This window comes from Dermacentor silvarum, chromosome 1 (assembly GCF_013339745.2).
Source record: "Dermacentor silvarum isolate Dsil-2018 chromosome 1, BIME_Dsil_1.4, whole genome shotgun sequence".
NCBI lineage: Eukaryota > Metazoa > Arthropoda > Arachnida > Ixodida > Ixodidae > Dermacentor > Dermacentor silvarum.
The window spans coordinates 369,000,497-369,072,585 of record NC_051154.1 but is presented as its reverse complement, the minus strand read 5'-3'; the positions used below and the strand labels follow the sequence as shown (position 1 = coordinate 369,072,585).

Genomic DNA, 72,089 nt, shown 5'->3' with positions numbered 1-72,089 from the left:
TGGCGACAAAAAAATCTTGAAAGTAAGCGAGCGCTTAAAGCAATGGGCAAAATATGTGCGCGACACTTCGAGAAGCACCTTATTTTTTTATAGGTACTTCAGCGAGCACAAAGGCGATGTCCTACTAGATGTAAAGAAAGTGCCTCGACTTCGAAGCGGAGTGGTTCCTTCGATTTTTTTAGGGCTCAATGATGCTGAATGCCAGGAGGAACTGGAAGACGCCAATGAGGAAGGACGGGAGCCGCTCAATTTGTCTACAACTACACGCAGTGCGGGTGCTTTTCCTTGTCCAGAGCGTAATGTAAATTCTCAGCCTTTTCTTCGAGCAGATTCCCCCAGCTATGGAGACACATAATCTAAGCTTCCCTTGTAAAATCCATAAGCAGGAAACACTGGCAGGAATTCCGCATTATTATGTTTTAATGAGAATGTGGCAATTTTTCTTGCATGAGAACCGGGCGACACGAAAAGCATCGCGAGAAAAAAAGAAGCAAGCGAAGCATCTTAGCACTTGATGCGTGCTGATGTAAAAAGAGTGATAAACGTCACCTTTGCATTAAAAATTCTTTTCGTTGTCGCCTGTCATTGCTTGAGACCGCACGAGCTGCCGTTATATTTCCTTATCATTTGCCTAGTTTTTCTTTCCGTCTTAGTTTCCGTCATTCATTTTATTTTCTGTTCCTGTGCCTCGTATAGTTCCATGTGGCCCACTTGACAAATGCCCTGCATTTGGCTTGAACAAAATAAATTAAATTAAAATGATACATGACTTGCTTCTCCTGCTAACGTCACTCCGTGAACAACAAGAGCTATGCGCGCTACAGGCGTCAGGGCATGCGTGGAGCAGACGTCAGAACGGATAGGCAAGCAGGCGCCGTTGCTATAGCAACTGTAGCAATGACGACACCGCCAGATCCGAGCTTTTTTTTTTTAGGGGGGGGGGGGCGGCTTGACCTGCCCGCGCCTCTGCTGCTTCGGTTTGTTGGGCCCGCCTCACCGCTCCACAGTTCTTCCTAAAGCCCCTTGATATTGTCACGTAGTAGTGACGCGGAAGAAAACAGTCGTAAAACTGTGTACAACGAAACTGGTTGTTTATTGGGCGAACCTGTGCCCGCAAAAGCAAGGTACACTCAAAGCACAACGATAGCGGCGAACACAGTCGGCGATCGTCGAAAATCTGATCAGCGGCGAAACACGTCGGCTTTTATACCTGAGTCATCGAAGGTTCCAGATTAATCCCTGATGCCCACGTGTCTTCGAGAAAGTTCTAGACAATTCGCGTCGGCCATACAATCAGATAACCTAAGCGTCGGTGAAAACAGGCAACGGAAAGAAGCATCGATAACGTTCTAGAAACTTCCTATACAGGCGCGTCCTGCGCCGAGCGATAACGTTTAACATTTGTTAGTCGGTAGAAAGCGGCCGCCGGTGAAACATGTATACGTGTCAATACCCTCCCCTCAAAAAGCATCGTCCCGATGCTACAAACACGAAAGCGAAAACAAAACCACGCGTAATAAAAAAAATCAATAACAAAATAACAAAGTACCTAACGTCGTCAGCGGGCGTAGAAAGGCTTAAGACGCACCACATGGATGACTTCAGGTCGTGCCCGGCGCCGCTGTGATTGCGAAATGCCGTCTGGCACGACCTCATAGTCCAGTGCGCCAATACGTCCGATTATGTTATATGGTCCGAAATAGCGACGCAACAGTTTCTCGCTAAGTCCTCGTCGGCGTATCGGAGTCCAGACCCAAACACGGTCGCCAGGCTGGTACTCGACGTAGCGTCGTCGAAGATTGTAGTGTCGGCTGTCGGTCCTCTGCTGGTTCTTGATGCGCAGGCGGGCGAGCTGTCGACCTTCTTCGGCACGCTGCAAATAGGTGGCAACGTTGAGATTTTCTTCGTCAGCGACGTCCGGTAGCATGGCGTCAAGCGTCGTTGCCGGGTTCCTTCCGTAGACCAGGTTGAACGGCGCCATGTGCGTCGTTTCTTGCACGGCCGTGTTGTATGCGAAGGTCACGTACGGAAGGATGGCATCCCACGTCTTGTGTTCGACGTCGACGTACATTGCCAGCATGTCGGCGATGGTCTTATTTGGACGCTCGGTGAGGCCATTCGTCTGCGGGTGGTAGGCAGTGGTGCGGCGATGGCTTGTCTGGCTGTATCGCAGGATGGCTTGAGTTAGTTCTGCTGTAAAGGCTGTGCCTCTGTCAGTGATGAGGACTTCTGGGGCACCGTGACGCAGGAGGATGTTCTCAACGAAGAATCGGGCTACCTCGGCGGCACTGCCTTTGGGCAAGGCTTTTGTTTCGGCGTAGCGGGTGAGGTAGTCCGTAGCGACGACGATCCATTTATTCCCGGACGTCGACGTCGGAAAAGGCCCCAGTAAGTCCATCCCTATCTGCTGGAACGGTCGGCGAGGTGGCTCGATTGGCTGTAAAAGTCCGGCTGGTCTTGTCGGCGGTGTTTTGCGTCGCTGACAGTCTTGGCATGTCGTTACGTAATGGGCGACGTCGGTAGAGAGGCGAGGCCAGTAGTATTTTTCTTGTATCCTCGCGAGAGTGCGTGAAAAACCGAGATGTCCAGCCGTTGGGTCGTCATGGAGAGCTTGCAGAACCTCTGGACGCAATGCTGAGGGTACCACGAGGAGGTAGTTGGCTCGGAGAGGCGAGAAGTTCTTCTTTAGGAGAATGTCGTTTTGCAAGAAGAACGACGCCAATCCTCGTCTGAACACCTTCGGCACAATGACGGTCTTGCCTTCCAGGTAGTCTACAAGGCTCCTTAGTTCCGGGTCGGCTCGCTGCTGTTCGGCGAATTCGTCGGCACTGATGGGTCCCAAGAAAGTGTCGTCATCCTGGTCGTCTTGTAGCGGTGGTTCGACGGGGGCGTGACGTAAGCGATTTAAACGACGGTGATGTCGAATGCTTGAAGTCTCAGGCTCCATCGTGCGAGGCGACCTGAACGATCCTTCAAGTTAGCTAGCCAACACAAGGCGTGGTGGTCGCTCACAACTTTAAAGGGCCTGCCATAGAGGTAGGGGCGAAACTTTGATGTAGCCCAGATGATGGCGAGGCACTCCTTTTCTGTTGTGGAATAATTTGCTTCCGCCTTCGATAGCGACCGGCTAGTGTAACTTACAACCCTTTCTAGTCCGTCAGTCCTCTGCACAAGCACGGCGCCGAGTCCTACACTGCTTGCGTCGGTGTGGACTTCGGTATCGGCATTTTCGTCGAAATGCGCAAGTATTGGCGGCGATTGCAGGCGTCGCTTCAGTTCTTCAAATGCTTCGACTTGCGGCGTCTCCCACTTGAACTTGACGTCGGCCTTCGTGAGATACGTCAGTGGCTCAGCGATCCGTGAAAAATTCTTGACGAAGCGCCTGTAATAGGCGCACAGTCCAAGAAATCTACGCACTGCCTTCTTGTCAGCGGGCTGAGGAAAGTTGGAGATGGCCGCAGTTTTCTGAGGGTCGGGGCGCACTCCAGACTTGTTGATGACGTGGCCCAAAAACAAGAGCTCCTCATATGCGAAGCGGCACTTTTTGGCTTCAACGTGAGTCCAGAGGTCTTGATCGCTTGAAGAACTGTTTCAAGGGGTGTTCTTCGAAGCTTGAGGCAAAGACAACGACGTCGTCCAAATAGACGAGGCAAGTCTGCCACTTCAAGCCTGCCAGTACTGTATCCATGACACGTTGGAAAGTGGCAGGCGCCGAGCAAAGACCAAACGGCATGACCTTGAACTCGAACAGTCCGTCTGGTGTTATAAAAGCAGTCTTCTCCCGGTCCCTCTAGTCGACTTCGATTTGCCAGTAGCCGGTTTTGAGGTCCATCGACGAAAAATACTTTGCGTTGTAGAGTCGATCCAAGGCGTCGTCAATCCGTGGGAGGGGGTATACGTCCTTCTTTGTGATTTTGTTGAGGCGACAATAATCGACGCAGAAACGCAGGGTTCCATCCTTCTTCTTCACTAACACAACGGGGGACGCCCACGGACTCTTGGACGGCTGGATGATGTTGTCGCGTAGCATTTCGTCGACTTGCTGCCTTATGGCCTCGCGTTCGCGCGCCGAAACTCGGTACGGGCTCTGACGGATCGAGTGGCCGGACATTTTCGTCGGTTATGATGCGGTGCTTGGCGACAGGGGTTTGTCGAACTTTTGACGACGACGAGAAGCAGTCCTCGTATTGCAGGAGCAGAGCCTTTAGTTGTTCTTTCTTATGCCTGGGAAGGTTCTGATTGACGTCGAAAGTTGGTTCAGGTACTATAGTCGTCGTTGTAGGTGCACTGGAATCCGTGAAGGCGAAAGCACTGCTGGCTTGTACTATTTCGTCGATGTAGGCGACCGTGCATGGTGCCTTTGTTAATGTGCTTGTATTCGGGGCTGAAGTTCGTGAGCATCACCCTTGCTTTCCCTGCACGTAGCTCAGCTATGCCTCTAGCGACGCAAATTTCACGGTCGAGCAGTAAGTGATGATCGCCCTTGATGACGCCCTCCATGTCTGCAGGCACTTCGGTGCCGACGGAAATCATTACGCTGGAGCGAGGCGGAACGGTGACTTGTTCTTCAAGCACATTCAAGGCATGGTAACTTATGCTTGTATGCGGTGGTATCGCGTTGTGCGTTGAAAGCGTTATCGACTTGGACCTTAAGTCGATGACTGCACCGTGTTGATTTAGAAAGTCCATGCCTAGGATGACATCCCTGGAGCAGTGCTGCAGGATTACGAAGCTCGCCGGGTAAGTGCGGTTGTTTACCGTGACTCGCGCTGTGCAGATTCCAGTCGGCGTTATTAGGTGGCCTCCCGCTGTGCGGATATCGGGTCCTTGCCAGGCTGTTTTCACCTTCTTCAACTTGGCGGCGAACAGGCCACTGAAGACGGAATAGTCGGCTCCAGTGTCGACGAGAGCGGTGACGTAATGGCCATCGATGAGCACGTCTAGATCGGTAGACCGGCGTCTGGCGTTGCGGTTAATTCGTGGCGTCGGATCACGGCTGCGTCGGCTTGCTCTGCTGCTGCTACGTCGCGTCGGAAGGTCTTCTTTCGGCGGCGAAGTGCTGTCAAGGCTGTTACTAGGCGGCGTGCTATCTCGTCGTGATGAATCGCGAATCGTCGTCGCCGGCGGCGGCGGCGGAGGATCTTCGGCATTGCGTCGTACAGCAACCGCACCTCCATCGGTTGCTGCCTTTAGTTTCCCGGGTAAGGGCTGGGAGATCGGCCCCGGGTGGGACCGTTGTACTGACGGCGATGCGGCGAGATGTAGCGGCCTGGTCACAGGGAGCGTGAGGATGGTCGTGGTTGCCACTGGGCTCCGGCGAGGTAGTCGGCGATGTCGCGCGGTCGTTCACCTCGATCGGGACGCGGCGCGTTTACGGGGAACCCTCGTAGGCCCATCTCGCGGTATGGGCATCAGCGGTAGACATGGCCGGCTTCCCCGTAGTGATAGCTGAGCGGGCGGTGGTCGGGGGCGCGCCAAATGTCCGTCTTCCTCTGGTAGCTGTGCTGGGCGACGGGCGGGCGTGCTGGCGGCGGCGGCGGTGGACGACGGAACTGCGGCGTTACGGGGCCCTGGCGCGAGCGCGGAGGGGGGCCTTGACGACGGGCGACGGCGGCGTAGGTCAGCGCTTCCGGCTGGGGTTGCGGCGATTGTGGCTGCACATCGGGAACTCCAAGTGAGCGCTGAACTTCGTCTTTGATGACGTCGGCGATAGATTCCACGTGAGGCTGCGACCTGGGAAAGAGCTTATGCAGCTCCTCGCGAACGACCGCTCTGATTGTCTCGCGCAGGTCGTCGGCGCCTGGCGCTTGAGCGTCGGCGTAGTTGGTCAGGGCTCGGCGGTTGTATTGCCTGACGCGCATTTCAAGCGTCTTCTCGATCGTTGTAGCCTCGGAAAGAAATTCGGTGACAGTCTAGGGCGGGTTGCGCATCAATCCGGCGAATAGTTGGTCTTTGACACCCCGCATCAAGAACCGAACTTTCTTTTCTTCAGACATGTCGGGGTCGGCGTGGCGGAAGAGGCGAGTCATCTCCTCCGTGAAGATCGCGATGTTCTCGTTCGGCAATTGCACTCTGGTTTCTAAGAGATCCTCTGCCCTCTCCTTTCGTACGACACTCGTGAAGGTCCTCACGAAGTTTTCACGAAAAAGGTCCCACGCGTAACCAGGGTGGTCTCTCTGTTCTCAAACCAGGTCCGAGCAGCGTCATCCAACGAAAAATAGACATGGCGCAGCTTGTCGTCGTCGCTCCATTTGTTCAACGTCGCGGTCCGCTCGTATGTCTCCAGCCAGGTTTCAGGGTCTTCAGCCGATGATCCACGGAAGGTCGGTGGCTCCCGAGGTTGTTGCAGCAGGATGGGGGACGCTGGGGCTGCCATTGGGGTCTTTGACTTGGCCTTGATCGCTGTGGTCTTCTCGGGAAGAAGTACCGTACTCCGGCAGAAGTCCTTGCTGCCTATGGCTAGCTCGCTGGTACTTGGTGATGTTGGCGTTGTCCTCCGGTTTCGGGCTTGGATCGCGGCTTTTCGGGGGCGTTCGCTGCATGAACGCACTAGCACCTCCACCAGATGTCACGTAGTAGTGACGCGGAAGAAAACAGTCGTAAAACTGTGTACAACGAAACTGGTTGTTTATTGGGCGAACCTGTGCCCACAAAAGCAAGGTACACTCAAAGCACAACGATAGCGGCGAACACAGTCGGCGATCGTCGAAAATCTGATCAGCGGCGAAACACGTCGGCTTTTATACCTGAGTCATCGAAGGTTCCAGATTAATCCCTGATGCCCACGTGTCTTCCAGAAAGTTCTAGACAATTCGCGTCGGCCATACAATCAGATAACCTAAGCGTCGGTGAAAACAGGCAACGGAAAGAAGCATCGATAACGTTCTAGAAACTTCCTATACAGGCGCGTCCTGCGCCGAGCGATAACGTTTAACATTTGTTAGTCGGTAGAAAGCGGCCGCCGGTGAAACATGTATACGTGTCAATATGAGCTTTCGTTTATCCTAAAACCCCTATATAAGAAAAGTACCGCCATCTACTCTTTCCTCCACCGCCTCCTCTTCTAAAGCGCTTGCTTTTTTCTTTACTTTTTGCTTGCGAAAGCCAAGTCGACGGTGGCGCACCTAGAAAGTCTACGTTGCAGCTTTCAGGCCGGGCGCGCACCGCCGCCGCCGCGGGCGACTGCGGCTGCGCAGAGGACTTTCAACATGGCTCTGAGGCGGAAAAAAGAAAATATAAAGAAGTGAAAAGCGCGCGCTATCGTCGTGCAATCGGAGATACGGGAGAGAGAGAGAAGCGGCGTTTATCAAAGGATGGCGGTACTTTTCTTATATAGGGACTTTAGTTTATCCTAGGGTGCCACGATGCCAGCGCCACCGTTCAGGGTGGTGCCATCCTTTGACCGCCCTCGCGCCGCCGCTTTCTCGCTGCGACGCCATCTTGAGTCACAGCGAGCGGTTGCGAGTGCTTGGTGCCGGTGCTTAGTTCGAGACATAGTGCGCGCGGATGCTTCGCTGACGCTTCTACATGCTGGACAGTGTTCAGCCGCATGAATGACAAGCTTGTCAAGTGCATCGAGTCGACATGACGGGCTGTTGTGTTCCCAAGTGCACCGGATCGACGCGTAAAGGGCTTCGTTGTTTACGCTTCCCCCGGGACCCAGGGCGAAGGAAGAGATGGGAAGCTCAAGTAAAGCGGTATCACTGGAAGGCAACGGATAGCTCCTACATTTGCGAGGTAAGTGTCAAGAAAGTTTAGACTATCGCACCGTGTTTTTCATTTAAATAAGAAAGCATTCTCGGATCCTCGCTCACGTACCTGCGTTCGCTCACGAACTAAGCACTGCACCAATGCTGTCTGAGTAGCCTATGGTTTGCGAGCGCGCGTCGCATAGGCTTTTGCCGTTTTGATCGGCACAGTCTATGCGAGTAGTACCCCTATTTTAAGGACTGACGAAAACGCTTCGCCGCGAAATAGCCTTACATCAGCTACAAATCGTCATGTAAACCACCTATTTTACTTTTTCACGGGAAGCACAAATCGTGTGTCTCTTGTTTCTTTCTTTCTTTTTTTCCCTCAGTTTCTTTTTTCGCTACTGGTTATTTGGGACGAAAGAACGCAGTGCTTCTTCTGGGGAGAGCGGCTGTTGTGTACGTGGCAAGCGAAGCATTGTGATTTTCTCTGTATTCTCAGCAGATATCTTGCGGATCTCAGGTTGTTACGTTATATAGCTGATTTTTTAGACGAATATATTTGTAGCGTGGTGCTCGTAAGCCGATGGTCATTTGTGCTCATTCCCGATCGTAGTGGGTACTGTGACGGTCTTTAAATGCCTGTGCACGGTATGCCCAGGTGTAGTAGAGTTAAGGGGCATCATGGGACCAAAATGTTTCGGCGCTTTCTGGCATGGTGTCTGTTGTAGCCTGTGCAGTTCTTCGAAACGTGTGAAGCGAGGTAATACAGCATTACTTCTGCGAAAATTTATTTTTAAGCACTGTAATGGATTCTCTGTATTTACAAGGCAACTTTTCATATCAATAATCACTTTTGTTGTTTTATTTGTACTTAGAAACACTTTGAAGAGGACCAGTACGAGGGAAATCGACAGGATGGGCGCCGTCTGTTAAAGTCAACAGCCTTACATCATCATGGACTATATTTTCGAAGTGAAAAACATTGCTAATCTGTATTTGACTGTCTCAGTTTCATTTACGGTGTTTGTACGCGATATGTATGCAGTGTTGTTTATTTTTTCAATGTAGTTATCAGTGTTCTAATGGTTATTTATAAAATGTTCTTTACTCGCCATCGATGTGTTTGGCTGATGCGACGTAATCGATGGTAGCTGATGTATTCTAGCTGGATATCTTGATTAATATTACCCGCGGTTGCGTTTTCTTGTTTGTATTCTTGTTTTAGATTTATATTGTGTGTAATAAGGTTGATGTACTCACTTGAACTCCCCCCCCCCATGTAATGAATAAATTAAAAAAACTCTCCCTATCCCGAATTGTGTGTGTCGAGCCTACCTTGCGATTTTTTTTTATCTCGTCTTTCAACATAACCTGCAGGCGCCACACAGTACATATAATTTTTCATGTACATATCTCTTTCATGATTGACTGTACTAGACATTATAAGTAAATGTATTTTTTGCATCGTTTGGTTTCTTGTGTGTACTACGCAAGATTGACACAGACAAGTTACGTTACATTTTTCACTACAGCACTAACTAAACCTTATTTTCACATCGCAGTTATTTTTACACCAGCTTAATCCTGTCAGCACACAGTTTTGTGGGCAAAAAAAGCAAAATTGCGCGTAGATATCGTCAAATAATTGCAACGAACGCGAAGAGCACGCGCAACGCAAGGGAAACTAACCGCCGTGCGCGAGTGGCTGGCTACGGTAAAGGAGGCGTGACGTGTAAACCAAAATACAACAGCGAAAAAGAAAAACTTGCACACACAGGGGGTCGCAAACCTTATATACCAAGCATCGAAGCGCAAAAAAATAGTGCGTATTTCAAACATACACACGGCATATTAAATGTGATTGAATTAGGCAACTTGGGGCATGTTCCCGGCGCCATACATTTACGTCTTGGACCTTCGACGAGTTAACGGTATTGGTTATAAAGATGTGCAGATGCGATGCCGATAAAAAAATCCTCATCAAGGCAAAGCACTTGGAAGTGCGCCACGAGCAACACTATTTATGAACGCAAGCGTAGCCGAGTCTGAGCTAGTGTGATTCAATATGGCGGCGCCAGCGGGGTTGTCTCCACCATGGAGAAAGGAAACATTTCCTTCCTCCATGGTCTCCACCCTGGACGGCGGCGCTGGGCATCGAGACACCCTAGTTTATCCTCATCCATAGCGCCATCTGGTGAACACACTGTGAAGCAGAAACCGGCGTTTCAGAATGTGTCCCTTTCAGACGAGCGGAGTCGGCGCTTCTGTCTTAACTTACTCCGTGGCTAGAACCTCGCTGTAATGATCATTCCGTCGTCCGCAGCTACGCTGATCTGGGGGAGAGAGCGCTGAGAGAGAGTGAAAGCAGAGTATAAACGGTGGAGAGGAGGAGTGAGGCAGGGGGTAGTGGGACGCGTAGAACTGCTGCCGACGCCGATCGCGTTTACCCGCGTTCGCGCCGAACGCGCCCGGTGTCCGTGACTACAGCCATGCCTTTGGCGGCGGGTTGGCAGGTTTCGACCACAGAACTGGACACTCGTTGCTTCCGAGAGACTGAAGCGAGAGCTAGGGAAGCTGAAATCGAGCCTCGCAGAAGAGAACATCCCGAGTTTAGATTGAGGGAAGCTGCGAGTTCGCGTAGGCGAAGAAATAAAGATCCGGAAGCTCTTGTACGTGGCCGGTTGAATTCAACGCGATACTACGCAGAACATCGCGAAGAAATCCTGAGCGCCAGGAAACGGATTATACTGGAAGACCCTGGGTTGCGGGTGCTCAGGAACTTTCGCAACATGCAACGACTTGGGATTAACGGTGCTAATGGGCGCTCGCTTCGGCGGTCTTCTTTCTCGCAGTGAAAAAAAAAAAAGCGTGACTCTGCTATCGCAAACACCAGAGAGCAGCGGAGATGGGGCAAGCCCAGCAAAAGTAAGACAAGGTGGGCGGTTTGTCACTACTTTACTATAGGCTTTCCCAGCTCCGTTGGTCTCTGGTGTTTGCGATAGCAGAGCCACGCATATTTGTTTTTTTTCACTTAGATGGAGAGGCAGATTTTGCCATCAAACCGTTGTAATTAAATTTTAGAACTTGTTCTTGACGTTCATAACACAAAAGTAGACAAAACACTTGACGAGCGATTATTTCCAATAGTTGTATTCGGGTCTCAGGAGGACATACCTGTTTTTGCTTGGCTGATGCTTCGACGTTGGCCAGTTGGCATAACGTCATGCCCATACCCAGGAATGCTGGACATTGCCTGCTTTCCATTCTCTGGAACTTCACGTTAATGCACAAGGATAACTGAATGGGCAAAATTTTTAGGAAATTATATTTCAAAATAACAGCCAAGTATCAACAAGTTTCAACTGACTGCGCCGAGAGGGTAGTCCCTTGTAACAACATGCATTTATGGCACTCAGTCGTAACATTGGTGGTGCGTTAAAGCAGTGTTTTGGTGAGGGATGGGCAGTGAAGTCACACGACAGGGGCAAACCGTATTGCACCCTCCCGGCCGCATTGGCTCGAAGAAGAGCCAATTTTAAAGCGTAATGCGATCTATTTCAGCTGGAGGTTGAACGGTAAGTGCAGAGCGAGTGTCACGCAGTCTGTTTGCAGACGCAGTTTTTTGAGAGGCAGCTGGGGAGGGAGGACTGTATGTGCGTGTGCACGTATTGAGCATGCGTGCGTGTTTGTGTCTCCGTATTTGAATTTGCGTGCACACACAAGTGCGCGTATGCGTGTGCGAGCATACGCGTGTTTCTGTATGCGTGCATTTCCTTGCGCGTGCGTGCGTACATTTGTGTGCGTGTGTGCAGGCATGGGTGCGTATTAATGTGTACATGGGCGAACATGTGTCGTATCTCTGTGTGAGCGTATGCACGCGTGCGTATGTTTGTTTGTGTGTGTGTGACTGTGCGTGTCTGTGTGTGTGTGTGTGCGCGCGCGCGCGTGTGTGTGCGTGTGTGTCTGCGTGTGTGTCTGCGTGTATGTGTGCGCGCGTGTTTGCGTGCGTGTGTGTGTGCGTATATGTGCGTGTACCATGTGCGCGCGCATGTGTGTGCGCGCGTGTGTCTGTGCGTGTGTGTGTGTGTGTGTGTGTGCGTGTGCGTGTTTGCGTGCGCGCGTGTGTGTGTGTCTGTGCGTGTATGCGCGTGTGTGTGAGCATTTCCCTGCTTACACCTACTCTCGGGTACGAATGGGATGTAGAGTTTATTTATTCCCATATTTTAATCCAAGAGACAATGACACTAATGAAAATTGCCGCTGGACTGGCCGCTTGACGCAGCTTGCCTGTATTCGCGGGCTTCTTTCACGCATGGAAAAACACTTTATATAGCACGTATTGAGCAACAGAAAGCTGTTGCAGGAGTTTTTCATGTTGCTCTACAATTTTCTCATTGACACTTTTCATCTAATTATGATATGTTGAGATGTTGATTAATTATTCAAGTATAATTATGTAATTAGGTGGCCTGCAAAAAATTATCTCAGTGCCTCCAAGCGACGGCAAACAACGTTACCTTTGTTCTGTCCAACTACGTGGCATGTGCATATCTTTAAATCGTGGTGCATGCATGATAGTTGGGACACCCTGTATGGCGTCGCGTGTGGCGGGGATGCCAGTCGGTGCAGAGATTTCACCGAGTTCTGTCGTGCGCTCCGATGGACGCATCTTCGAATATTTGAAGAAATGGATCATTCCTAAAATGCAGTGTCGTTTGTTATTGCATCGAGAATTTAAATATGGGTTTAAGTAAACTCTATATACAAGTAGGTGTAAGCAAGGACATGCACACGTACACAAAGACACCCTCACATACACAATACGCACGCATGCACACACGAAGCGAATGCTCACGCACGCACACACGTACTCACTCGCGCGCTTGCAAATACAGTCACACGCGCGCACACGGGCATACACAAGCATGCTCCCGCACGCTCAAGACGTGCACGCGTATAGTCACCATCAGATGTCAATTTCACCAGACGTCTGTGAAGCTTTGGAGCTGTCATAGCCGAATGTACTTGTTTGTGCCCAAATTGTGTGAGATGTTATCGAGTCGTCGATGACTGTGGGACATTTCGTGCTTGCATTCGTGACGTGACAAAGATGCAAGGTTCTCCATCGCATTGATGACTCGATGATCTGTGTGATTCCGTGCGAATTTTGTTGTACAGCGGTTTTGCTGCGAGTGGAAAAAGAAAAAAATTGGAGGACGCTTAAGCTTCGGCTTTAAGAGTGGAACGCGATAGCGTTATCGGGACCCGTTCGCATCGCATTTTTCTTTATGAGTAGGCTTCAGTACAACAAAACGTGGGAAAGCCAGCTTACGAAGACCAAGCTTACACCAGTCCCCTCAAAGACGGCTTCACTTTTTAACATAAATGCATTGCGGGGAAGACATTTTTACAGGGGCAATATGAACCGTCTTATATCGAAATGTGAAGGCCCTAGGACCTTTTTTATTATTTTGTTAATTGTTTGCTGTTGCCCCGAGGCACGCGCGTGCCCAAAATGTGGAGGACGCTTTAGTATTCCAAGATCCGTGAATGCTTGTCAGGCTTCCCGGACTTTGCAGCTTTTTCTTTTTTTTTGCACCTTCGTCTCTGCGCGCCGCTGTCGTTTTACGCTGCCGTGGAGGCAAGCGCCATCTGGATCCATGGGTCTATCGCAAGTAACCTACCCAAGCGCGCCGCTGTTATCGTAAAAATGCTGGAAAAAGGGTTTGTGTTCGAGTTTCCTCATAAAAGAACTTTGTTTTCTCGTACATTCAAATTACAATCCGACTCTATCATGATCGTAGGTTGTAGTGAAGTCGCACTTTACGATTTTACTGACGAATTTTTTCTTTCAGTAATTCAATTTTAGCTAACGCCTTGCGCCAAGTGGAGGGCCTGTATGGTCGGGGTGGTTCGGGGTGGATTTATCCGCCACAGATGCCGATGCTAAGCCGACGCCGGATTTTCTGCGACACGGGGCCCTTAACGCTATCGCATTAAAAGGAATCATAGCCCATTGATCTTGCTCTGGTGACTCAGTGGCTACATTCGTCAGCGGAGCAAGATGATGCCACTTCGAACCCCAGCTGCTGCGTTATGAAGGGAGTAGAATACAAGAGCTATTCTGTGTCAAGCTTTGGGATTACGTTAACGCTTTCGTTACAGCGTCTATACACTTCGGTCATTTTGATCGATAGTTTTTCTTCGCGTTGTTAAACATTTCCTTTTGAATTTAACAACAACAACATCATGGAGCGTCTGAAATGAAGAATCAACTTTATCTAATTGTCAGATTTGACAATTTTAGGCAGATTGGCAAGTCTGGAAAATAAAACTTGGACTGGGCGTATCGTCGCAGCTAGCCTGCAGTGCTTCTAGCACTTCAATAAAAAGACGGAAAATATGCGCTTTGATCGACTCGGCGACATAATAATTAAATGACAGCTGCAGTGAAGACACACAAGCTATTTTCGGGATGGTGATATTCCGATCCGACGTATCGGACGTTTTAACGTTGCCTCAAACGTTGGCAGATGCTCATGGGTGGGCGTTATTGTGATAATTGTGTTCGAATAATATCAAGTACAACTTTACTTTCCCTACCGCGGGTTGCTTTCATCCATCAGCGCTTCGACAGCGTATGTAAAAATTATTACGAGCAATCTTTCCCGTCATGTGGGGCTTTCACTCACAAGAGCGCGCAGTCGGATTCATAGGCGTATGTACCAAGGGGGCGGGGGGCACTTGCCCCTCCCTGTCAAAAGTGGAGGGGCAGGGAGGCAATTCCTCCCCCCCCCCACTGTCTAAAGTGGAAAGGGGGGCAAAGTATGCCATTTGCCCCCCCCCCCACACTTTTGAAAGCAGACACTTTCGGGTGCACGCCGGAAACTCCGACAAAACTTTAGCTGAAACTAATTTTGGTATCTGAATAGAGTGGCCACGTAAGTAATGTTTTCTTTACTAAGGATCCCCTGCTTGGGCAACGAGGATTGCCTCTTGTGCCTCCTCGTGACGCGCTGTAGGGGGTGACGCGCGGGATTCTCCATACACGCTTCCATTGCGGACAGGGGCGGATCCAGGTTTTTTCTGAGGGAGGGGGGGCAGCTTCTGTAAATGATGATGATGATAGTAGCCTCTTATTTACCGAAATTCACCGTTTCTGCTCACGATAAACCCACGTTTTATACGGCTAGAGCAACACCTGTAGCCCACCGTGGGGGCTCAGGCATTGCACTGCTGAGCACGAGATCGCGGGATCGAATACCGGCCGCGGCGGCCGCATTTCGATGGAGGCGAAATGCAAAAACGCCCGTGTGCTTGCGTTGTAGTACACGTTAAAGAACCCCAGGTGGTCAAAAGTAATCCGGAGCCTTCCACTACGGCGTGCCTCCTAATCAGAACTGGTTTTGGCGCGTAAAACCCCAGAAAGAGGAAGAAGACCTGTAGCGAAGCCAGGTATCGGTTTCTCCGAGCTTATAGGACAAGGACGTTACCCAATACAGCCAGTGCTTGGCGGCTGTGCTGATAATACAGGGTGTTCAAAACTAAGCTTTATGCTTTTCTTAAAATTAGGCACTGGGAGGCACGCGAAGACCACCTCTGCAAATAAGTTATGTGGCCAGGGGGGCACAAAGTGAGATGATAATTATCGCTGTGAGCAGCCCAATTAACTAAAATTGAACAATTATGTTTTTGTCAACTGCAGTAAGTGGGTATGTTTGTATTGCAAACTTAGAGGCAGTCGTGTTTCTAAACAGTATCAGTCGGAAGAATTATTCTAGCGTCGATGTAATTATTCAAGAATTATTTCAATTGTCATACTGCGCAGAGTTATCGAGTCGACGCGAGAGCGGTTTATGCTTTGCGTTGCTGTGGAAGGGAGGCATTTTGAACATTTTTAGGGCATTGACATCTTGATGGGTGAAGTGTTGTCATGAGATTTGTGCATGACAACACCAAACTTAAAGCGGCAGTATGCAATATTCGTTAGCATAGCTAAAAAGGTTTCTGCTGTTGATGGTGCAGTTGTTGGTCTTGATTTCAATAAAACTTACAATACTTGGGAATCAGCACTGACTTTATTTGCGTAGCCCAGGCAAGGACCATGCCCGGTCGTCTAGTCACCTTTACGCACGCTCACTGCCCTCTGGCTTCTCCGCTCGCACCATTATCTCGGCATGGCAGCTGCCGCCATCTTTACAGGCTGCACGGTCGCGTGTTACAACAGCGGTTACGGCTTCTTCGATTTTTTTTTCGCCAGCCGTGATAGTAAGGGGGACAGTTATTATCTTTGCCAATGCCTCCGCCCCTTTGTCAGACTAAGCGCCGCACGCAACAGACGCGTCACATCAGGGAGGAGCTTTGCGCCGATCCTCACTCTCTTGCATGCGTAATCATGCGAACGACAATTAAAATTTGGAGTTGGATATCTCGGAGCACAGACATGCTAGAAGAATTCCTCCAAGTGAAAATGTGTAGAAACACGACTGTCTCTAACTTTTGAATACAACCATACACACTTACTACAGTCAATAAAAAGTGAATTATTAAATTTTAGTTAATTCGCTGCTGACAGCGATAATTATCATCTCACTTTGGGTCCCCCTGGCCACTTAGCTTACTTGCGCAGGTTGTCTTCACGTGCCTCACAGTGCTTAATTTTAAGAAAACCCCAAAGCTTAATTTTGAACACCCGGTATATCTAGCCTGTATTGTTTCTTAAAATAAAATTTGGCATGATCTGTTGCAGGTTCGTTATAAATGCGTAAGCACGGGTCCGTCTTTGGAGTTCTGTTGGGACACCTTGATTTCCTTAAGGAGATTCTTTGTGTTCGGCTGAGACACCTTCGTTTGCTTTGGAGCTCCAACGCGGCAACCACTACGCTGCTTGTTTACGATATGCGAATCACGGCGTATGAAGACTCACGACGCCACCTAAAGAAGAACGATGTGGCGTAGTAGCCGAGAGCGCGAGCAAGCGTCTTCATATTTTGTTTCCCACGCGACGTCATCCTTTTACACAAGGCGCGCATCTGCTCCCGTTTCTCTAACCACACGACGCCATCCTAGGCCCGCGCGCTGGCGTTGGCCGCTGGACGTCGCGCTCCCCCACTTCGCAGCCTCTGCTCGAGGCTTCGCCCCGCTCCGCGAGAATGCCCACTCATATAAACGGATCCGGCGGCTTTGAGGCTCCTATGCTTAATGTACGACAATAAAACTGCGAAGTCACAATGAAAAAACTTGTAGCGTACGAACGGTACTGTGCTTGTACCGGATATTGTCAACGTGTAACTGTGATCACAATGAGTGCTACAGTTAAAAAAAGTTGCCTATGCGTAGTTCTTAGTTTAGCTATTAGTTATTATTATTTATATATGAACACTTAAGCAAGAGATCTCTTTCATTAAGCAGATTGATCGCGGAACCGATGACAGCCAATAAGGCAACCGATGACACCCCAAGGGGTAATCAGTTGATCAGGCGCGCGAAGGCGCTCGCGCGGACATCGGCGTGCTTGGCAAAAGGGACGTCCCCTTGTTCATTCGACGCCACCGACGAGACGAGTAAGGCACGGCCGGCGCCAGGAGATCCAAGGTGTTCATGAGAAAAAATAACCATGGCAACTTCGCGACACCGCACCCCTACGGAATACAACTAAGCTTGTGAGCGAGCTAGCTTTACTTCTACATGGCTGATATCACTGGTGCTCGCGAAAAATACTTTTGAAGAATGCTGGTGGCCATATTTTTTGCGACAGGGCCATCCACCTGTCAGCGAGGGGGCGATGCAGAAATTTGAGGGGGGGGGGGGGGTCAGGTCATCCGGACATCCCCCCTGGATCCCCGCCTGACTGCGGAGAGGCCTGGCGCTGTGCAGTTCCCACCCTAAAAATTGTCCATTTGGGCTACTTGTGTCATGCCCACTTTTTTGGGGGACCGCCTAACCGTATTTGAAAACACATTCGGCCTGCTATATTTAACCTGCGGGCGAAGGGAGAGGTCCGGATAAAATATTAGTCAGCCGCGCCAAACGATTGGTGTGCCGTAAGGCATGAAATCGCAGGATTATCAAATGCTGGAACTATTGCATATCCGTCCAGAGATAGCGTACTTAAACGTTGCAGTCTCGATATCTTATCCCCATCAAGAATCTAATAAAAGCACTTACAGGTCTAACTATCCAATTTCATTGTGTAATCACGACTTATCGGGGAAATGACCTTGGTCGAACGTGCAGAGCCATTTCAATTATTTCTAAAGACATGTGTCAGTTCTTACTTTTACGATTTCATTTTCAGGCTGTTTATAAATAAGAGCTACACTATTACTTGTTTCCCTACAGGAGCCAGAACAGCAGATATTTCATATTTTTAGGAAATGGGGGCCACTTTTTGTGACTTGCAATCAAAAAAGTCGCAGTTTCGCCCGAAAGGCGAAGCATCAATTGCGATAGCAAATTAGTAGAGAGCTATACGGAGTAAGGATAGTAGTTTTATCGGCTGTATAAAGTTAGACACATTTGCTTGCTAACTGAATTAACAAGCATGCTGTCAGCGCGCACAAGGAAACATGAATAGATCCTACTGGACGACCGCAGACAAACACTGTGAAAACGCTGGCGTGAGCAAGCGCAGCAGCGAGCGAATGTGCTTGCGGTCTATCGCTTCAACAGAAACTGCAGCGGTGAACGCACAGCGCATACAAAGCTATGAGCTGTATGCAGATCGCTTTCAAGATACGGTGCGGGCGACCGCGACAGCCGGGCAAAGTACAAGTAAGCAGTTGCGGGCAGAGTAGAAGGCGACCCCCCCCCCCTTCCCTTACGCGCTGCCTTCCCGATTTCCTCATTTCGCGGGCGAGACTGGTTGGCCAGTTCCCCTTGCGCCGTTGGTGCCGCAGCACAACGTTGCCCCTCCTTCCCTCCCTCCCATCCCTCCACCGCCTTTCGCGCGACAGTCGCGTTTGCTCTTCGCCATGCGTTCGCTCTCCGTGAAAGCATAGTCCTTCAATACTTTTCTAGTCACGAAACTCTGCCGTCACTCTATGGAAGAGCTTGATATGTCGCATGGAGCCGCCGCTCTTCGGCGCCACCGCAGCTGAGAGGCCACCTTTCTCCGTGTTAAACCCGGAGAGACTGCAGATGCGGCCGGCGTGGGCTGAAAGTTTGGACGCGTATTTATATCTGTGGTTGATTTTTAGGTAATATCCGAATTCTGGCATTCTACAATTGAAGTGGCACGTTCGGCTGACGATGCCGTTCAGGTGTTGTGTGCCGGAGGCCCATTCCGGCTACAAAGGCACTACCGAAAAGGTATAGCTATTTTGTATGCCGAGTGTTCGTGAGCACTTCGATAATTGGAAGCGAGCCATACCACAGCAAGAAACAGACGATTTCAGCTTCGAGTCCAAGCATGTGCGTGTGTGCGCGAAGCACTCGGATACATCATCCATCTCCGCACGGACGATTTCACGATAAACCATGACGCCGTATCGTTGCCGTTGGGACAAGCCATGCCTCAGGCCTACTTACATTCCTCGTGTTTTCGACAGCCCATGTGTGTGTTGATGTGTGTGCGTGTGTGTGTTTCCCGGTAGCCTGTTCTGTTCACAAGACTTCTTTCATAATATATGGCAAATAAAATCGGTGCCTATTAGTGCCTCCATGAAAACATAAGCACATAAAAACTTTGTTCTGGTTGAAACAATAAAACATTTATGACCTGTAACCATAATTGCACTATCTGTGTGGTGATATTTATAGACGGCAAGTGATTCGCATAACCACATAGTTTAAGTTCTTTCTTATGGATTTCGCATGCTGATAGCAACAACTATTGACAATTCTAACATTTGCTTAAGGTTGCGACCTCAGCACTGCTCGGCTTACAAAAGGGCCATGCCACAGAAGAAATTTTGTTTCCTGAAGCAAAGTAGGCTTCCAGCCGGGATAAATCGGACATTAGGAACTAAGTGCAACAGGAAAAAGAAGAAATCGTTTTTGAGCTCTACAGTACAGCAGTGCTGAGTGAAAGCGAAAATTCAATGTTATTTCTGATAAGAATTTTCGGAAGAAAGCTCGCGATTCAAAAACTATTATGCGTTGAAGTTTGCCAAGGAGGTATAGGTACTGAGTGCAACGGACCGTCAATCCTCATCCCTCTGCTCTGCTTGTGCGAGTTAGAGATTAATAATCGCAGTCAGTCGGGCATAATAATCCGTTTGGGTTTTCATAGGGTATACTGACAACAAAAGTCGCGTTTGAAAACTTTGTCGCACATTTGGAATAATACGCACGAAAACTAGCAATGCTTGCGATAAATGATATTGACAATACTTCCCTTCAAGCAAGCGTTTCATTCACGGCTACGATCTGCCGATGTACCTGTTCCAAACTAATTCTGACTTCATAGAACATTTTATGTTACGTGTGATTAGAATCTGTCACCATCGCCTGGACGGCTCGAATGCAATCGGAATTCAGTGACAGCACAAGACCTTGAGCTCAAGTTGTCGTTTAATGGCAACGCCACGCCGCTGTCATATTCTTTGTACAGCGCATAAAAGCCGCTTAAAAGTTTTCAATCGAAGCCGGTTGGGTCAACTAACGATAGATTTCTCAGTAAGAAAAATGCTATGCGCGTCGTCTGCTGACACACGGAGCCGCCAGCTAACTTTCGATTGTTCACTTTTTGTACGCGCCTTGCTTTCGTTTAGAAAACACTCTCAGATGTTCAAGTTTGGATACTGTAACTACTACGACAAAATATAATGTAAATAAAATCGAAAATAAGCTGGGCTTTCGGTCGCAACGTGACCAGAGAAGAAAAAATACCGCCGCTCGGATAGGTGGCCTTTCATTAACTGTGGTGCCTCTAGCGGCAGGCGCTGACTCTATATCAAACTGAGGCGGGAGTTCCGTGACTAGAAAAAAGCTATTAAGGGACTATGGTGAAAGCGTGCATCCCTAGCGCGCTTTCGCTCGCACATGAAGCATACGGCACGCGGGGACGATTTTATCACCCTTGGAATTTATACGGAAGCTCACTCACGCGCTTTCACTCGCACATACAGCATACGGCGCGCGGCGACGATTTTATCGCCCTTGGACTTTATACGGAACCTCACGGTGACGACGACGGCCACGGCGACGGCAGAAATCCGCTTGAAGTGTATATATAATTGCTATCGCAATAAAACGTTGCTTATGTGCTCGAAAAACAGTTACTGAATATTCGCTTTCTCTCAATGTTTCTGCGTTATACACGACATTTAGTTGTCTTCCCCCGGCATCCTCGGTAAACCGTGCGGGGCGCAGTGTTCATATTTATTCGAAGTAGAAAGCAATGTTTTGAGTGACTAGCGATTTATTTTTTTTTCTGTTTCGGTTCATTACAGCCTTTGTAGAAACTTACTGACTGAAGTGTTCAAGAGTGGTCATACTGCCATTAGCAGATATGTTTCCCAGACTCTTAAAACAACTGCACAATATGTGGACTTGAAATTCCGTGAAAATAGGGTGAATTTTAAGCACAATGCGTGGCAAAATTTTCACTTTCCTGTTTTAAATGTAAGTATTGCAGATAATTACTAAACCATCGTTTTTTCCATGTGTTTTTGTGCATCATACGAGATGCATAGTTTGTTGCTCCGGTAGCCCCCGGTGAGCTAAACAAGTCGAAATTAAATGTTTTTGCTTTTGTACGTGTGCCTGCACTTCTTCTAATTAGGGGCATGTCCCAAATTAGTGGGCTAAATTTGCTTTTTCCAATAGAATAGACAACTGCACTGTCGTAGATTTAACTACAACAGAGGGCGAATTTTACGAACTTAAGGGGAACAATACGCCAATTTTACCATGAGATGTGTGATAGTAAATGCGTCTATGTGTGATGGTAAATGCGTGTTGATCAACTGCAGTTTAAAAAAAAGCTGTAAGCAAGTATTCGAAAGTATCACGCTGCTGTTATTAGCTAGGCTTCCCAATGTCCCAAGCGAACTCTGCGTTTCAGATATTTTATACTTTGGGAGAAGAGGTAGCATTTTCGCCAGAATGTGTCCCGAAGTTGTAACGTTTCTGTCTTATTTAGGAGCGTTACGAATAATTATTGAACCCCCATTTTTTTCTCTATACTTTTTCATGCGTGATATATTGGGTGTGCCTTGTGTCCTCAATGAAATAATGGAAGCAGTTTGTTTATGGTTTGTGACTCAGAGTACGAGGTAATGCCTGATGTGTAGGTAAAGTTCCAAATAGGTGGGTAATTGGGTCTTTCGCAGTAAAGTACGTATGCAAGCGCTCTAGAGCGTTATGAGCCTGTCTAACGGGGTAGAATTGTGCCCACTGCCCTCACAAAACTATTAACGCCACCAAGACCAAATTTATCGAAAATTTGTGGTACGCTATCAAAGCTCTTTGAGCGAAGTTAAATTAGGTTGGATCAAACACGGTCTATGTAAAAATAAAATTATCATTCAAGTGTTAGAGCGTGTGATATCGTCGCTTTCAGCTATGCTTCCCAGTATTCCGATATTGCTGTAGGTTATATACAACAGATTTATATTTCGTGAAAAGAGGAGGGGGGTCATGGTAAGTGCAATGTGCGAAAAAACTTGCGTTCCTGGTCAGGTTAGAATTGCGTTGCAAATAATTACCGATCCGTTGTTTTTCCCCCTATTTTCATGCGTCATAAGGCGTTCCTAGTTGGTTTGATCGATGTCCTCGGTGAACTAAACAAGACACTTTGTTTATATTTGGCGAAAAATAAAGGGCCCGGTATGGGCACTATGCAAGTAAACTTCAAAGACAGGGGCCTAGTTATGATATTTGCAGTAAATTACGCAAGCACGCGATCCGCAGCATCATGAACTTGTTTTACGAACTAAGCAGAATTTATCCCGCTGTGCTGGAGAAACTGTGCACTCAACCGATATATCAAAGCTAGCAAAATTTGAGTAGGCGGGAGGGGAGGGGGGGAGGAGGAGACAATGGAGATAAATGGTAAATGTTATGGCGAAGTAAGACTTGTTAAGGAAGTACTGACTTTTTGAAAATTTCTAACAAGAAGTGCTCAAAAGCATTACATGCGGGCAAGGTTTCAAACAGAACAGTCATATATGGGCAACTTTAAACTGTACGGTACATTTGCAGCTAACTGAAACTTTTATTCAAACTTATGGAAAGAAATAGCTTCGCTGGACATTTTGTTGTAATTCTGCAAGGTTGCATACATCTACTGTCTTTCAAATGCGAAGCATTGCTTGTCGAACATTTGCCAATTTGACGGTATCTATCCATCCATCTATATACAGGGTGTCCGAGCTATCAGGCAGCACGATTTAAAAAAAAAAGAGGAACGGAGTTATGCGAAGCAAACCTAGTTCGTATTGTTTCGAGTACACTGGAGTAGCCGCCAGTAATTTTTTCGTTGCTGAGATTTAATTAGGTAATTGTAAATAATTATCTAACTCGAGAAGTACTGTCCTAATTATCAGAGTGTGAAAGAAGCTCGCGCATACACGCAGAATTGCCGCGTGACTGGCCGCTCGAGGCACTCTGCGTGTATTCGCAGGCTTCTTGCCCGCGAATACTGCTCGCGGGCAAGATGCTTAATGCATGTTGCCCACGGTATTCGCGGGAAAAATGCTTAATTCCCTAAGTAGAAATAATCCTAGAATAGAAATTTCGTCGCCTGCAAAGACGCTGGGTGTTGTGTTTCACGAGTATATGTCCTGGGAACTCTACACAGAATACATAAGAAATAAAGTTAGTAAAACCATAGGTATCCTGCGAAAATGTCAGCGCATACTGCCAGAGCCACAAAAGCTTATGTTATATAACACTCTCTCCTCTCCTCATCTGCGTTACTGCCATCTAGTCTGTGCTAATGGTACCAAGAACTCGTTGCACAACTTAATCACATTGCAAACAAATGTGTGGCGTTGCATTGCAGGTTTGTCGTACAATGCGCACACGTCCGAATTATTTGCTAAGTTTAATGTTTTAAAAGTTACAACCCTATACGAATATCACCTCTTGACAGCTTTTAGGTCTAAATTAATTCAAAAGGCAGCCACATTCGCACTTTAGCAAATTTAACTCTTAATCCCTCCTCACGCTTTACCAGACACACCAACCATTGGTATATCCCCCGGGCGCGAACTAATTAAGGACTGAAACTATTGCAGTATTGTCTTCCGAGCACATTAAGTAAGTTTAAAATAACAGATGAAGGTTTACGCACGTTATCGAAAAATGCTATTTTAATTATGATATCCTGAATTCTTTGTGCTTTAAACATGAAAATTGTGTTGAATTAGTCTGCATGAGCTTGAAAAAAAAGAAAGAAAAACATTGCTTGAAATTGTTCTTTTTGAGCTTGTTTCCGTTGCTGTCTTTGTAAGCAAGGGGTGGCGGGGCTAGTCAAGCTACTAAAAAGCTGCTTTTTTCCCGCTATCCTCACCATTTATGCACATTTTTGTTTTGTACTGAGGTGCCATAATGGTGAAATAAAGCAAATATCGAATATCAAAATATCTTTCACTCGGAAAAACACTTTTATGTAGCACGTATTGAACAACAGAAAGTTGTATCGGGAGTTTTGATGTCGTTCTACAATTCTCTCATTGACACTTTAATAATTAGGACAGCACTTCTCGAGTTAGATAATTAATAACAATTACCTACTTAAATCTCAGTAACGAAAACATTACTGGCAGCTACTCCACTGTACTCGAAACAACACGCACTAGGTTTGGTTCGCGTAACGCAATTCCTCTTTTTTTTAAATCGTGCTGCGTGATAGCATATACAGGGTGTTTCAGCGAACACTTTCAAAATTTATTTAAGGTCGCCTATGGCAGATAGCCCAATTCTAGTTAATGAGCTGGTCTACTCGAAGAGGCGGACATTACTTGCACAAAAAATTGAAATGCATAATTGACTACTTAACAAAATTGATAATTAAGTATTTAACTAATTACCTGATGACCCATATTGCAATTTACAAATTGTAGCCGTGGAGTTCGCAAGACGGATCCACTTGGAACGAATTCTCCGGATGACACCAGTTTCGAGATATTAATTCCCGAACTTTGCGGAGAAATGGATTGGCGTTCCAGTTAATTTTGTGCCTCAATGCAAAAAGCGACGTTTTGTTCAGAACCTAACTGGAACGCCAATGCATTTCTCCGCAAAGTTCGGGGAGAGTCTTTGCTGTCTAGAGGACAGCAAAGACTGTGCCAGCTATAGGGGTGAGTAGTATTCCCCCTGTGATCTCAGCGACGCTAAACTTGCAGTAGGCGTGGTTACCGTTCTCGATGCCGGCGCAGGCAGATGTAGTCGGGGCACGTGCGTCCCGCTATGGAGTTCTGAAGTGGCTGGGTGGCGCTTCTTTGGCGAACGTTGCTTGTCTCGGCGAACAAAGTGAGCATCCGCTCTACGGAAAAATTTGTCTCTTGCCATTTTTCGGAGAATACGAACTTCCGGCTGCATTTTCGGGCAATCCTTCGATGTTGCTTTGTGAGAGCCTAGGTAGTTGGGGTATTTGAATGAAGATGAATCACAGTCGGCGGTATTATGATGTCCTTTGCAGCGCTGGCAGGTCATTTGGTTTTTGCCTGCACAGTGCTTACTTAGCCTGTCTTGAGACGCTTTCGACACTGCAGAGGCCTAGGAATGAATGGTCGGACGCAGTGTATCACGTACCCCACTTTATCCGACGCTGGTAAAGTCGATGAAGCAAATACTAACTTCATACACAAGGAGCTCTGCAAGCGGTGAATCTCAAGAACATGCACCGATGAACTCAGCAGAGTCTTGAGGTACGCATACTTGATTTCAAGGTCGACATCAGAAATTACACCGGTCATTCACCTTCCAGTAATTAATACACGAACGGACGGGAATTCCGCTTTATGTCGGAATATTTTTTTACTTCTCTAGTATATTTGAATTTTTTGCAGCTAGAGTGAGGATGTTCTTTCTGGATTTCGTTGATTTGCCCAGGGGCCACACTTTCGAAATATTCTGTCACAACCTGCCTGCTTATGGAGTTCAGGTTGCGTGATGCTTTAAGCGGCATGTACTGGCAGACCAATCTTGAAGTCGACTCACTCGAAATCCGGCGTGTCTTCTTCGCACGGCGGCCCGTGACTATGGTGTACTCGTAATGAGAGTCTGTGGCTTCCGGCGTTCAGCGATCCCAGGAATTGAGCTGGTCCGTACTTCCAAAGCCACATCGTCCAAATATGAGCGATAAAGATGATGATGATGACCTTAAAGTTTTTGGTACATAGCCACTCACGGGGATTGGTCAAGAGTCTGGCAGATTTTACATTTGTTGCTGTTGTTGTTGCCTCAAAACATCTGTTGTTGTTGTTTTAGCCTATCACGCCTGTGGCTCCTACCCACGGAGGGGGAATCTGTCCACATTCAGATGGCACTGCGAGCGTCTTCCTCCTCATCTTCGATGAAAGTAAGTTCGCGAAACTACCAAAATTTAAAAAAACTGCATAGCAGCGAGAGGCCCTGAGCACCGGTGATTTGGCTTGGTTTTTCTTTCATGATGGACGCATACCCACTGAGGGGGATTGGCCAAGATTTGGATGGTATCAGGAAATAGCTGTTATTAATAACATTGGTAATAGTGTCAGGAAGAAGTAAATAAGAAATACCCTATGAAGAACTTAAGAACATATCCTGAAACAAACAACTATATATACCTCCACAGCTAAGCCATCATCCCTGTGGTAGTTTCAGAGAGAGGAGGCTCCTTGAATAAGCATATTCAGAATGAAAAAATTTAAACCAAGTTGTCTAAACCTTGTTTCTAAAAGATTTTCCTTAAAAAAGAAAAAACGGCGGCAGAATAAGAAGAAAATATCCATCTATAGTCTCATTATCTCCACATATTCGGCACAGAGAGGACGGCGCCAGACGAGCCGTGTGATGATAATAGTTTAATACTGGTATTCGAAAACGTAATCGAGTGTAAATGTCTTCAGTTTTTTTGTGTGATTGTAATTTTTATGCCAAGGGAATAACAGGTGTCGATATTTTGAAAGATTAGCTTAGCTGGGTTCAGGAAGGAACGCTCGCCTATCTGCCTCCTAGCGCGTGTCCGTGCGCGGGCCACGCGCCGTATCTTGGAGGTAATCACTACGCGGCAAGTGCAAAGGCCGTTGCCGAAATGGTTGGTGCCTTCACGGGCATTTTGTTGTTCTTGCGCGTATAGTGATTGCGGTCGCGTAGTCTCAAGTTTTTGAGACACGGTGCGAAGCGCTCGCTCACGTTGCGACAGCGAGTGTTCGTGGTTATCTTGTGAGATCTGTTAATGTTTGCCTAAGCGCGCGTAACACCGATAAAACAACAAACCTTACTTCATGTAGCTTATTTACTGTAGCCATCAATGCACAATCTGATTCGCCTTCTGACATTTTTTTTCAGGACCAATATTCGTGTCTTTTTACACTGTTCAATTTGTGGGCGCCCGCTGCGGGTAATTAGTGCGGTGCGGTCAGCTATGACATCGAATATTTATGGCTCCGCGCAACGAAACACATGCAAATCTCGTACGCCGTGAGCCACGTCGATGCATTGCTCTCAGCGCGATCTGCACCGCACGCGCTGGCGCTCATAACCGGGCTATTATCACCCGACCTTCTTGCGATTTGTTAATAAGTGCTTAGTAACACGATATTATCCACCAGGAATACTACGGGAACTTGTGAAATTATTTTTCTTGCGGTAACCTTAAAACCTCGAATGAACGAAATTCGCAATTTAATGAAGCTATTCGCTGCAAGTACAACTCTACTGTATGTGGTCAATGTGGCCAAGCCCGCTGAGGGAACCGTGAGGGCGTACACCGACTCCACTTGAAGTATATTCTCGAGACGGTAGCATAGCGATATGTTAACTGGATTATTAAGAGGAAAAACCAATATCGCCCACTTTCTAACGTTAAGTGAAAGGCGAATCTTGTTTAACGAGGTTTCTATGGCGTAGAGGTATTGTGGGATCAATAAGAGGGGGAGTGAATGTCACTGTCTGGTGCGAAGAAAGCAATATCATCTGCGTATACATATGCTTGTACATCGTGATGACGAGGAATGGAACTCATCAGTACGTTAAATAGTAATGGTGAAGTGACAGCTCCTTGAGGAAAATAACGTGAATATGTATACTCGAAGAAAAGCCTCTTAGAGAGCAGTAAAATTCCTTCCCTTCTAGAAACTTACACATCCAGTTTAGAAGACAATTGGGAAACTCTAGATTCCGTAATATATCCCATAAAATTCCTATAAAATTACGTATTCTAAACTATCGTAGGCTTTGGAAATGTCTAGTGTCACAGTAGCACTTATCTGCTTCTGTCGCCGTGATAATTTTATTGTACTTTCTAAGTCCACGTGAGCATGCCAGATTAAACATAATAGTCGGAATCCAATTTGGTATGGACTATAAGCAGTTGTCTGTTCTACACAAATTCAATAATACAGGTATATTAGGATTTCTTCAATTTATTTCACCAAACATGAGGTTAGCACGACTGGTCTAATGTTATCTATGGTATATCAATCCCCATGATCGCCCACTTTCGAGCGGGGAGGGACGATATTGAACATGTCATCACTGCCCTTTACTGTCGTCGGTGAGTATAAGTGCGCCCGACAGACGGCGCTACGGCTTATTTTTTTTTTTGCAGCACGCAAACGCGCGGCCATGGAGAAACCGAGCCAAGACAGCGTTGGATTGGCGGCTGCTCTTGGTCGTGTGACGTGGACCATTCGGGCATCCCGCGAGATCACATGGACGTGGAAGTCTCGGCTATTTGCAGTTTGTGTGAGCTTCGCGAGCTAGCGAAACCAGCACAGTAATACGTGATAACGAAACTACTGAAACACGTGAAAGCGCGCACGAAAGCGCACACGCCGCATAGTCGAGCAAAACGAAACCTTTCGAACGCCAGCGTCGTTGTCAAGGGCAATGTCAATGAGTTCTTTTCTAAAAATCGAATAGAACTGGAGAAGTAGCATTTTCTACCGTCGTATATTGCACTTATTTATTTATTACGAGTGGTTGAGTACTAGTGACAGAGTAATAATGAGGAGTGCCTACGTCATCGGGCACTCCTCATTGTACCAGTCGCGGGTTAGTCTCAAATCGTGCCCTTCATTGACCTCAATTTCTCAATCGCTTTGTGCGCGATAATATTCGCACCTTAGACGTTCCCTAACATTATTCTATCACTTTATCTAGACAATATTTTTATTATTTCTTATATTTGTTTAAGTTCTAGACCAACTGCATGCAACTTTCCGGCAGCGAAAACGTCCTCGTTTCATAAGGCGTTGGCAAGAACAACCTTCGTGCCTGTCTTACGTCTGTCCTAGCACACGAGAATGGGATGCAATCGGACTTATGCGTAATGAATGACCTGTGACCAATTACATTTTTCGGTAAGTTTGTATTCTAAAAAATTCTTTGTTTACTCGGTAGCGCTCACTATAATTAAATTACTTTTTTGAGTAATTAGTCAGAAGTAACCAGCTACTTTCTCGACCGCACAAGTGGTGACAGGCGACGCTAGTATGAGAAGGTGAATTTAGCGCAAACTTGAATGACCGAGGTCAATGCCAAGCAGCAGCCTCGCGGATGCGCATGTTCATGCAGGCAAACTCAGGAGCTCAGTGCTAAGGCTATCGACATTCTCTGCAAAGTACACGCACTTTCGGGGCACTTTTTGTCTAACCACTTTCCCATCAACCTGGGTCACTCGGTACTCCATGCATGGTATATAATGGATGAAACATCGGGCTGCTATGCTGAGGTGACAGAGTCAGAAGCCAATGGTCCAAACAACTTGGGTCACTGGGTATGCGCCATTTGGTATGCGCCGCTCTTCAAGAAGGAGGGAAAGCTTTACTTCCGTCAGATGTAGAGTTATTTGAATTACTGGGCTCCCTCTTCTGCCAGGCGGCGTGAAGTGGCCGTAAGCCCTTGACTTTGGATGACCTCCAAAGCGCAGTTGACGGTCCCCAGCTGGACCGCGGGATCCGAACTGCACACCGCTACCTCCCAGTCCGAAGTGTTATTAAGTTGGAGATCCGCCCTAGGCTTTAGCTCGGGGCAGTCACTCCGGTCCGCTTTATGGGCGACGAAGTTTTTGCATTTAGGTGAGAAGCAGCCCGGATATATTAGCGAATACTTGTAAGAGTTGGCAAATGAGCCAGTCTGCAACTGTCTCCAGGTCGCCTGTTGCAGTTTTAAGCAATTATTGATTTGGAGGAGGGCATTTTTGTCTACCTTCGCCGTAGTGCATAGTAATTTCGCGGAACGTCACCATGCGATAATGAACCACTTTCATGCTTACTTAGGTTACTGAGTATGGACCACTGCGTATTTTCTGCCCTTCAAAGTACTTATTTCGCACCAGCTTGAGTCACTTGCAATGTGCCACTCGATATGTGCAGCTCTTCAATCGACCTCTCTGACGCCAACTGGGGTAACTGTGCTACGGCGTATGTGCAGCGCTTCATTGCCACAAATATAATTAAACATTTCTCCACTGCAGGAGGGAATCTAAACCGCGTCAGAAAATCTTGCCTGAGAGAGAGAGAGAGAGAGAGAGAGAGAGAGAAACTTTAATGAATAAAATGAAATTTTAGGTCCCGTGGTTGGGGCCCCTAGTCCAGGGCTCCACTGGCACGAGCGGTTCGCTGGGCTTGGTCCAGGAGAGCCAGTTGCTGTCCTGGTCCTCGTCCGCAAGCCGCGCCTCCCACTGCCTGTTAAAATCTTGTGTTTTTAGTAGTGTGGAGTTTATATGTTTCGGTCTGTTTGGGCATATCCACGTGATGTGCGGTAACGTTGGCATGTCCCCGCACCACGGGCATTCGTCAGTGTATCGTGCTTGGTGAATACGGCTAAGTGTATGTAGGTTTGGGTATGTGTGTGTTTGAAGTCGGCGCCAATTCCTCGCCTGTTGGCTGTTTAACTTAGGGTGAGGGCGTCTATATTGCCTCCGCTCCTGTCTTTGGTGTTCGAGGATGTCGCGCGGTGTAGAGGGAGGCTCGTCACTGGGTCGGTCAGCAGCTCGGATGCTTAGTACGCGAGCTAGCCGGTCCACCCTTGTGTTGCCCTCCATGCCCTCGTGTGCGGGGCACCAAGTGAGGTTGTGGAATCCGGTAATTTGACTCCCTAGAATTTTTAGTACTAAGCGCGGCGCCGTCCCGGAGAGATACAGGCGGCAGGCGGTTTGTGAGTGCGTGAGTATGGCAGCAGATACGTCCCTATTCTTCGCGTCTCTAATTGCAAGTGCAATCGCTGCGGCTTCTGCTGTGCTGGTAGATTTTGCCCTGACCGATGCAGCTATCACACGATTTTGGTTCGTGGCTACCACCGTATACTTGTCCCTGTCCGTTTGACTCGCGTCTGTGTAGTACACGTCCGGTTGTCCTCTAAATCTCTGGTGCAAGGTTCTCGCTCGGGCCTTCCGGCGCCCTGCATGATATCACGGACTCATATTCTTCGGAACTGGGGACACCATTATGTGCTGCCTGACTTCTTGGGTCATCTGCACTGTCTCTTCTGCACTGAACTGGGGGCGGAGGGCAAAGCCCAATTTGGTTAATATGGCCCGACCCTGCGTTGATGCGCACAGCCGTTCTTTTTGCACGATGAGGGTGGCCGTCGCATATTCCTCGAAGGTATTGTGGATTCCTAATTTGTCGAAACGTTCTGTACTGGTATTTTCTGGGAGCCCTAGAGCAGCTTTAAATGCCCGCCGAATGATCACTTCAAGCTGTTTGAGCTCCTGCTTGGTAATGCTTTGGAAGGGGAGTGCGTACGTTATCCTACCGATGACAAAGGCGTGTACCAGTCGGATCGTTTCTTCTTCCGAGAAGCCCTCGCGGGTTCGCGTAACCCTACGGATCATCTTGGCTACGTTTTGTGTAGTACCTTTGAGGAGGCGGAGCGTGTGCGCTACTCCAGCCGTTTGTTGGATCCATAATCCCAGGACGCGGAGTTTATCCACCTCTCTTACACGCTCCCCGTCCAAGAAAAGTTCGAAACTCGGACGATTTTCTCGTCTCGCGTACTTCGCTCTTATACGAATAAATTCGGACTTCTCTGGGGCACATGTCACGCCGGCCCCTTGCGTGAAGGTCTCGACCTGTTGGATGGCCTACTGGAAAAGCTCCTGCTTATCCCCGTAGGATCCCCCATTTGCCCACAGCGTAATATCGTCAGCGTAAATGGCGCTCCCTAGGGCTTGCTTCGCATCCAACTCTAGTGCGAGTTTACGCATTCCCAGATTAAATAGGAGAGGGGAGAGTATGGACCCTCGTGGAGTTCCTCGATCGGGAACTGCAAAGGGTTTCGACCTAGTTGAGCCCAGACCGATAGTGGCCGTACGGTTTCTCAGAAAGTTGCGTACATACTGGTAAATGCGCGTCCCGCAACCTCCTTCCAGTATTGCATCGTGGGAAATCGTATCAAATGCCTTTTTTACATCAAGAGCAAGCACAATGCTGTCTTCGGAACCCCTTACCGGGTGCAGAACATCCTGCTGAAGCATCAGAAAAACGTCCTGTGCCGACACATCTGGACGAAATCCGAACATGTTTGTGGGAAAAAGATTGTTGCTTTCTATGTAGCGCGATAACTGGTTCTGTATCACCTTTTCAAAGAGCTTTCCGGCACACGATGTTAGCGATATAGGTCGTAGGTTTCGAATATCTCGGGGCTTCCCCGGTTTTGGAATAAGGATGATTTTTGCTTCCCTCCATTCAGCAGGTAGTTCTCCCTGATCCACCCATACATTCTCGTTAAAGTATTCAGTTAACTGCTCTATGGTTTCGTCGCTCAAGTTTCGAATCATGTTGTTAGTAATCTGATCGGGCCCTGGCGCCGTGTTTCTTTTGAAGGACTGCGCCGCGGCATAAACCTCCGCCGTAGTTATCGGTGCGTCCAGATTCGGTTGTTCCGGCCCCGTGTAGCTACCGCACCGGCTCGCCTCTTTGGAATTCGTACCTATATAAATATGCTTTAAGTGATCAATGAGTTCCTCGTCGTTGCCCGTGAATTCATTCTCCAGTAGCTTGAGCGTCGTGTGCGCTGCCGTCTTGGTTCCCCCGGGATTCATCATGCTGCGGAGAATGTGCCATGTCTTTTTGGTACTGAGGGTCCCCCTAAAGGAATCGCAGAGCTGGCGCCAGTTACCGTCGCATAATTCCTGCGCGTACGTGTTCGCCTCCTGAGCTAACTGAGCAATGCGGATTTTAAGCTTCCTGTTTAACCTCTGCCTTTTCCATATCTTGGTGAGGCTACGGCGGGCCTCTCATAAATGTAGCAGGTGCCTGTCCACTACCGGGGTGTCTCGCGTTGTGTCTACAACCTTCGTCACCCCCGCCAGCGTGTTGAGAAGCTGCTGCGCCCAGATTCCGACGTTCGTTATCGGACCTGTGCTGCCCTGGCGATCGCGATATTTCGTCCAATCTGTCAGTGTGGCCTGCGCAACCTTGCGTCTTATGCGGGACGAGTTTACCGAAAGGCTGAGGATATAGTGGTCACTTCCAAGGTTGTCCCCTAGATGTGTCCACGTTAATTCATCCGCTTGGTTCGTAAAGGTTAAGTCCGGCGAGGTATCTTTCGAGACGCTATTACCGATTCTGGTGGGTTCATCAAGACGAGTTAACAGGGTTAAATCGTACCTCTCCGTCAAATCCAGCAAAAGTTTTCCTTTCGGAGAGCCTGCCGCGTATCCCCATTCGGAGTGTTGCGCATTGAAGTCCCCTAAAACCAAGACTCTGTCCCGCCTAGACGCTAAACGCATAGCTGCGGAAACCACATCCTCAAAGTCAGCCAGTCTGTCTCTGGGAGGGCTATATATGTTTACAATCACTGTTTTCGGCTTGCCGCGCTTATGTGGCCATATCGTGATTATTTGATGTTGTATAATCTCCCCATGAATGTATTCTACACTTAGGGCTCGCTTTTTGGCGAAAGTGGCGACCTGTGGGTAATCGGGATGGGTGTACAAGTCGTACCCTTTAATATTTCTCTTGTGCTTTCCTATTTCTTGCAAACAAATGATATCTGGAGGAATAGGCACCGACTCCATATAATGTATGAAATTAGCGTGTTTAGTACGAAACGTGCAGCAGTTCCACTGCCTCACCTCAAGACTTTCTGCGACACGTGTTCCTAGTTTAGCCATGGATAGTGCTATCGCTGTCAGTCGCCTCCTTACCCTTTGGTCCCCGCGTCGGCGCTCCCGGGCTTACGCTCGTGCGCTTGCGGAGTCCCGCGCGAACTGACGCAATAGAGTCATCGACATGTCGTTTGAGCGTGTGAATCTCAGCGAATAGTCTCTGCAAATTTTGGGCTACCTGGTCTAGCGTAGTCGTCGGCGAGCTAGTTTCAGCCCGTGTGTGCGCTGTCGCTGTGATCACCTGTCTGTTTGTGTCGGCCTGTGTGCGTGCATTTGTACTGTTGTGAGCAAACGATCTACGAAATGCCTCAAACTCGGCTATTAGTTCCGCCAAGCTACTCTTGAGGGCACGGTTCTCCTCCACTATTTTGAGATATTCGGGGTTCTGTGTAATGGGCGTCGGCGCCTTTTTGGGAGAGTTTGGTTTGGCAGTGTGAGACGGGCGACTTGTGCCCAGCTCACCTGATTATGTTGTGACTTGCTCTGTGCCAGCGGGCCCTTTGCGTCCTTGGCGCTGTCTTCCATCTGGATGGGATGTTGCTGCTGTTGGTTTCCCGGTCGCGACTGGGACCTTGGTCGTGGTTGCACTACAGGTTGCCCGGACCAGGTCCGCTCCCTCGACCTCGAACGGGAACAACTGCGTCGATGTTCAGACCAGAGTCCTGGGTAGGCCTCTAGTTCAGAGTCCTCGTCCTCGCTGGCAAACCACCGTGGTGTGCGCTTGGCTAGCGGAGTCTTCTTTGAAAGTCGCACAGGTTTAAGTCGTCTTCGGCAGCTGCGGTCACCCGTGGGGTGATACTTCCCACAGGCAGCGCATTTCGGGCTGCACTCGTGTCCTTCCAGTGGGTCCTGTAACCCGCACACGCGGCACACAGACAAGTCCGGTTGTGGGCACACATCCGTTCGATGGCCTACGCTGCAGCAGGTTTTGCACACCTGAGTTGCGTTACGGTACGGATGGCAGGCCTTCTCTCCACCGTAGTAGTGTACGTATCTCGGTATTACGTTTCCGAAGAAAGTAATCACTGCACTTTGGGAGTCGCCGAGCATTCGGGCTTCCACTACCTCCACTCCTTGGGTGCGGATCCGGAGGTTTGCCTTTAAAACTGCCGGTGACGTGTGGGGTTCGATTCCGTGCACTACGCCTCGTACTGCACCTTCTCCAGTCGTTACGTACGCATTAACGGGATGGGGTCGCCCATTAATGTTCAGCGTTTTTATGTTCTGCATCATCCGTGCGTCCTCTTTCTCCGGTGTCGACACAACGGCGATGTTCGATCCTGGTTTGATACGTAGGATGAAATTGTCACTTCGTATTTTGTTTTGGCATGCCTCCACGACGGTCCGGGCCAGCCCTTGGCTGCTGATGTTCTTAAGGGGTAAGACCTGATGCGGGCGGATAACCACTTTCAGATCTTGATGCGGTAGCGGTGGCAGACGCCTCCTGCGTGGTCGGTGTCGTTGTTTGCTCAGTTTGTCGGTTAAGTGCGAGGAGGTGTCTTCTCCTGGCGCGTTCTTGCGCTGCCTCACCTGCCGTTTCTTCTCAAGTAGTGACAAGACTTTCTCCCATCCCGTTTCCGCCTCAGTGTCATGCAGTGCTGCTGAACGAGCGCTGCCATTTTGGAAGTTGGAATCTCTATCGGGAAGGGTCGACATGCGGTTGGCATAAGGGTCGGATACATCCATACCTTCATCGCCGCAGGGCCCTCGTGGGATGTCGTGGGTCGATGTAGAGGCTCCCGCTGCACCGGAGTCAGCCGTCGAAGCCATCGTTGGGGTCTAAGCCGTCGTGGTCTAAGCCGCCGGCGTCGAGCGCGTGTTCACCGGCGTCGCCACCGCCGCCCAACTTATCGTTAGGGTTAGCGGGGCCGCTACGAGGTGCAAGTGGTTTCTTGGCCATAATTCTCGAAAAAAAGTCCAATCTCCGAAAACGTGGTGTCCTTGGAGAGCGGAGCACTTCGCGGGTCCAGTGATCTTGGTTTCCAGGTGGTAGCAAGGAAACGTCCCACCGAAAAACGTCAAAACTTGCGGAGCCAGAGCTGCTCTCAGAGCTGCTCGAGCGTCGTTGGCTTCTTCACTTTCAATCTTGCCTGAGTAAAAAATATTTGGAGGACGCTTATGCTTCGTCTTTAAGAGTGGAACGTGATAGCACTCTACCTTCACCTCTGCGCACGTCGCTACCATTTTACGCTGCTGAGGAGGCGAGCGTCATCTCGATGGGAATTTCGCAAGTAACCTATACCCGGGCGTGCCGCTGTTGGTATGGAAGAAATGCTGGAAAAGGGATTCGTGTTTCAGTTTTCTCGCAAGAGAATTTTATTTTCTCGTACATTTAAATTACAATCCGATGCTGTCATGTTTGTAGGTTGTAGTTAAGTCGTACTTTACTATTTTTCTGACGGATTTTACTTTGAGAAATTCAATTTTGTTCACTAACGCTTGTGCGCCACGCGGAGGGCCTGTGTGGTCGGGGTGTTTCGGGATGATTTTGTCAGCCACGGTCGCCGGCGCTTACGCCGATACCAGATTTTCTACGACACGGGGCCCTTAACAGTGTCACATTAAGAAGTGAGATTATTTCCTAATGGTTAGAGCACACAGCTGCTGTGCTCGATGGCAGAGGTTCCATCCCCCCATTGGTCACAAATTATTATTTTTCTTAAAGCGAGGCGAGAAAAAGAGCCAACCTATCTACTGCAAAGTTCCAAGAATGAGGCAAAGAATCTTCGCAATAATATGAAGACATTTCTCGAAAAACTGAGCAAGATGCAGCTGGTCAACACAGCTGAACTGCCGGTTGACGGTAAAAGTAAGGTCCTAGAGACAGGTGATTAGTACTTGTTTAAAAAAAACCAGTGGCGCACCGTTCTTTTTTTTTTTTTCGTTATATATAATGACGAAAAAGAACGAGAAAGTTGTTTGTACTCTTCAGGCGCACAGGAACACATCGCAAGCGGGCTGGAAAGCAAAACTTGCGCATTGTGTGGTGAGGGCCTATTATAATTTTTTTCCTTGGTTTCAACACGGTTACGTTATGCTCCCTCCAATCCTTTTGCCTTCCTCCATGTTTGGTGCTCGTGTTCAGCGCGATTGACAGCAAATATGGGTGTCAGAGCAGTGTCACTGTTGGAGGTGCGCATTTGCACTTATGTCACTTTGTGCCGTAGAGAGAACTACCGTTGATTCTGTGAACCGACAGGCGCTTACGCAATTATCAACGCCTAGCGCGATGTCCGACAACTAGGAAAGCAAATATGCGAGTCGGACATTTTTTGGTGCCCTGGTAAACCGTAGTTGAAAACGGAAATTACTATAGTGAGCCTTTATTAGTGCGGAATTTTAGCTGCTTCTTATTTGGTTTGCGTGGCAGGCCTTTTTTTCCACAATGTCGAAAAGAAAGGGCGGAGTTTAATCCTAAGCTGCCCAAAGGAAGGGCGCGCGCCGCAATCGCTCAGAAACACAAAAGTCATCATTACATTTTTTTCTTTCTAAAGATCCCTTTAGCAGATTTTATCCTTGAGCGAAATACTTTCAGCACTGTTAAGATGGCGCGCAATACTTTTACAATATTTACAATACTTTCAATATTTTACAAGATATAGTGACTGACATAAAATAATGAACTTTCTTGTATGTTTAAGGCACTTGAACCTATTGTTTTTACCTTATTGGCGTTTGTAATCCTGCTGCATGTGCCATATATTAGTCAGCGGTCAAGGTGTTTGATATTCGATGCATTCAGTGCACGAGGTAGCACGAGTGAGTCCGAGTTGGTAGTGTGGGTTTTCCTCTCCGATTCTGGTGAGTTAATTCGAGTGAGGGGACAGTCCTGGTAAATCGCTCACTCACAATGATCCAGAAAAAAATGGCTTCGAAAGCTTCTCAGATTCTTAATCAATTCTGTGGTGTTACGTGCCAAAACTACCACATGATTATGACGCATGCCTTAGTGGGGCACTCCTGATTAATTTTGACCACCGAGGGTTCTTTAACGTGGACAACATGAATGGTACGTGGGCGTTTTTGCATTTCGCACCCATCGAAATGCAGCCTCCACGGCCGGGTTTCGATCCTCCGTCCTCGGTTTCAGAAGCGCAGCACCAGAGCTACTACGCCACCACGGCGGGTGGTATGCCGAAAGCAGAAAAGAATTTCTCGCTTTTAAAAGACTACTAACCGAAAAGATCTGTCCCATTTCTTTATTGGATAGCTGTGCACCCAGTAAATATACCATGGGGCCTCAGTGTCTCGCGAACTCAGCCAATCATTAATTACGTTTAACTTTAATGCGACCAGTTCAAAACGCATGACAAGCGGTGAACTCCTGCAGTGACCTACAGTTCATTTCACAAGTTTGGTGCAGCACTGTGGACGCTACACGCTACAGCTGAGATACGTTTAAAGATCAGACAGGTCTCGGATGGAGACCGACATGTTGCGCATGCAAATGTTAATGTAGGTTAACAAGGATGTCTAAAATATCGATGACTAGCTTTTCGTGAATAAAATATTTCGTTTTCTTGAAATTATCAATGCACTTTACTGTCATTATAACTTAATAATTTCCAAACATACGCCGAACTTCGGAGTATTTGCTGGAGAACCCCGATCTCCCCCCGATTACAAGCTTGAAACAAATCCCTAATTCTTACGCATTAGCGTTAAGCAGCTCGTGATAGCCTTCGACAAAAAAAATATTAAAAAACGAATGGAATGCATTACTTAGTACATTTGTAAATTTAACCCGAAAAAACGCGAATTTCGGAATGGTTCCAGAAAAAACGGGATTTCTCCCCAATTATCAGCTTCAGAAATAGCACCCGATTTTTACCACCAGAATTAAAAAAAATATAAAACCCGAAAACGAACAACCCTACATATACTTCATCCAAATAGCTTGTACCTACAAGCTATAATAGCGTGCAGCTGACTATTTTGTCGCAGATAAGAAAACCTCAGTGAAGCAATTGAACTATTTCACAAGGAAAAGAAAAGAAACATAAGCGTACCGAAAAAACTGTCAACATCAAAACTGGGAAATAGGTTTGAAAGCAAGGAAAATTCGCTCAAACTTTCGCGTCCAAGGGAAATCCCATGCATAAGTGACACATATTGCACGGCAATCATGTGGAGCTAACAGTGCATTTTCGCGCCAACAGGAAACGCAAATGAACGAGACGATGGCATCTGATACTTAAACTTAATTGAAAACTGGTGCTCAAAGTGGATGATGAAGCTTAATGTTTCGAAATGTAAATATGTGCATGGGTCTCGAAAACGTTCTAACTCCATTTATACATACTCCTTGCACTCGACACCGGTATCGCAAGTACAGGAATTCCGGTACCTAGGCGTCTTAAATACTACAAAACTAGCCTGGGCAGTACACATAACAAAGGTCGCAGCAGACGCGTCGAAGTCACTGGGATTCATCAGAAGGACTCTATCTTTGTCACCACCCTCTGTTAGACAACTGGCCTACGAAACATAAGTACGCACAAAGCTTGAATATGCTGCATATATTTGGAACCTCCTTCAAATCTACCTCATTAATACCATTGAAGCAATACAAAACCGCGCAGCACGATTTATATGTTCCATTTATGGCTACAAGCACAGCATAAGTAAAATGAAAAAAATCACCAGCCCTTCCCCTGTCGATAAAATGGGGGTAAGCGTAGCTTGTCGTGTGTATATCTGACGTTCGTGGGGATTTTCTTTCTATTTCTCTGTCCCTTTATTTCTCTATTTCTCTCTCTCCCTCCCTCCTCTCCCTCTCTCTCTCTCTCTCTATATATATATATATATATATATATATATTTCTCTCTCTCCCTCTCTCTTTCTTCCTTCCTTTCTCTCGCTCTTTCTTTCTTTCAGTCTCTGACCTGCGTGGTGATTTTCTTTCTCTCTCTCTCTGTATAACCCGCCGTGGTTGCTCAGTGGCTATGGTGTTGGGCTGCTGAGCACGAGGTCGCGGGATCGAATCCCGGCCACGGCGGCCGCATTTCGATGGGGGCGAAATGCGAAAACACCCGTGTACTTGGTCCAAATTTCCGGAGTCCCCCACTACGGCGTGCCTCATAATCAGAACAGGTATTGGCACGTAAAACCCCATAATTTAATTTTTTTCTCTCTGTATATATATATATATATATATATATATATATATATATATATATATACACTCCCAGGGTGAGTTCTAGTTGTAGAAGCATAAATACCCCAGAAAGTGGATGGGAAAACGGCTCCGCGGTAGCTCAATGGTGGGAGCATCCACGCGTAATGCGAAGACGTGTGTTCGTTCCCGACCTGCGGACAGTTGTTTTTTCATCCGCTTTAATTTCTGTTAATTTATCATTTTCTTTAATTCAATCACTAAGTACTAGTAATTTCCCCTATGTTGTCCTTGGTATAATTGTTGGTTGGCTTCTTATGATATGATTAATAAAAATCGGGCCCCTCGGTTCCCTTTCTTCTCGTTCATCACATAACGAGGGCTCGAATCCGGCAACATTGATGCCTTCATGTAGCATGTGTGGGTTTATTGACCAGGGGTGCTATGCAGGATGCCCCGAGTTTGGCGAAACTCGGGATCTTCACGAGCTCTGGCGACGCCCCAAGATCAAAGAACAAATGGTAACAAGACGAAGTTTGTCCATCGGCACACCTCCAATTTCATTGGTTTATCTAGATTCACTCTGGGTGGCTATTATCCCTTGGGCGTTGCCATATGGGCGGTCGACAAACTGGGGCTCACGTGATCATACGGTCGGTGCATGGTCGTGCCTTCTTTCACTTGTTTGTCGTTCCACTGAGTGCAATACAGGCACAAGCAAGTTATAAAATAAATTCATTTAGTACAATAATATAAGTCACATCAACGTGGGTTGTAAGCATTTTAATGTTTCCACGATGTACACGGAATGTGTATTAGACTAATTTGTATTTAAATACGTTTCGCGTTATGCCACGAGGGGACGCTCGCCCCCCTCTTTTTTTTCTGGATTCGATTGGCACGGCTCGATACGTTCTTGCTCTAGCATTTCCGAGCACCGATTGGTGTGCGCTTGCTTTTCTCACTGGGTTTCCAACAGATCGCTCGTTGCTCCTTTGCTCTAGATTGGATTGGTGCGGCTCGCTACGTGCTTGCGCTCCCATTTCCGAGCAGAGATTGGTGTGCGCCTGGTTTTCACACTGGGCTTTTAATAGATCGCTCGTTGCTCGCTCTAAAGAAAAGCTGCGAGTAGCGCGCGCATCCAGCTACAAGACGAAGTGAGCGTCGGCTAGCGCATAAGTGGTTTGCCGCGCGCTTACCGTGTAAGCACACAGGAATGCCGGAAAGCACACATACAAGGGTCAGAAAACTACGCTTTATTTTCTTTTACTTTGCGATACACCTCCATACTGGCAAGCGTCGAGCAATGGCTTCTAACAACCGCAGGAAAGAGTCTTTGTAATGGCTAGCCCGAGCGATCCGTGGCTTCTAACAAACGCACGAAAGGGTCTTTGCAGCGCACGTGGATGTTGACTGCCACCACATGCATCCCAGGTGGGACTCCAGCATCGGTGCAGTTACCCTGTACCCATCGCTGACGAGGGAGCGCTTCACTTTTTGACAATAACTTTCTTTTTTTTTGCGTGTGAACGCCCGTGATGGGGTCCACAAAGTTCACGCTTTGGTTGACTGTCTACCAATGCGGATTGAGGCATAGCCCCGTTAGCATCCACTAAATTTGGGATACATTTGTATGCGGCCAATTCGTCACTATGAATAATGGTCCCCGGTTGAACATTGGCTGCATTAATGGGGCCTAGCGTCGCCGCCTTTCGTCGGTCGACTTTGAAAGTCGCAGCACCCCTCTGGTCACGCAGAACATGCCGAAGACCCATGGGCCCCCAACTTTAACACCGCCGTAATTTTGGCGGCTGGCGGAAAGTTGTCGCTCGTCATTAGGCGGCCTCGATTGTATACTTTTGCTCGCCGCGAAGAAGGCACTCATCAATTTGCGCTATCTACCCGGGGTACCAAGTGGAGGTCGCGCCAGCAGCTCGTCCCTCGCGACCTTACGGGGGTAGTTCGTCCTGTCGGCGATGGTGTGCTCCTATAGAGGAAACAAGTCGCCGGTCATCTCCTTCAACAGCCATATGTCTACGCTTTTGCTCACGCAGTACGTGAGCCAAATCATTTGCCGCCTGGAGAGGTGGTCGTTCGGATGGCCGAGGCGGTCCGTGTTGGCGAAGTAACGTCCTTCGCCTCTCTGACCGTGCATTGCAGCTTTACCGTGTAACTGCGAAAACTGATTTCGGCACCTGTTGCATCGGAAGGCAGCCCGGCTTCCATTCTGAGTCTTCCGGGCCAACCAACCTGCGTTGGTTGGCCCGGGTTGAACCCCAGGTGCTCGTAGGTGCCCCAGTACTCCGATGACGACGCCGGACCTGGCCTGGGGCTAGGGTGCGGTGGACGAGCAGCGCTTGAAACAGGAGAGAGCCGAAGCGATCGCACGAACTTTTCCTCCGCAGCCTAGTCACATCAGTCTGTGTTCGGAAAGCATAATATGCCCGCCACGCAGTCTCCGCAGACAAGGGCGTTCGCCTAACTCGTCACACAGCCAGCGCACTGACGTTTTGGAAAGGCAAAAACGACGCTGAAACTCTACGTCGGTCATGTAGCTGAACGGGTCCAGATGGTCATATTGACGCTTGCCGCCGCTGGATGCGATGACACAGGCTGCTGCTGCCGCCGCCATGCTCCCGAGTTTAACTCGAGGGAGGTTTCGCGATGTACGAGTTTGGCCCGAGTTCGCGTGTCAATCAAAACCATAGGTCACGCCCCGAGCGAGGCGTGTAACTCTTGTGCGCGCCCACCACGGTTGGGCCACGCCCAACTTATTTTTCGACAACAGCGACGTGGTGCGGAACTGAGAGGCATTAACAATCTTGACCGGCGAAATAAAACACGCACAACGCACTGTCATCGGTGATGTACTCAGCACCACTATAAAAAAAAAGCGTCGACTTTCGCTGCCTTATGCATATGTTTTCTTGGGCTGTGATGACCCCACAACACCGTTCATTGCCTGCGTTGTGGCTACGTAGCGCACAGCAAATAATTATCCGCACGTCACTGTAGCTGCTTGCAAGGCGTCGATGCGCCGTGGTGGACGACAATCTTGAGCAGTGCGTAGTGTTTTCCAACGACAACGTATCGCAGCTGTCATTTGAGATGGCTGCTCTGTCAATGATATAGTGCAGCAAACACGGTCAGCGGTCAGCGCAAACACACCCAGTGCAATAACATTTTGTCATCACAAGCACGGCACACTAAACAATTGCAACACCTTCCTGCGCTCGAAGTCTAATTTCCTAACTGCACACAAGAGCCCTCACCCACCAAAATGCGATTGCTGCGCTGTCGTTACGATATCCATCTGCGATTGCTGTTAGCTCAGCAGCAGAGGCAATCGGCAAGCACATTGGAGTGAACAACACACTCAAATTCTGCGCACATGCGCACGGAGGCACCTTCAATGGGCAAGCGGTGACAAACGACGAACTGTGTCGCTGGGCAGCACGCTCGTGTTCGCAATGCATCGCGGAGACTTCGCGCACGCAGATAAACTGGTGCATTTTCATTGTGCTGCGTCACTACGGACCCAGAATACCGCACAGCCATTTTGCAGCGACAGCCGTTGCTCCCGTCTCTATGGCTAAAGTGTCGTTTCAGTTGGTAAAGCGGCGACCTTAATAGCCGCCGCAGTGAAGCACCTGCGGTGAACAGCCATGCCGCAGCGCTGCGTTGCCATTCCCCTATTAGACAGGGAATGGGCAGATCGTTGTCATGACTGACTTTATCGAACATAGCACTGCAGCGCCCCTGGCGACTGCTCACCGCATGAACTCCCTCGTGCGTGTGACCCTCTAGAATGTATCCGCTTGTAAGCTTTCGCCTCACTGTCGCCACTCGCGGCAAAAAAGTACAAAATTTAATAATTCATTATATGTCCGTTTGTCATCACAAATTTACAGCATTCAAAACAAAAAAACCGATACTTTAAGAAGTAAAATGTTGGTTATTTTATTTGTTGTATTTCAAAGTATTCGATTGAGGGAAAGTATAGGTGCAAGAATGCACCGCATGTGCCCTGTTCGCATTCGACGGAGGATAGAAAGATAATGCCCGAAAAAGGAGGCACGCCCTTGACGCGCCCGAGAAAGGCGTGGCAAGCGGCTCACGGCAAGTGTGCAGATAGACAGCGGGATAGTGACAGTATTGCTAAATTGCGATAATACGTTGATAACAATACGCGGCGCTGGCGCGTTTTGTTGCGCAGTCCTCTGTGCTTGAAGCCCGGCAGCACTGTGCCGCGCAGGGTGCGCTCATGTTGTCATACGCGGCTTTATCTCGACATTTCTTTTTGTCTGCTGTTATTGCACGTTCCTTGCTATCTTCGTTCACTGACTGCCATCGAGCAAACTCGGGTAAAACTCGGGTGAACGAGAAACTCGGCGCATCCTGCATAGCACCCCAGTTGCCATCACCAAAAAAGATCACGTGCTCGTGACGCCTGCGGCAGAAAGGATGTTATCCGCCCCCTAGGTTTGTGAGTGGTGGCGCTGGCTAACACTCCCATGGTGAGTTCTAGTTGTAAAACATAAATACCCCAGAAAGTGGATGGGAAAACGGCTCCGCGGTAGCTCAATGGTGAGAGCATCGCACGCGCAATGCGAAGACGTGGGTTCGTTCCCCACCTGCGGACAGTTGTTTTTTCATCCACTTTAATTTGTGTTAATTTATCATTTTCTGTGATTCAATCAGTAAGTAGAATTGATTTCCCCTATGGTGTCATTGTTTGTTGGCTTCTTATAATATGATATATATATATATATATATATATATATATATATATAGCAGTGGACATAAAATAGGCTGATGATATATATATATATATATATATATATATATATATATATCTGTGTGTGTTTCTTTCTCTCTTTATTTCTCTGTTTCTTTCAGTATCTGACCTTCGTGGTGATTTTCTTTCTTACTCTCTTTCTCTTTTTGCACCCTAGTATGTGCCAATAAGTTTGGACCCTTTCTGCGCTATCGCCAGGATCGGCCCACTTTTCAGCGTGACACCACCACCACCCCCGCTGAAACTTGTGAGCCTATACAGCTTCGCTTTAGAACTCCCTCAGTCTCTCTTCTCTAGCATACCGGCGTCGAATTGCCCAACTCTGTTTATTTCACAGGATATACTGCACATTTCCGCATTTGCATGGATCGCTCCTTCTCCCGTCGATCCGCAATTCTCGTCGTCTTTTCAATTCACTGAGCATTCAGCGTCTTCACAGTTCCACTAACGCCCTTAACTACTCGTTTTCGCCTGTTGCTACGGCGAAATGGAATAAACTAGCCGAATTGGTCGTCCTCGAACTTGATCACGTAAAATTTCGTGATTTATTATCCACACAACCTATGTAATCCTTGTATTAACTACAGCTCGCCTTTCTTTCTTTTTGTTTGTTTCAATCATACTTTGTTTTTTTTTTAATTTTGATCCTCGGAACCAAGTGTTCTTGAAATGTATTTCGCTGCACCATGTGCACGCTGTGGAATACGCTTTTCTAGTTTGCCTTAGTGATCCTTGTTAAAGCATGTCTACTCGATTTTTTTTACCTGATTTTGATTCATTTAATGACTTCTCATGTGTTTTTCTCCACTTTTTTATTTTGATCACTGACCAGTTTTATTAGCGTGGGCAGCTTGCAGACCAATAATCTCGTCTTCCGACAGGAAGACGAGATTATTGGTCGATGCCAACGCGCCCGAATAGCCGGGTAGGGCAGGGTAGAGGCTGCAGACGAGCTGGCAAGAGTTGGGGTGAAGATTTTCGACGCTGGCAGTCGGGGCATGAGCGAACTAACTTTTGAACGTAGTTGTACATTCCTCGCCAGTAGTAGCGTTGTCGGAGGCGCTGGTACGTTTTGAAAAGTCCCGAGTGTGCACACTGTGGATCAGAGTGGAACGATGCGCAGATTTCAGAACGCAGGCTTCGAGGTACTACTAATAACCACTGGCGGCCGTCAGAGGTGTAATTGCGTCGGTGAAGCAGGTCGTCGCGAATGGCGAAATGGCGAGCTTGACGGCGCAACGCACGAGTGGTTGGCGACGATGACGGGTCAGCAAGGAAGTCTATGATGGAGGCAATCCAGGGGTCCTTGCGCTGCTCGGAAGCGATGGTCCCATTGTCGACGGAAAAAACATCAAGCTGGGATAGTGAGCAGCAGGCATTGTCTTCAGGCAAGGGAGAACGTGAGAGGGCGGCAGCGTAAGCATTCTGGCGTCCGTTGCGGTACAGTACGCGGATATCGTAATACTGTAACCTGTAATCCTGTAAACCAATTCTAAGGCTGTTTATTTGGCAGAGCTTGGAGAAGCGCAACGTCGACGGGAAGGGCAGTCACAACTTCCAAGCTTGAGAGCCGTTGCTGAGCAAGAGCGCTCGACCCACTAGCGTTTAGAGCCAGTAGCGCTGAATACACTAGCGTCTCTCTTCTTCGCTACACTTTTTTTGGCTTGCGTGTTCGGGCTTGATTCCACAAGTGGAGCGAATTATCTGTTTATGCCGCTTCACGTCGAAGTGCGACACACCTTCATCACCGCCGCTCGCTCTGTGCGCCCGATCGGTCGTCTGGGGGCACTGAAATAGTGACGCTCTCACGCGGTTGTGTTGGTATTTTGCGCGGTTTCTTCAAAGAGGCCCTGAACCAGCCCTCGGACTTGGCGAAATAACATAGCCCGCGGGTAGCATACTCTGCTGTGAACACTCAGCCAAGTTTTGCCGTCGTACGCGGTGCGTAGAGCTCGCAAGCGGAGCGCGAAGTCACCTTTCTCTCAAACGATCTCGTTTCAACAGAAGCCATGATCCTCACTCTTTTCTGTGTGCTTTATTTGAGGCGAGCTCCACCACTGGAGAAGCTGGCGCCGCCGTCGGCGTGACGTGTAATGAAAGATCACGTGTGCAGAGCGGCCGCGTCGGCTGCTTAGGAAGCGCCGAAGCGAACTGAAAACGGAAGTTTAAAGTTCTACCTGCGCTCCGGTTCTGCTTAAAGGGACACTAAAGAGAAACGGGAAGTTCAGCTGGAATAAAAGAGGGACCTTCAGGAATGCATTCAGTTTTTGTTGGATGCAAAAATATGAGTTAATTGGGGAGAAATTCGTAAACAAAGACCAAATTTCTCTTCCTCAATTTCTCTCACCCCAGATTCGACGCTGAAGCAGTGTCAACACGGATTTCATTGCTCTCAGCGAATCAGAGGGCGCCATGATACGTCACCGCTTGCCTAAACGGCCGAGGCGCTCGCTCCATCATAGGCTGCATGGCCACTGCGTTTGCGTTCGCTGCGACTTTTGCGTTGGTGTTCTGTGGCCGCGATGGATACCGTTGCTGACGCTGAACCTGGCAACGAAGAGCTCGCCAGGGAAGCAGGACTGCATTTGAGCGACTTCAGCGAAACGGAGCACGAAATGAGCCTCCGTGCTCGCGCGGTAGGTGTTTCCGCGTACGATGGCGGTGAGCAGCCGGCCGTGCCGACCGAGAAGCGAAGCGTCGTTTTCGTCGACGGAAGGCGAGGCGGCCGGTCCGCCAGTCGACGATGTTCCCGACAGAACAAGCATAGAAAGTTGCGCGCGTGTTCGGTATGATTTTTTCGTGTCTTTTTAAATTACATTCATCACTCACCGAGCCGCCAGTTTGCTGCTGCAGGGGCATCAGTAGGGGATTTGATGAAAGCGATAGTGATGGAACAGCTGCTCGAGAAAGAACTGGCCTCTGGGGCACGCCAAGATACTTTCCGAGGGCAGGATTATATACATAATCCGAGGGCGAGAAATGCAGAGAGCACACCATCAGTTTCTCTGGCTCTATTGCCGTTTTATCATTGGCAGATCACTGAGCCAATGCGAACGCCGAGGCTCATCGCGCGGCACCCCATGAAAGGACACAGGCAGGCAGGCAAAGAACTTTATCCGGAGGCGGCGCTCGACCACCGTTAGGGGGTGACACCGGTGGGCCACTCCCACGACGGGACGGGGAGGTTAAACTCCACGGCCATGTCGCGGGCCCTCTGGATGGCCCTAAGCTGGTCTCTTTTGTCATGGCTAGTGAGAAGATAGTTCCAGTCCGCCTCGGTAGAGGGAGACTCGCTGCTCTCGCGCAACGTAGGGCATTGCCACAGCATGTGTTGTAAGGTACATTTGGGGTGGCCACAGCGCGGGCACCCCGGCTCTATGCCATCCATGTATTTAGAACATTTTAGAGGCGATGCATACGCCTCCGTCTGTAACAGACGTAGAGTGATAGACTGAGCTCTGTTTAAGTGAGGGTGCGGGAGTGGGTACTTCCGCCGCTCCTACTGGTAATGTTTGCAGATTTCATTAAAGGTTAACAACGGATCTCTGACGTAACTAGTAACGTCCTCAGCCTCCGAGTGGTTCTCCCCGGCGTGGAATGCGAGACCTCGCGCCCGAGAATGAGCCAACTCGTTGGCATTAAGGATGGTTCTGTGTACGTGTCGGCCAACGTGTGCCGGGAACCAGATGATTTGCTTTTTGTCTGACCAATGGGCAGCACAGAGAACGCGCGCGGCTTCCCGACAAACCGAGCCCGTCATGAAGGCCCGTGCGGTTGCGCGTGAATCTGTGTAAATGGCGGTGCGGTCGGTGGCATTGAGAGCCAGTGCCACAGCGACCTGATCGGCACCATCAGCGTTTGAATTTAATAAAGTCATAGACGACAAGTGTTCGTCTTTGAATGTTGTTACTACCGAGACAAAGTGGTCCGTATATCCGTACTGCGCTGCGTCTACGAAGGCCACGTTATCCTCCATGGCGGCTGCGGTACTGAGTAGGGCTCGCGCCCGTGCCTGACGTCTCCCCACGTTATGCGTGGGATGCATGTTACGGGGTATCGGGAATACTGTAAATTTTGAGCGCAGCTCTTCGGGGAGCTGTCGCGAGCTTTCTTGGGTTACGGGAGATTGGAGCCCGAGGTGTGCTAGTAATCGTCGCCCAGCCTCAGTGGAAGACAGCCTTACAATTTGAGAGATTTTTTGAGCTTCTACGATTTCGTTGAATGTATTATGAATGCCTAGCTCGTTGAGCTTGGTCGTGCGGGTGCTGCCCGGCAACCCGAGCACCTGTTTAACGCACCGGCGGATGATCACGTCGAGACGGCGCACATCTCCTTTTTGCCACAGGTGGGCGGGAGCCATATAGTTGATGTGGCTCATGAGGAACGCGTGGAACAGTCTGCGGAGATTCTCCTCAGCCAGTCCCCCACGCTTCTTAGCTACTCTGTTAATTAATTTAGCCATTGCTTCGGCCTTCTTGGAAATGTGAGTGACACTGGCATCGTTATGGCCGTTGGCTTGAATGACCATGCCTAGAATGCGAACTTGGTCCACCGTGGGGATCGGTGTACCGTCTGCCATCAGGAGGTTGATTTCCGCGTATGCGTCTCTGCGCGCCTTGTATTTCGGGCGGTAGAGTAGTAATTCTGATTTCTCTGCCGATAGCGAGAGACCGGCCTGCCGTAAGAACGTTTGTACCGTGTTGACCGCTTCTTGCAGTCGCTCCTCGATATGGCCGTCAGTGCCGCTCGTACTCCAGACGGTGATATCGTCTGCGTAGAAGGCGTGACTGATGCCTTCGATCTGTGAGAGTTGTCGCGACAGAGCGCGCATGGAGAGGTTGAACAGGAACGCAGAGATCACGGCCCCTTGGGGTGTGCCCCTCGGTCCCAGGTTGAACTGCTTCGAGCCCATCGAGCCGAGTTGTATTGTAGCTGTCCTGTCACGTAGGAACGAACTAACGTAGTTGTAGAAACGCTTACCTAATTCTGTCTGTCGAATCGAGTCGAGAATGTGAGAGTGGTTTACGCGGTCGAACGCCTTCTCGAGGTCGAGCGCTAGGATGGCTCTAGTGTCTCTGGTGATCTTATCCATGAGCTCGTATTTCAGCATCAGCATTACGTCCTGCGTGGACATGGACGGGCGAAAGCCAATTTGGTTGATCGGTAGAATCTGACACTCCTCTACGAATTTCGTGACTCGCTTGAGGATTACGTGTTCGGCCACCTTACCCACGCAGGACGTGAGCGAGATGGGACGAAGTGAGCCTAGCGCTAAGGGTTTACCCGGCTTAAGGATAAGTATGACGGTTGCCTCGCGCCATGCAGGCGGGACGTTACCTGTCTCCCAGATTTTGTTAATGTGCTCGGTGAGAAGTTCTATGTCCTCCTCGGTGAAGTTTTTAAGAAGTTTATTCTGTATGCCATCGGGACCCGGGGCCGAGCGGCAGTTGAGTTCGGAGAGGACCGCCTTAACCTCGGCGCAAGTAAAGGGGGATCCTAGTGGATCCTCCTCCGTAGCGTTCGGGACAGGCGGGTAATCGGATGGGGAGCTATAGGTTCGGTACATAGGTAACGCGCAGCTAGCTCGTCGGTGATTTGAGTGTCGGTCTTACCCGAGATTTTTAGTTTGTGGATTAGCCTGTCTATCGTGAGTTGTTGGGATGCTTTCGATGGTTTGTCACCTAGTAAGTGTTTTAACAGGTTCCATTTGGCCCCGTTTCTTATTTGACCATCAACCGAGTTACACACTTCGTCCCAGTGTTGACGCTCTAGATTACGACAATGTGCCTCGATTTGACGATTGAGTTCAGCTATCTTTTTACGAAGGTTACGATTGAGCTTTTGCGTGCGCCATTTCGCTTGCAGTGATTTTTAGCTTCGAGCAGGTGTGCTAGCCGACTATCCATGCGCTCGACCTCCAGTTCGGTTTCAACGTCCTGAGTCGAATTTGCAACGTCCTCTATGAGTCGTGCAAGAAGTTCTGCTAGGGTTTCGTAGTGAGTGTCGTCGCGTTTCCTGAGCTCTCGAAAACGATCCCAGTCCGTAATGCGAAACTGTCTAATTTTGTTTGTAGAGACGTTTACGATCGTCTGTATAACGTAATGATTACTGCCCAGATTTTCACCTAGGTTAGTCCACGTGGGTTGTCCCGCGTGCCTAACCATCGTGAGGTCCGGGGTGCTATCGCGCGTGACCGAGTTACCTACCCGTGTGACTGAAGTGGGATCTGTTAGGAGCGCGAGTCTATGTGCGTGCATTTGTGATACCAGGGCAGAGCCCTTGCGGGAAGAGCCGCGGTACCCAAAGTCTGGATGCGTGGCATTAAAGTCTCCCGCGATTATGAGCATGTGGTCCCCTGCAATTTTGTTCGCGCGCTGAAAGAGGACCTGAAATGTAGTTAACATGTTTTTGGGTGTACTATATACGTTGAGAATAAAGACTGACTGTTTAAGCTTTGAGTTTGGGATTAACTCTATCATAATGTGTTCGTCTTTGAGATCGGGGCGGACCTCGTGGCGAACATACGCGTACTTCTTGGAGATGAGCGTCGCTATCCCTCGCGTTCCCGCTCGATGGTCCGCCTCGGTGCGATAGGCACGCAAAACGGGGTCGGCGGTTAGCGTTTCTTGTAAGAGAATTACGGCAGGCCAATTGGCGCTAGATTGAATGAATTGTTGCAAAGCTGCCTTCCGCTTGGGAAAGCTGAAGCAATTCCATTGCCAAATTACAAGATTGTTTGCATTAGCCATGATTACTGCATAGGGGTTGGCGCACGAACCGCCGCGTGCTGTCCTTCTAATATTTGTAACCGCGCGTGGAGCTCGGTGAGCTGGAGGGTGTGTGGGGTCATATCGGCAGCTCGGTCTGCCGCAATGTCTGAGCGGAGGCGGGCAAGTGCCTCCATGAAGTTAGACATAGTAACGGGCTCGTCGGCCGGGTCCTCGGCCGCGCGACGCTTCGCGGCGGGATTGGCGTTCGACGAGGTAGTGGGGGCGGGTTCAACGGCCGGAGCGGCGGGCGCCGGTGCCTCCACAACGCGTTCTCTCGGCTGCTCCAGATTTCGAATAAGTGCTTTGAATTTTGCGTTTTCTTTGCGCAGAAACGCTAGCTCGCGTTTGAGCTCTTGAATCTCATCTTTCTCATGCTGTGACAAGTTACCCGACCACGCGAAACCGCGAGTCTCACCTTTACCGGCGACTCGGTCGGCCCAGGTAGGTGTTGCAGTCGGACTCTTGGTGGTGGTAGGCAGGTGCTTCGTCGGTTGACTCGGGGCTGGTTGCTTGGGCGTCGGCTGTTGCTTGGCCGAGCCTCCTTGGGTCTGTTGGTTGTTGTTGCGCCGGCGTCTGCGGCGGCGTCGACGTCGAACGGCGTAAGGGATTTGATAGCGATTTCGGCATGTGCGGTCGCCCGTAATATGGGCCTGGCCGCACAACCCGCACTTGGGTGTCACGCACACATGGTCGGGTCCGATGGGTTTGATACCGCAGTGTTTACAGACTTTTTCAGATGGGATAGGGCAGACGTCTTGTCGATGTCCGACTCGGCCACAGTTGCGGCAGGTGTCGATCTGTCGCTTGTAGAGTGTGCAACGCAGCAGAAGCATACCGCAGCGCACATAGTTGGGGACTTGAAGTCCGTCGAAGAGGAGGATGATGGTGGTTCTATCCTTGATTCGTCGTACCCCCATTAACGTGGGGTTGTGTGATGAGATGAACAGGCGTTGTAGCTCTGAGTCCGGAAGGTCAGCGTCGACGCCTCGGACTAGGTCTCGGCTGGTGGTGCCAGAGACGACTACGTAAGCGGATACTGGATGTGCCCGCTCCATTAGAACAATTTCTCGTACTTTAGCGTACGCTTCAGCCGTTTGTAAGCTCGACGTGCTGATCACAAATATATTCTGCGTGTCGTTAGTGCAAACGATATCTTCCTCTGGCGCCGTTGGCGGGAGTCGTGCAGCGAATAGTAGAGCTTGTAAGAACTTCAGCTTGTTGCACTTACGCACATCCAGTTCACCTCCGGGGCGGACGATGACACGGTGATGATCCGTTGGCAGCGGGGGGAGCCGGCTGGCGGCTGCAACCCTCGTCGCAGCTCCGGTTCGCAGGGCGCCAATGCGGGCGCCGGCTGGCTTGCCGGTGGTAGATGTTGCTCGACGTTGAATTGCTTCGATCCAGCCAGGCGCGCTGGCTTCCTCTTGAGTGATTGGTTCTCCCTCCACCATGGCCTCAAGCATGATATCGGCGCCGCGGCGGGACGCGCCGGCGCAGGAGTACGTAGTCGTACCTACTCCGCAGGAGTACGTAGTCGTACCTACAGGAGTACGTAGTCGTAGCCTACTCAAGGCCTAGCGAGTGAGGCGAAGCGTTGGTCGAAAAAAGAAGAAAATCTGGGTGGCCCGGGCCAAAACCGGTATCCGGGTGTTCCCCTAGACTCAGCGAAAACGTTGGTGATAAAATTAGGGAAGATTTCACACAGTATACCGGCAAAAAGCATATCAGAAGGCGGAGCCGATGTGGAGACGTCCACTCGTCTCGACGCCCATGGCGTCTCTCTGAAAGGACACAGTCGGGTCAACACTGCCGCTGCCCCTGAGCAAGCACCTTGCGCCGTTTATGCAGCCCTCAACACTACACACACCGAAATTTTCTGGCTGATTCCCTCGAAGTCAACGCTTTTTGAGCCACGCAACACGCAACCAAACACTGCAACACTGTAGAGCGGAACAGGGGCGCGCGATGATGCATGGAGCAAAAACGCAACTACGAAACTATCACGGCCGCATGTAGCCGCCACGCCATTTTTTCTTAATTCTTATTTAATTTTGCGCTAAACTTGTACGTCCTTGAGTGAAACAGCTTAAAAAGTTGGCAAATGCTGTTTATGTACGTTTCAGGTGTATTTCATTTCATTTATTTAAGGTGTATTTCACGTCACAAACGTGCACTGTGGGAAATTCAAAGGGGCGTCAGCACCTATCCTTAAGTTTTTCGCTGTTTTCTCGCTTACTAAACCTCTGTTCGGAGTAAGAATGGTATGTCTGTGATCGTGATAGGATAATCTACCATTAAAGCTGAACTTCCGGTTTCTTTTAGTGTCCCTTTAAGTGGGGAGGTTTTCCCGTTTCGCGTGTCTGCTTGACAACACTTGAAAGCACTATAATACGTAGTGGCTGCCTTTGAAGGCGTCCAACATGGTAGGCTACTGCTCGGTGCCGCAGTGCCGGTCGTACTCAACGGAGCCTAGTGTCCGCCTTCACACGTACCCGCAGGACAAGAAGCTGCATGAGGGTTGGATCGCGAAACTTATAACCGGCAAGCAGCCATCGGATACAACTCGGGTGTGCAGCAAGCTCTTCCGCGAGGAAGGTTTCTGCTATGCGCCGAGGCTGCGATGATCGCGGTGAGTAGAAGAAAGCGCGCACTGAGACGCTCGTCCGCGCGCGCTTTCCGGCTAATGTCACGAAGCTTTGGCCTATGAACTTGTTGGGGCTAGATACTGGCAAGTTTACTGGAATGGAAATAGAACGGTAAGAAGCACATTAAAAAAATGTCGCAGTTTCACCCTAAAGGCGAAGCATCAATTGCGATAGCAAATTAGTAGAGAGAGCTATACGGAGTAAGGATAGTAGTTATATCAGCTGTATAAACTTGGACATGTAGCAGCACCAGCAACGCGCAGAACTGTTGTCGACGCCGTCGGCGTTTTGCTCGCGTTCGCGCCAAACGCGCGCGGCGTTGGTGACGGTTGCCGGTGCCTCTGGCGGCGGCTCGGTGGTTTTCGACGAGATCAGAATGGGACACTCGTCGAGCAGCGTCGGAAGTCTTTACCACCTTCTCGCCTCGCAACGTTTTTATATAAATACACGTTTGGTGCCGCAGCTAAACGTCGCCTCCCCTCCCTTCTTCCCGTCCCCCCACGGCCTTTCGCGCGATGGAAGGAGTCGCGCTTGCTCTTCGCCGTGCGTTCGCTCCCAGTGAAAGCGGGCGTCCCTCGCGCGCTTTCACTCGCACATACCGTATTTTCTCGCATATAACCCGCACAAAAAATTGGAAAAAATTGCTTAAAAAGTGTGGGTGCGGGTTATCTGCGAAGATTCGCGAAGGGATGTGGTGGGGTCGGCTTCACGGCAACGCGCGGCCTGCCGTGCAGAGTCCGCGTTGTCCGCATGCCTATCGACATCGACGTGTGTTAAACCAATAAGAGGCCAACACAGGTTATAGCCAGATCCACATCCATAGTCTAGTTAGATGCTTTTCGCACGCTTTTCGCATGAGTCAGGTGCCGTTTCTTGTAAGCCTAGTTTGCACAGTTGGCCAGCCTTGTTTAGGCATCACGAGTGTGTCTCGGCGGCAGTCTTTCACCGTGAAAGAGAAACTGAAGATTGTAGCCGCTGCTGAAGAAATCGGCAATAGAGCTGCTGCGAGATGGTTACGTCTTTGAGAGCGGCGATGAAGCGTCAGATGGCAGCAGTGAACCGGACGACAGCACTGACAACGTTGCGGCAGTCGTTTTGAAATAAATTTGTTTTGAAAGCGAAATGATGACTGCGCGTAGTTGTAACTTCCTAGTCCAAATTTTTTTGAATACGCGTGTGGGTTATACGCGAGGCTATTTTTTTTCTTTTTCGTGGAGTTCAAAGTTATGGGTGCGGGTTATATGCAAGGGCGGGTTATACGCGCTAAAATACGGGGTACAGCATACGGGGCGCGGCGACGATGTCATCGCCGTTGGACTTCATACGGAACCTCACGGCGACGGCGACGACAACGGCGACGACGACGCCGATGGCAGAAATCCGCTTGGAGTGTCCATATAATTGCTATCGCAATAAAAAAGGCGTGGCATATGCTCATGTTTGTGTTAGCACCAAACAATCAATCACTGGTTTAAGAAAAAGAAGCTGGGGGAATGATTGCGACGCAACCTGAAAAATAATGATTTGAAACGTCCAAGATTTTAGAAAAACAAAACATCTAATCGTTGCGACGGCTTATCACAAGTCGCCGTAGGCGTCAAAGTCCCACTTATAACGAAATTATTTTTGAACAGCTGTGACAGCGTTGACGCAAGAATGGTTGCTTGTGTGCTGTCAAATGCTCGTATGCGGCGGCCTAAAGCTCACGGCACGGTTCGAAGACGCGCTCGCAACGATGATGATGATGTGTGGTGTTTTGCGGCGCAAGGGCCAGTTATGGCCAAAGAGCGCCATGCCAGTGTTTGTGAGTGTGCAGTGGAGCGATGAATTCTGAGAAGTAGATGAAGCGTGGCTGTAAAAGGGCCTAAAATAATCGCTGTAAAGTGCGTAAAATATATATGTACTAAAATCATGGCAATGACTAATGATGTGTACTATGAAATGAGGAATGCATTGAGAAAGAAGAATAATATATTTAAAATATTTAAGATACAGTAATTGGCAAGAAGCACTACTACCTAAACAGAGCCCTTGAACCACAAGGGCCTGGAGGCATGTGCTATAAAAAATTATCACAGCAACATCCTCTGGAGAGAGGATGTGCTACGAACTTATTGGGCTAATAACATGTAGCACAACATCATTCAAAAAATCGAGGACTGCTTTGGCATTAAAAAGCGGTTCTTCACCAATAAATAGCATGGGATGTAGAGGGATATTGTAGCGGTATGCTACCGGAAAATGTTTCCTTCTCTCGGCTTCGGCTTCCCGGCACTCCACGAGGACATGGAGGACGGTCAGCCTCTCACCACATCTACCACAGGTTGGTGGTTCATCACCAGTAAGCAGAAAATTGTGGGTGCCATATGTATGTCCTATTCTTAGACGACAGAGCAGGACATCAGTTCGTCGTGTTTTCATTACGGGTGGCCAGAAACCTAACTGTGGTTTTATCAAGTGAAGCTTATTATTTCTTTCAGCGTCCCACAAGCGCTGCCAGTGGTCTCGCAGTTTTCTTCGCAGAAAAGGCTTCAAATCTGCGGGAGGAATAGTAGCCGCAGGATTAATAGCTTGCGATGTAGTTGATGTGGCCAACTTGTCTGCAAGCACATTACCCTCAATGCCTCTATGGCCAGGCACCCAGCATACAGTCACATGCTGGTTAGATATATATGCTCTGCATAAACTGGAATAGAGCTCAGTAAGTACAGGATTTTTGTTTTTGCAGAGTGACATCAGAGCTTTCACCACGCTTAGGGAGTCTGTAAATATAACTGCTTTTTGAAGTTTTGATGGCCTTATATGATTCACAGCCGACAATAGTGCATAGGCCTCAGCGGTAAAGATACTCGTTTCCGGGTGGAGTACACCGGATTCCGAAAAGGATGGGCCGACGGCTGCATAAGATACCCTGGCATGTGACTTGGAAGCATCTGTGTAAAACTGTGTACACGAGTATTTAGATTGGAGTTCTAAGAAATGCATTTTAATGTGTGCCTCTGGCGCGTGTTTAGTGACCTCTATGAACGATGTGTCACACTCTACGAGTTGCCAGTGCCACGGTGGCAATAGTTTCGCTGGAGCCATAGGACATTGTTCAAGCAGCGGAACACCCATTTCCTCACTGAGGTTCCTCACACGCAAAGAGAACGGCTTTCTCGCTGCAGGTCGGTTACGGAAGAGTGTGGCAGCGGTCACATCGTTTATTGTTGAATAAGAAGGATGTTCAATGTTTGCTTGTACTTTCAGAAAATATGTAAAACTGCTGTATGACCGCTGCAGATGAAGCGACCACTGATTCGATTCTACGTAGAGGCTCTGGATTGGACTTGTCCTGAAAGCACCGGTCGCAAGGCGGATACCCAGATGGTGAACGGGGTCTAGTATTTTTAATGCAGCTGGCGTTGCGGAATTGTAAATTATAGATCCGTAATCGAGGCGTGAGCGGACAAGACTTTTATAGAGGTTCAGCAAACACTTTCGATCACTGCCCCAAGTCGTACGCGACAGAAGCTTTAAAAGGTTCATTGTCTTCAGGCATTTTGCCCTCAGATACTTAATATGAGGAATAAATGTAAGCTTCGAATCTAAAACAATGCCTAGAAACTTATGCTCGCTGCTCACAGAGAGCGCATCTCCTTTGATTGCAATACTTGGGACTGGCGTTACGCCTCTCTTGTTAGTAAAGAGTACGCAAGTGCTCTTCTGGGGATTTACCTTAAAACCATTTTCATCTGCCCATTTGGACAATTTGTTTATTACAAGCTGCACTTGTCGTTCGCAGATGGCAATATTGCATGACTTGAAGGCTATCTGCACATCGTCGACATAAACAGAATAAAACATAGTGCGTGGGATGACTGTGTGCAGGGAACTCATTTTTACGATAAATAGTGTGCAACTAAGCACGCCCCCTTGTGGCACACCGGTCTCTTGGGTGAATGACTTAGAAAGAGCGTTACCCACTCTTACGCGGAATGTGCGATTCGATAGGTAACTTTCGATTGAGTTTAACATGTTGCCACGGACACCCATCGCAGAGAGATCTCGGAGAATGCCGTAGCGCCATGTCGTGTCGTAAGCTTTTTCTAGGTCGAGGAACACTGAGAGGCAGAACTGCTTATGTATAAAAGCATCCCTAATATAAGACTCAATGCGAACAAGGTGGTCTGTTGTGGACATACCTTCCCTGAAACCACATTGGAAGGGGTCTAGTAATTTGTTATTTTCAAGGAAACAGATTAAGCGCCTGTTGATCATTTTTTCAAATAGTTTGCACAAACAGCTTGTTAGCGCTATTGGCCTGTAGCTGCTGGCTAGGGATGGGTCTTTGCCTTGTTTAAGCACGGGAATGACTATAGCTTCCTTCCACGAAGACGGGATATATCCATGCGCCCACATGACATTGAAAAGATACAGGAGTGTTTTCAGCGCTTCAGGATTCAGGTGCTTAATCATTTCATATATGACACGATCACCACCTGGCGCCGAGTTATTGCAGCAAGCGAGGGATGCTTTCAGTTCAGTTAAAGTAAATGGATTGTTGTAGGCCTCACTCGATGAACCTTTACGTTTTAGGCGCTGTCGCTCTTCGCGTTCTTTGAACCTCAGAAATGCTTGTGTGTGGTGGGACGCACTGGATACATGTTCGAAGTGTTCACCCAGACAATCTGCCTGGTCTTCCAGGCTCTCACCTTGGGTACTGACTAACGGTAATGGGTGTACCTCCCGGCCTTTTAATTTATTTACTCGATTCCACACTTTTGTCTCATCCGTGTAAGAATTTATACTGGAGATGTACTTCTCCCAACTCTCCCTTTTAGCACGTCGGCGTGTTCTTCTACCCTGGGACTTTATTTGTTTGAAACTAATCAAGTTTTCGGCGGTTGGAGAGTAGCGAAGTCGTCCCCAAGCTTTGTTTTGGTTTTTCCGTGCTTGTTTACATTCTTCATTCCACCACGGGATGCGACGTTTATTCGCTAGTCCATTAGTTTGACGGATGCATTTCGTGGCAGCGTCAATTATAAAACCTGTAATATACGTCACAGCGTCTTCTATATTAAAGGATGCAATATCATCCGTGCGCAAATACGTAAGTTCTCGGAAACGTTCCCAGTTAGCTGTGTCAACCTTCCATCGGGGAAAGTGTGGTGAGCTTATATCTTGTTTTGTTAAGTTTAATATAATAGGGAAGTGGTCGCTCCCAAAAGGGTTCTTAAGAACGGACCACTCTAGGTATGGCATTAGTGTGCTCGATACTATAGTTAAATCTATGGAGGAGTATGTATTATGCGCCACACTGTAGTATGTTGGCTCTTTCTTATTAAGTATACATGCTCCTGAGGAAAAGAGAAAGTTTTCGATTAGGCGACCTCTCGCATATCGCAACGAGAGTCTCCCCACAATGAGTTATGTGCGTTTAAATCTCCGACAACTATGTATGGAGCCGGAAGTTCATCTATGTAGTTTTGAAATTCGGTTTTATTAAGTTGATAAGTTGGAGGGATGTATATAGAACTGATAGTGACTAGCTTGTCAAACAGCACCCCTTGGATAGCAACTGCCTCCAGGGGCGTACGAAGTTTTATTTCCCGACAGGCAACACCTCTGTCAACTATGATAGCAACACCGCCGGATGACACAACAGTGTCATCGCGGTCTTTGCGAAAAATAGCATACTGTGTGAGGAAATTTGTTTGTGTATGTTTGAGGTGTGTTTCCTGAACACACAGCACCCTGGGACTAAACTTGCGGAGGAGTTCTTTAACGTCGTCAAGATTTTGAAGGAGACCTCTGACGTTCCAATGAATTATTTGAGTGCCCATATTAAAAAGAGTTTTGTGCTGTGTGTTTAAGAAAAGAAAGTTAGCTTACAGAACCCTTTAGAGGCCCTGTAATGCGGGGTTTCTCTATTTTGGAGCGGTCGAGAGACGCCCGCCGCTCCATAGGCGCTGGATGCGCCGCTTGGCTGGAGGTTGTGTCCATCGCCTCTCCTGAGGCGCTGGGCATCCGCTCTTGCGAGCGGTGTGTTCGTCTTGAGGGTCTCGCCTCAAGAGGTGGGACCCTAGAGGCCACCAGCCCGGAGGTCGATGGCCCCTTGTTCTGAGATGGCGGAGCAGCGCTAGCTGCACGCGCCGAGGGGGCGGATGGCATCGCTGGCGGCTCACTATGCGTGAGCTGGACAGCAGCCGGTGGCTGTTGTGACGCTGCCCCCTGACGCGCCACTTCAGCAAAGCTGTTTTTTGGCAGATACGACACCCGCCTTCGTGCTTCCTTGAATGATAGATTCTCTTTTACTTTAATCGTCACGATTTCTTTCTCTCTTTTCCAAGACGGGCAGGACCGCGAGTATGCGGCATGCTCCCCATCGCAGTTTACACAGTGTAGAGCGTTTTCACAGGATTCGGATGGATGTTCGTGGGCGCATTTGGCACAGGTGAGGCGGCCACGGCAGTTCTGAGAACTGTGGCCAAATCGTTGGCACTTAAAGCATCGCAGAGGATTTGGGATATAAGGCCTAACCCTGTCTCGATAGTATCGGGCAGGTTGCTTGAACCAAATGTGAGTACTAGGTGTTTGGTATCGATCTCTTTTCCGTCGCGCCTCATTTTAATTCTTTTGACATTGATCACATTCTGATCATTCCAACCCTCTAGAAGTTCGGCTTCAGTCAGTTCCATCAGGTCATCATCGGACACGACACCTCGAATAGTGTTCATAGTACGATGTGGGGTAACTGTCACTGGGATGTTCCCGAATGACACTAGCTTAGGCAGATTTTCATATTGCTTCTTGTCACGGAGCTCCAGAAGGAGATCACCGCTCGCCATCTTAGACACTTTATAGCCTGCACCAAAGGTTTCCATCAGGGATTTTGCAACTACGAAAGGTGACATAATTCTTGCTGTCTTTTCTGGTTTCTGGGAATGTACTACATGGTATCTCGGAAAGTTTTCTTTTTGTCGTCCAAAAAACTGGAACACTTCATCGGTGCGCCCCCTTTTCTGGGGGCGATCGGGTAAAGCGGGGAAGGACCAAGCCATAAAAATAATATTCATTCGGCAGGAACGCCAGCCACCCACCATGGAGCCCAACAAGGGGACGATGTAGGACCTGTAAACACAATTCCCACAAACGCCAGCTGTACGTTCCCGCTATAACCAAATACGTATAACCAAGGGTGGTTATGACACACAAGGTTAACCCTCGCCGCCAGGAAAGTTAGAAGTAAATGGAAGAGAAAAGAAGACAGGAAAGATTAAAAGTGAGGGAGAAAGACGAAGATTGAAGAGAAGGACAGGAAAAGGCAACTGCCGATTTCCCCTGGGTGGGTCAGTCCAGGGGTGCCGTCTATGTGAAGCAGAGGCCGAAGAGGTGTGTTGCCTCTGCCGGGGGGCCTTAAAGGTCCGAACACCCGGCATCGGCTCAACCCCCAGGATCCCCCTTTCCCCAGACACGGCTCAGCCGCGCACGGCTACACGCGGGAGGGTCTAACCCTCATGTGCTCGGGTCCGTGGTGGCGCAACTCACCAAACGCCTGCTTGCGCAGACGCCCCTGCGGGGGCGCTCGCAACGAAAGCGAAGCATTGTGCGCAGACATGCATGCAGACATGCAGTCGGTCGCTGCGAACCCGTGCGATCGCTGCATTGAAGCTTCATTCTGTTATGCTCCCTTTAGTGATACAGACAGCCATAAGAACATATTTCACATGGTTTGCTCTCAGCGACTGCCTACCTTTCACGCGAGAAGCCGGTTCGAGAGACTCCATCGCGGTGACCGCGCGCATGTCGGCATTCACTACACGTATTCCGTGAAAAGAGAGCGTCTGTAAACCATCCTGTGCCTTCTGTTTTATCCAAGATTATTATTTTGGCAGTAAAAAACTTCCTTCGTCTCGAGAGTACTTACAGAAATGTGCAGAAATGTTTGAGGTTGTCGAAGCTCTTCTGGCTCAGTGCCACGGTAATCATAGAACAACCACCGCCTACCACCCCCAGACCAATGGACTCGCGGAACGTTTCAACCAGACCTTGGGTGACATGCTGGCCATGTACGTCGCATCTGACAACGCAGATTGGGACCTTATCCTACCATTTGTTGCATTCGCCTACAACACTGCAACCCAGACTACCACTGGCTCTTCTCCCTACTTTTTGCTCTACGGCCGTCACCCATCCCACACCGTGGACACCCTGTGTCATGAGCCACAAAATGAAGAAAGAAAGAAGAAGAAAAAGCAGAAGATAAGAAGAGAGCAAGAAGACACGAGGAGTTGGTGGCAGAAATAAAGAAAAAAGAAGTTAGAAAATAAGAGCGGCTGAATAAAAGGAATGCAATATGAAAAGTAGAAGAAGAAGCGCAAAAGTGCACGCGCAGCTACGTGGCCAACGGGAGAAGGGACACGTAGCAAAAGAGAGCAGCCCAGCTACGCTCTGGGACGACGAGGGGCAGAAGGAGTTGAGGCCGGAAAGGACGGTTGAATCACGGAGACGGCGGCAACCCGATGGAAGCTGTTCTTCAGCTGCCGCGGCCACGACCCGCGAGCTGAGTGGACGTCCCACCGGAAGCCGCAGCTACAGGCTGACGGCACCGCTTCTCGGATTCCCTGCGGCTACGATCCGCAGGCTAGCGGAGTTGACCGGGCGATCCAGGCGCCTCGGCCACCCCACCGTCCTGACCCCCGAACCAGGCCAACCGTGGACCGAACGTCGGACACAGCGACTTCGAGTCTACGACGCATCGGCGGGCCCAACGACGTGTCGCCGGAAGCCGCGACGACGAGGTGACGTGGCCACGTCGAGGGACTTAATGTAAATACTTTGGACTTATGAATTTTTATATCTGAGGACTCTGGGGAATTTCTAGAATTTACTCGTGCTGTATATTGTTTGTTTCGTGCTGTTTTCTTTGTCGCTTGTTTTTTTTCAATTATAAATGTTTGTCTTAAACGAGCGACTTGTCCCTGTCTGTCTTTAGTCCACCGAAATCCGTGACAATTTGGCGAGCCTGCCAGGATATTCCACCATTTCCAGCCCTGTCACAGATTTTTGGTGGTCTAGAGATGGATTGGGACAGCATATTAGCAACTGTTCGCGAGAAGAAGCTCAGCAAGGAGCAGGGCCTTAAACTAATTGAGGATGTAATGAACCGTGTCCATGCCGCTCGGTCTTTAGAACTTGAGACACTTCGGCAAGCATATGAGAAGAGGGGACAGTTCCAGGAGAGGGAGATTGAGATGCCAGAGGTAGTCAAAACAATGCATAGCAGTCATATCATGCCTGAAGAGAAGCCTTGCACAAGTGAACTGTTGCTACAGAATAGCTACCGCTGTAAGGCTGAGAATGACCATACCACCGAATTCCATTGTACTAGAGAGCAAATGGTACAACACCCGAATGAAGAGTGTGTTTTCGGTAGTGCAGTGTACATGCCAGAGGGTCGTGCTCATGAGGGCGAACAGTTCCCAGAAACGAAGGACACTGACGAGAGGGGGAATACCGCAACGCCGCATACGGTGTGTGTTGAGAGCAGAGCAATTGGAGATGTCGCGCAGGAAGGGAGAGTGCTTGACCGCGGCAAAGCTTTTCAAGAGATGATGACTTTCCGCCGCAGAAATCCCCGTGAGCACAAGCTAGTGTCCAGCATGCAAGACGTTTCTGATGCAGACGACCACAGTTGCACAAGTTTTACGAGTGGCGAGAAAGAAGGGCGCATTGAGGAAGCGATGACAGTAGACAGAGGGATAGAACAAGTAGAGAAAACTGAGAAAGAGAAAAGAAAGAAGCATAAGAGAAAGAGCAGATCGAAAAATTGCTTCGAGGGAAAGAAAAAGACGAAATCACCACCCAAGAAGAAGACACGAAGAAAGCACCGATGGGCGACTCTTTATGGCATTGCTCATTGCAAAGCAACCATGAGAGGGGGAGTTAAATTTGGGGTGAGAAGTAGCAGAACATCTGAAGATGATGACTACGAAGAACGTCGCAAAGTTTCAGAGCAAGAGCGACGAGTGTTTAACTGCAGATCCCAAGCATGCCCCCAAAAGAAGAAAAAGGTTTTCAAAAGTGACTTTTTCGAGTTCAAGGACAAAGCCAGCAGCCACACTAATCGCTCAAGAAGGCAGACATCCCGAAAGTACAAACGGAAGATGAAGAGATTGCTGAGAGCGAGAGGGCGCATGAACAAACATGAGTTCAGGAAACATTGTCCTTCAATGAAAAAGGAAGCGAAACTTGAACTACACCGGCGACTTTCAAAGCCAGGCAGGAACCATGCACGTGCAGGAAAGAGAAGAATTAAGAAGGGAAGTAGGCACCGTGGGAAGTCTCGACAGCGACGCAAGAGAAAGTCATTTCGACAACATTGAGGGTAGCAAACGGAATTCCAATAGGGAGAGGACGCGGATTCTTTTGCGGTTCGGATAGATAATTAAGCTGATTGGGAATACCACTGCTGTTTAGGACGTAAAATAGGTTAGTCGGAAAGAGTCAGAGGGTACCCTGCATTTAGGTTCGGATGTATGTTACCAAGATATTTGTTGGGTGAAATGAAAGAAATGGCTGCATTGGGAGTTGAGATTGTTACGACGGCATGCATAAATATGGATAGACGAACAGTGCTCCTAAAGGGACTCATATGATGACAGCATTGTGAAAGATGAAATCACAAGAGCATACTTCAGATAATGGTGTGTACAAATGCAGAATTTTTCTCCAAGGGACTTACGTGGCGAAAACCACGGAGAGTATTTTGCGCTGTTGCAGATTATATAGTGGCGGAGTGGATGAGTGTAGTCATGTGAAGGCTCATTAGTAACTGTGAGCAGTGTTATAGGAGCGGTGTTTAGTGATGTAGTAAGTTTAGTAATGTTGGTTAAGTGGTGTAAGTGTTGGTGTGAAGCAGTGGACCACTGGGTGCTACAGAGACAAGTGGTACAGCGGGGATTTGATAAAGTAGTGTTCGACAATGACTTTTTTTTGTGTTCAATAGTGAACTCGGCGATGTGTACAGTGCAGTGAATAAGTGAAGTGAAGTGAAGTGAAGTGATGTGTGGGGAAGATAACCAGTGGTGCAAATGACAAAAATGGTGGAAGAGAACAAGAGTTAGTGCTGGAACAACATATGAAGACGACGATACAAGGAGGAAGAAGCAGTTTTTCAAATGGAAAAACTCTTGAAGGTGGGCATATGTCATGAGCCACAAAATGAAGAAAGAAAGAAGAAGAAAAAGCAGAAGATAAGAAGAGAGCAAGAAGACACGAGGAGTTGGTGGCAGAAATAAAGAAAAAAGAAGTTAGAAAATAAGAGCGGCTGAATAAAAGGAATGCAATATGAAAAGTAGAAGAAGAAGCGCAAAAGTGCACGCGCAGCTACGTGGCCAACGGGAGAAGGGACACGTAGCAAAAGAGAGCAGCCCAGCTACGCTCTGGGACGACGAGGGGCAGAAGGAGTTGGAGGCCGGAAAGGACGGTTGGATCACGGAGACGGCGGCAACCCGATGGAAGCTGTTCTTCAGCTGCCGCGGCCACGACCCGCGAGCTGAGTGGACGTCCCACCGGAAGCCGCAGCTACAGGCTGACGGCACCGCTTCTCGGATTCCCTGCGGCTACGATCCGCAGGCTAGCGGAGTTGACCGGGCGATCCAGGCGCCTCGGCCACCCCACCGTCCTGACCCCCGAACCAGGCCAACCGTGGACCGAACGTCGGACACAGCGACTTCGAGTCTACGACGCATCGGCGGGCCCAACGACGTGTCGCCGGAAGCCGCGACGACGAGGTGACGTGGCCACGTCGAGGGACTTAATGTAAATACTTTGGACTTATGAATTTTGATATCTGAGGACTCTGGGGAATTTCTAGAATTTACTCGTGCTGTATATTGTTTGTTTCGTGCTGTTTTCTTTGTCGCTTGTTTTTTCAATTATAAATGTTTGTCTTAAACGAGCGACTTGTCCCTGTCTGTCTTTAGTCCACCGAAATCCGTGACACCCTGCTACCCTACCAGCCCGATGCTTCTGAGTGTGTGCCCGTTTCGACTGCAGCACGTCATGCCGAGGAGTGTCGCAAGTGAGCGCGCCACTTCACCACCGCTGAGCGACAGTGCCAGAAAAGGCTCCATGACGCTCACTGGGTGCAACCTACATGTCTTCTCTCCCGGCGACCTCGTCGGGCTGTCAGTCCCTTCGAATGCTCCTGGCCCCTCTTCAAAACTTCTTCTCCGCTTCGATTGACCTTATTGTATTGCCCAGCGCACGTCTACGGTGAATTACCTCATCGAACCACTGACACCCCCCTCTAACCTCCGTCGTCGTGGACTTGACATGTTCACGTCGATCGCGCTAAGCGTTACCGTGAGCCGCTCGTCGTCAATACTGCTTGAGTCGCCAGGATGGCTGCTATTTCTCCCGGGGGTGATTGTGATGAAGAAGACGTACACCATGCTCTGAAGATGATGCACACCACCAACAGCAGCAGCATCGTGATCGCTCCCCGAAAGACGGCGCCGAAGTTGTGGTTCAGAGCGCTGCCCGACGTAACAGTTTTATCCACCCGTTCCGTGCCAGTATATCCGAAGGATCTACATCTACGCCTGTTCCAATAAACATCATTAGAATATACATATCCCGCGTGGTGTTTTTATTGAGCGCCGACTGCCAAACCTATGAGGAGCGCGCCGCGTTATCCCTCATACTACGCAAGCGAGGCGCTTGAATAGTATGCAAGTATGCAAGAGGACTCCGTAAGTCCTCGCCCCCAATTTCGTAATAAATCACATTCCAATACGCGGCTGTTATTGGTCGCTGCGGTCGGCTACACCGCGGCCGCCGCGGGGTGCCGCCACGAGTCCACTGGCTAAGCGCACTACGGCTCGCTGAGGACAACCGCGTTTGGCTTACGCGTAGCGCGTCGTAGGCACCAAAATCGGAAATCGTGGCGTCTACGTTAAAGGGACACTAAAGCAAAACAATAAATCAACTTAGACTGATAAAGTATTCTTCGAAAACTCTGCTGTCGTTAATTACCCTGCAATATAGGTCACTTATTACAAGAGAAAATGAAACTATTTTGAATTTCGCCCGTAAACTCCAACGTCAGCATTTCAATGTGACGTCAAGACTTCTAAAGTAATTTTTCGTATTTGGGCCACATTGGCTCAGTACAATTTTGCGAAACTCATCATATTTAGTCTTGGGCTCCTTTAGAACACAATGTATAGTCAATCTTTACCGCTAAACAATTAAATGCAACATAGAAGACGCTGTCAAAATACATGACGTCACGGTGAGCTGGCGCGGGAACTTGAAGGTGGCGTCGCCACTCGCCTTCTGTGTTTTTCGTTTCTTTCTGGCTTACCAAGCGGCTTCTGGCGATATGAGTGGTGTTTTTGGTAGTGTGGAAGGGTAATCTACTGATACAGAAGCAATCATTTTTCCCTTTAGTGTCCCTTTAACATAAGAAATGAAATTGAAACTGCGCGCCACGGTGACATTTCGAAGGAGGAGCGCTGTGGCCATGTCGCACCTCGCCGTAGCCTTCGCAGTGCAAGGCATGGAAGAAGAAAAGGGAAGCGGAAGCCGTGTTTGATTGCCATAACTCCGCTTCTGCTGAACGCATTGAAGTACTTTCTGCGGCAATGTATTTCTGAAATAGCCTATTTTCAATTGAAATGCCGCTCTCAACTTCGATAAAAAGTGGTTCAGGGCCCCTTTAAGGGCAAGCACAAGTTAACAATACTTAGCTGCAAACACTTCAGTCGGTTATTTTGAATGTTATCTACAATCTTCACATTGGCAGTTTCTTGCTGTAGCCGATATTGAAAAAAGTTAGGCAATTAGTTGACACTGATTAGTTGACTGTACAAAAAAAAATGGGGGTGACTAGGTTGCGCGATTGTCAACACCACTGAGTTCGTTTCAGCCCACTCCTTCATTTTTAAAACCTTGGTAACATTTTTCTGGGCCACCCTATATATACATAATCTTTATTACATCCAATCATGTCGCAGTTACAAATCCAGCCCGCATAAGCAACATTGCTTGTGTGCGAGGCTGGGCAGTCAGCGGATAGTTCTGATATGTGCACACAACGGAAATAATGACAAGCTAAAGGAAAAAAAAGACAGTTGAAGGAAAAAAATAATATTGCGTAAACAGAAAAAAAATTGGATGCTGAAAGAGCATGCACCCAGTATGACTAAAAAACATAACCAAAAAAAAAAAAGAAAGGCATTGACATTATAGATAGCTTTACAATGAGGTTCGCAGAAAACAGGTTCGGATAGGTAACAAAATGGAAGAAAATGGTACCTAGTATAAAGCCTTCTGAATTGCTCCGTCCTTGTATACATGCTTCAAAATCCTGAAGAAAAAATTAAACAAATATGGACATTACTTATCACCCATGACCTTAAATGTTATTTTATATGATGAAATGTTCCTGCCGATTTTATTCCCATTCACCTTATTGAAATTAGCCGGCACGTAGAAAGCACGGATCCTCTTGCCGTAGTTTGCGTACACACGAGGTACCACATATTTTTCTATCTGACGTAAGCTGCGAGATTTCACGATCAAGTTTTTGAAGTTAGTAGAAAAACAACTCTTACACATTGCGTTAAACAGAACTTGTTGCTCGACAAAAAAACATGTCTGACTGGTACATGCTCAGCAAGACATCTTGCCCATGACCAAGTGTGCCATGCGAGAGGCTATAGGCAATTTTTTAGGTTGCGGTTTTTTTTTGCAAATGCTTTATTCAGTCTTCACATGAACATGATTACACAGATATCTGGACCGATAGCCAGGGAAGGCTAGTTTCCGGTCCAGTGTCAAAATATAACCAACAGGTCAGGTGCAGAATTTAAGAGCAGAATTCCGGAACATGTTTTGATTTCTAACAGACAAGAAACATTAAGAAAGATTCCAAGTTATTTGATGCAAGTATGTTAAAGATTCTGGTTGTCAAGAAAAAAGAATTTGCTACACTGCTTGAAATTACGTGCGGTTTTAACCTCTAGGGGTAAAATATTCCAGATTTTTGTGCCACTGAATTCAATTACCCTTTCGCCATATACATTATAACACTTTGGTAAATTGAGGTTACCTTTCAGAGCATGTCTAGTACTGCGAGTTGGAAAAGAAAAGACGTTTCGAGGAATAGGAAAGTTAGTGCACAAAATATTATTAACTGAAATTGAAATCTTATGATTACATAGTGCCTTAACCGATAACACATGTTGTGTTTGGAAATGATCATTAAAAGTATCACTGTTGTAGGTTGAAGAGCTAATTATTTTCAGAGCCCTTTTCTGTAGTTTATGTAAAGGTTGTAAGTAGGTCATGTAGGTCACGCCCCATGATTCCAAACAATAACTAATATGGCTATGGCAAAACGCATAGTATAGGGATTTGAGTACTTCACGAGGGAAATATTGTTTTGCTTTTATTAAGGAGTAACAACCGTATGCGACCTTCTTGCATACACTATGAATATGGGCTTCCCAATCTACATGTTGGTCAAATATGACGCCCAGATATTTAAACGAATCAACTTCTTGGATGGGGCTATTATTTAAGCTAATATTTATTTGACTGGTGTCACAATTGTTTCTCCTCGACCGAAAAACTACATATTTTGTTTTATTGCTATTTAAAGTTAATTTGTTTTCTAAAAACCACGAGGAGATTCTTGATAACTCGGCCATCACATCCGTTTGCAGTGCAGGGAGTGTGTCTCCTGTAAATAATAAAGCTGTGTCATCTGCATACATTAGGACGTTTGAGTTCTGTAGAGAATTAGGGAGGTCATTAATGTACAACGAGAATAATATCGGACCGAGCACAGATCCTTGTGGGACTCCACAGGTGACTGTGCTGTATGTAGAATAATAATCACCCATTACTACCATTTGTTTCCGTGAGGATAAATAGCTGGAAAAAAATTCGAGGGAGTTATTTGTAACTCCATATCATTCTAGTTTTTTCAATAGTATAGAGTGGGAAACCGTATCAAATGCCTTTTTTATATCCAAAAATATTCCTATAATTAGTTTATTTTGATGAAGTGCAGAATTTATTAATTGCGCAAGTGTCAAGACTGCAGTTGATGTCGATCTGGATGGAACAAAGCCGTGCTGCTGCGGACAGATTACATTGTTTTCGCTTAGAAATTGTTTCAATCGGTTGGAAATTAGTTTTTCAAAAACTGTGTTTATCACACTCAAAACTGAAATTGGTCTATAATTCTCAGGTTGGTTCGAATCTCCTGACTTGTATACGGGAACGACTTTGGCTCTTTTTAATATATCTGGATAGGAGCAAGAAGCAAACGCTAGATTGAATACACGGCATATGGGACTGCAGAGAATGTCAATATTGTCTTTTAATACCCTAGTGGGTATACCATCATGACCAGCCGCTTTCTTTAGTGGCATTTTATTTATCGTTGATATAAGTTCGTTATGAGTTATTTCCTCTAGGTGAAAATCGTTTTCAACTATCCTAGGTAGGACAAGTGCGGGCTTGCTGGATATGAACTGATTTGCTAGATTCATTCCTATGTTGGCAAAATAATAATTAAAATCATTAGCTACTTGCGTCGATGGTTTCTCAGGTTGAATGCTCTCTATTTTGCCTTTGCCTATAACTTCTTTAATGATTTCCCATATCCTTTTTGTGTTACCGCTCTCGTTCTTAATAAGGTTAGTATAGTATTGCTTTTTCGATTTTCTAATCATACTAACTGAGCTATTTCTAAAGTATTTAAAGGTCTCCCTATAATATGAGTTTGATTTATTACGTTTCCATTTTCGGTAAAAGGAGTCTTTCTGTTTTAATGTTTCCAGTATAGTATTGGTTATCCAAGGACATAGAGGTCGCTCGTAATTGTGGGGCACATATACTCTTGTAGATTGCTTAATGGCATTGCAGATACATTCAATAAGTGTTTCACACTGAGTATGTACATCACTCAAGTCAAATATTTTCTGAAAATCTACGCATTGGAGCAATCGTCGTACTTCTGCATAAATTATACAAGTAGATCTTCGATCCCGTATATTACACAAAGAGGACATGTATTTTTGAGATAAGAAGAGAAACGTGGGGTTGTGATCTGCAATGGTAACATTGTAAACACCTGCTGATACACTAAATTCAGAATTACACAAGATGTGATCAATAAGAGATTCGGAGTGGTTCGTAATACGTGTGGGAGAAGAAATGACATTTTTTAGATTTAGTGATTCAAGCAAGAACATGTAATCATAACAATTCTGTTTCAAAATGTCAATATTAAAATCTCCGCAAATGATTATAGGGTCCTCTGAGGAAATAAGGGGTACGATTATTTTTTCCATGCTTGTAATAAAATCGTTCATGTTTGATGATGGTGGCCGGTACACAACTCCTACTGTGGCACCGCATTTCAACTGAACAAATATAGTTTCAGCATGTGATTGACAAATTGAGCTTTGTGGGAGCGTAACATACTTAATGTCACTTTTAATAAATAGTGCCACTCCTCCACCTCGGGTTGTCCCCAATCTTGGTTGCGACACTGTAACATAACCCGGTAGCTGGACTGTCTCACCTGTTTTTAGCCATGTTTCTGTTATGGCTATAATATCATAAGTAAATGTATGCTGCGATAAGTATGCTGATAGGCCTTCTAAATTTTTTCCTATACTGCGTAAGTTACAGTGCAAAAGTGAAAAATGATCTTGTTTACGATGTAAATTTTCAATTTCATCAAGGTCATAAGCCATTAAAACAAATTAACGTTGTTACCAGGGGTGCCAATTCCAACTGCTATACAATCTGAGCAAAATCTTCGGTGCTTGTAATATGGACCACAC

The 72,089-nt window shown here is 48.1% G+C and overlaps 1 non-coding gene across 1 annotated transcript; it reads left to right on the top strand.

Moving 5' to 3' along the window:
* The first annotated feature begins 44,591 nt into the window (after positions 1-44,591).
* Positions 44,592-44,663, top strand: Trnaa-cgc (transfer RNA alanine (anticodon CGC)). The gene has a single exon. It is a non-coding gene; the product is annotated as a tRNA-Ala (tRNA).
* Positions 44,664-72,089: the final 27,426 nt, after the last annotated feature.